Genomic DNA, 72089 nt, shown 5'->3' with positions numbered 1-72089 from the left:
TAGGCAACCGGCATGGAGAAAACGTTTTGTCTGTTTGGTATGGGGCAAGCAGATAGCCCCATTTTAAAGCTCTAAAACATGTTCACATAGGTTGGTGTAAAGTTGTTGCTATCAAAGGACCGCGGGCCTTATCTGTGAAAAGTGAGGTATCGTGAAAACAGCGATGCGCCACTTTTCATTGCGCCCTCCTTCCGACATGATGGATGCGTCATATTTACTGTATGATGCATCAGGTCGCAAGGAATGACAGATACCTCAGTTTTACTCACTTATCTGTCGGACCAAAAATGCCACATTGCTGGGGTTGTGTTGGAAAAGTGATGCACCTCCAGCAATGCAGGGGAGAGTGATATGAATTTAGCACTGCTTCACCCTCATGCCTGCCAAGAGGAAGGCGTAAGGTTTTGATGCATTAGCGTCCTAGAAGTGGCGCAGCGAAGTCTCATAGATTTCACTGCGTCACTTCTACGAGATTTGTGTGGGAATGCCCCTCAGGCATACATTATAACTGACGCAGGTACAATGTAGCCAGGGGTTTGCAAAGTGATGCCTCTGCTTAGATGCATCACTTTGTAAATAGGTAGGGTGACCAGGCGTCCCCGTTTTACCAGGACGGTCCCCGTTTTTAGCCAGCTGTCCCAGCAAATTTCAAGAAATGTAGCTCATGTCCTGGTTTTTAGAGAGGGTCGACTGAAAACGGTGGGAGGTGTTTTTTATGTTTTACAAAGCAGGGAAAGTTAGCAGTTGTTTCAAGAAAGCAATTTAATTAACAGGCAAGCTATTGGCTTTAAAAATTACATTTTAATGTATGTTCTTACTGCCTGTTCTGTAATTCGCTGCTGAGGAGCACTCTCATCGCTTGAAGTAGAATTGTAGTCCTTCTATTTTTGTGAAATGTCTCGGTTTTTGGCTCTAAAATTCTGGTCACCCTATAAATAGGGAGCAACAGGGGGCATGTTTTATGCTGCCGATGCATCACAAAAAGTGACGCAACTGTGGCGCAGAACTGTTGGAAGGCATCATAAATAAGGCCCGAGTGTCTACTATTATTACCATCTAGGGTGACCAACTCAATTAAGTCTCAGGACATCTTTCATTTAACTAATAGATTCTGGGAGCTATATTAATGATTCAGTTCAAACACACCTATTGGGCTAAGGTACCAGATTATAAATGCAGTAGAAAATTAAAGTCCAATTCTGTATACATGGCGTTTGCTGGCCTGGTGCCATATTTTCATTCCATTGCTGTGCTGATGATGGGATCAATGAGGAAGTACCCCTAAATGTCAAGTTTCGGTAATCTATTGAAACCACAAGACGAAAGGACACAATGCAACATAATAGTTATACAGGAGAAGGTTATGCCAGAGAGTATCAATAGTTTTTGTCTTTCTGTGCTAGGGAATTTGACCAACTAATGGTGTAATGGTGTGAGGTCTGGCCTGTTTGGATCTCAGCCTAACATTTGAAATTCTCATATACATGAAAATCATAAGAAGCTAAAACCTTAAGCATCCATTGCAGCAAAGTCATTGTTTTTGCCCTGATCATCTCCTATTTGCCAGTGGTACTGATCTGAAAGTGCCTGGGCTCTGCAAACCAGGCCCAGGGCTAGTGCTCAATCTTCTAAAGGCAATGCTGATTGGTATATTCTAATTGGTAAGAGGAACCTACTTTAAGTCCTTAATATATTGTAGGGCATGTAGGTTTAGAGAACCAAGTGGTGTTAAGGCACTTAAGTATGCTCGGCTGTGGTTTGGGATGTAATGTTAAAGCCAGGCCTGCCTTGAAGGCTGGCTTTAAAATGTAGTTATGTCCATATTTGAATTTGGAATTAAAAGCATCTTCCAAAGACCAGATCTAAATTTTTATTACTCGGACATCAATCAATCAAACAGTGTTTTGTTAAGCGTGACTACTCACCCGTAAAAGTATCAAGTCAGGGATAAGGGGATTTTTTTTTTTTTAACTTACTTTACCACCGTGTCTCTCCTTTGTCTTTCCTCGGAACAGTAAGCAGGCACCCAGGCTCCCCTGACCAATCACAACGCTGCAATACAGTGTTGTGATTGGTCTGAGAGCCGTGGTTTGGTGTTGAGCCAGAAACTAGGGACCTGGGCGTTTTCTTCATGCAGACTGTAAAGCAGCCTGCACGGAGAACATGCAAAGTGCGCAATGACTGTTGGGGCGGCCTGAGAGGGCTGGCCAAACAGTCATTGTGCACTTAGGAGGGTGCCACCACTCCTCCCCTGCCCTGTGAGCAGAATAGCCCCACCACGCAAAGCTGCAGCAGAGGGACAAAATAACATGATAATAACATTATGTTCTCATCATTTTAGTTTGCCTTTCTCCTCCACCTTAGCAGAAGAATCACCACTGTGTGCCAGCTTGATACAAGCTGCCTCTTGTGTAAGTCTGAAGAGCCAAAACAGCCATTTGGTGGGAAGAGATCTCCTTCCTGGAGAAGCCAGTAAGGGGAAAGGGTCTGGGTAAATAAACTATACTTCAAAGGTCGAATCTATGAAGAAAACAGAAGTCAACGGACTCAGACCAGTCCTACTTCATTGATCTCTAGCCAGATGGGAGCCCCCCCAATAAGATTAGGAGATGGATTGGTAGGGGAGTGTAGTCAGTTGTTAGCCACAACCGTTGGTTGGCTTACACAGACATACACTCTAAGGAGAGGTATTCTTCATTTTAATTTTTGGGAGAATGTTGCATTCTGGGCTAGGAGTTTTCCACGCTTCACAGGAAGTGATCGTACAAGAGGTAAGTATCTTAGTTCCTATTGATTAGGGTGCCCACCTCCATCAAGCCAAGAAAAGAAAAAGAGCTGCCCTGCTGAACCCCTGGATTGCACCCAAAGAGAGGATTGCATTCATAAAAATGACACCTGCTGCAATCACAAGGCCCCATAAAGAAAGGACTGTGTTAGACTCCAAAAGGAAAGAGGTAGACACCCTGACCATCAACAAATACAAAAGATCTGAAGAGTTCACCTGCAAACCCAAAGAGAGGATGCCTCAGCTGACCACTTGTGGCCAGATTTGTCCTCGACTGTGCAAGGGCCCTCTGAACCCTTGACCAGTGCTAGTGGACATTTTTGTCCCAAAAGGAACCAAGAAACAACTGGCAGCCTCAACAGAATTTACACAGAGTGACGCAAAGCCCAGCAAAGCCTCGCTGCCCAGCTGCCAGCTTCAACAGAACCAACATGAGTCAATGGAAAGCCTTGCAAACAAAGCCTTCCTGAATAGCTTCATTGGAACCTACACAGCACGATGCAATACAATGCTGGACCTTACATTGCAACCCTCGCAGCTCCTTGGAACTGAAGTCGGATGATGCAAAGCAACACTGCGCAGATTGCACACCAAAGACATAAGGCACAATACTCAGTGGGCCTAACATGGTCCTGTGCCCTGCCTGTACTCCATTGAGTTCAGCCTGACCTTGTGATGTTGTCTTGGTCCAGCACGTCAAGATACCCTCAGTTGGGTCTTTGCTTCTTTTGTGCTACTTTTGCCTAAATCTTGAGAAAATCCCATCTCCAGTTCTCTACATTGTATGTTTGCCATTTCTGTGTCATCTTAAAGATAAAAATATTTCTTATATTTAGAAATTAGCATTGGATTTTTTTTAGGTTGTGGCTTTTACTTATATACTGTTTTGGAGGTATTAAACGTGTTGCAAATGCCAATCTCCTAAGCTAAGCTTGACTGCTCATTTGTCAACCTACCAAGGGTTGAGCAATTAATAATGTATTCAGACTTGACAGGCCCTTTGCGGTGATTGTGGTATTATTACTACCTGAGGGTGAATATCTCCACCTACTAATAACCCACTTTCCTACTTCTATGACTTAGGCTCCATAATGTTAACTTAGATATTGAGAGCTTGTTAAACTACTGAAAAGAAAGGTTGCTAGTAAAACAGGATTGACCTGACAACCCAAGGTTGGACAGTCAGAAGTAACAAATCATTTTCTTGAGTTTTTGCCTGGATACATCCAAATGTGAAGATTTCCATGAGAACCCTTTAAAACTCTTTGAGTTCCCAAAATGTGAAAATCTAACCTATCGGGGGTAGTAAACGTGCATGGTTGTATACTTTGCAGTTTTTAATTTGGCCCATTGAGCCAATATCTCTGAACACTGAGTGCAAAACCACAAAAATGGTGCAAGAGCCACTGGAATTATGGAATGCTGCCCTATTTTCTGCTTACTTAAGGAACTGCCAGACTTTCCGCTTAATCCAACATTAGCCGCATATTTAATCGTAAAATAAATGTTATTTCTAGTTCAAACTGATAAAACTTTATTTAAAAAGTGCCTCATGGTGGTCTGTCAATGTTCTTTAAACCAAAGACAATTAGAGTGATAGAGGTTTTTAGTTTGAGCATGAGTTACTTTTCAATTTTTGTCTTATTGTCCGACAAACAGTTCAAATGGAGTGTTGCAGAGGCTAGCCTAATTTGTAGGCTGTCTAACTCCAACTGGGATCAGGAATATAATGATGTGAGATTTTAATGTCCAATTTGCTGATTTAACCAATGACACCCAAGCACAATTTAGGGAGATGGTATCTCTCTTTAACTTCAAGAAAGTAGATAGCATCCCTCTTCATAAGGCAGGCCATATGCTAGATATCATCTGGTAAGGCCGGAATCATTGTTAGACCCAACTACTTTTTCTTTTACATTTAAACTAACACTTATCATTAAAACTAACCTAAACTGAACTGACTGGTACTAACTAAATGTTACTCTAAACTATCTACCTTAACTAATACTAAACATGCAACAACATCTGAGACATCAACCCCATTCCCCCCCTTAAAGCACATCATCAGACAGGACAAATATATCTTAACTAAACATGAACTAACTATTACCCAACACAAATATATATTCCTTTGGTTTCTTTATTTTTATGCAAGAAAAATGCATCAACCCCCCACCCAAAGGAAAAGGAAACTTAACCCAGAACACTACATTAAGAGAATAAACAATCTAAAACCTTACCTAAAAATTACACTAACTATGTTTAGTCTACAACTACACTAAATAACAGTTAAAAACTTACAATAATGCACTAATGGTGGGTAGGAGAGAGGTGGGAGGCGGGGGTATGGGCAGCCATCCCTCATGGTTTATCTGATAGATGTCTATGATGCATACATCAAGGGCACAACAAGTCAATATCTTGTCCTGGAACGTTAATGGCCTGCAGAACAAGATTAAGCGCACCATGGCGCTTCAATATCTTCATAGGCATGCCCCGGATATTGTCCTACTCCAGGAAACACACCTGATTGGGAACCATTACAAGCCCCTTAACAGATTCGGCTATACCCTGTGGGCTCATGCAGGTTTTACCACTGGCTCCAGGGGCGCGGGATCCTCAAGAAAAATTCCCTGCCGCTGATAATTGGGCGGCAAAGGTTAGACCCCTTGGGGCGCTACGCAACGCTTTCTGCACATGGGGAGGGTCTGACGCTTAACCTTTGTTCGCTCTACATTCCCGCAAAGCTGCACAGCACTACTCTCCCCGATATTGGGAAACTACTCTTGGAATGCAACCTGGGGTACTACACTTAGGGGGGATATGAATGAGGTCATGGCGAGGGACATTGATAGGTCACAGGCTCTGCCTGCCCGGGGGGGGGGGGGGGGGAGATATGTCATCTCCGGGATTTTGTGCATGCTATGGGCTTGGTGGACCTATGGAGGGCACATAACCCCCACGTTCGGCAATACACTCATATATCCGCAGCGCACAGCTCAGGGTCCAGGATCGATTACATATTTACACAGGTGGGTCATATGGGCCTCTTTAAGGGTGGTTATCATAAGGCAAGAGGGATATCCGATCATTCCCCAGTGGGGGTGCAATTACGGGGTCCAGAGCGAGAGTGGGCTAATCCCCCCTGGCTTGATACCTTTCTGTTTAAAGACCAGGAGTTTCAGGAGAAGTTCCAGGAGCGCGTAGAACAATACTTTGAGAAAAATGTGGGCTCAGTTAGGTCCCATTGTATCGTGTGGGAGGCGTATAAGACCGTAGCTAGGGGTTTTGTACAGGCGGAGGTGGGAAATCGTCGCAAGGACAAATATGCACACATTGAAACACTAGAATTGGAGTTTCACACCTTAGAGGGCGCTAGGAGGGAGACGCAGGAGCAGGAACAAGATCGTCGACACAGGTTGCGGCTCCTAGAAAAAGAACTGAAGGATGTACTTTCTGACCAGGCGAGATCGCGCGCCCTAGCCACCCAGAGGCTCGTGTATGATTAAGGGGACAAGGCCAATAAGATGATAGCCTGGCTTGAGAACCTGGACAGGGAACGTAACTGGGTGCCCGGGATTCGACTGACGGATGGAACAGTGAAGGACACGAGTGTGGGTATAGCGGAGAAGTTAGCGCTCTATTATGAGGCAGTATATCGGTCACAAACTACAAGGTGAGAGCAGGAATGCGGGGACTTCCTGGCCCCCCTACAGTTGCCCACACTGGATCCGGCGGATAGGGAAATCTTGGAGTCTGACATTACAGTCAAAGAGGTAGAAGATGCCATGGGGGACCTAGAGCGGGGAAGGCGCCGGGTCCTAATGGGTTTCCGGCAGAGGCATTTGGATGTGTATCAAGTAGAATCGCGCCACATATGTTGTGCATGTTCCCAGAGGCCAAACAGATGGGGAAGCTTAGGATGGATCTAAGTTCCGCAACGATGGTAGTAATCCATAAAGCCGGCAAACCGCAAGACTTGTGCAGTTCATACAGGCCCATATCCCTTCTTAATTATGAAACGAAGGTCCTCGGAAAGATCCTGGCCACAAGACTGAGGGCGGTTGTTCAGTCTCTGATCCACTCGGCTCAGTCGGGCTTTATGCCCCACAGAAGCACGCGGCTTAATTTATGGCGCTTTTTTGGTGTATTGGAGGCAGTATCTGCCCGGCGTGCTGGTGGCCTCTTGATGCCCACATGGCTTTTGATAGCATGGAATGGCAGTATATATATGCAGTTTTGGAGAAATTGGGCTTTGGAGACAACTTTCGATCGTGGGTGAAGCTGTTGTACACTGAGCCGCTTGCGAGGGTCCGAATCAATGGCGCTCTGTCAAGGGAATTTCAACTGGGCCGGGGCGCGCGGCAGGGTTGCCCGCTCTCCCCGACCCTATTCGCCTTGGCCCTGGAACCGTTGGCGACCTGGGTACGGGCAGACTCAATGGTGTGGGGCATAGACCTGGGAGGGGGCTGGGAAGAGCGTATATCGCTGTACGCCGATGACGTTTTTTTGTATGTGCAGCGACCGGCTGCCTCCATTCAGAGGCTGATGGCAATTTTGCTCACGTTTGGTGAGTACTCTGGGTATCGTATTAATTGGGATAAGTCCCTAGGCCATGTACTGGTGGGGCCGCAGCTGCATTTAACTGAGGACTGTAGGGGCCTGGTCTGGAAGGAGGTATTCCGATATCTGGGTATTTTGGTTACTAAGTCGGAAACAGAGTTCCTACGCCTGAACGTGTCGGCACAACTGGAGCGGCTACACGGGGATGTAGTGCATTGGAAAACCCTCCTGCTCTCCTTGATGGGGCGTGCTGTTTTGTTTTATTTAAAATGATGGCCCTTCCCCGTCTGTTATATGTTCTGCAAAGTACGCCCTTTCCGGTCCCGGAACAAATTTTTAGGGTGGTTGAATTGGAACAACGCTCTCTACTATGGAGTGACGGATGCCAGAGAATAGCTCTCAGGAAGCTACAGCGGGGGGGCATATGAGGGAGGACTCGCCGTCCCGGATGTCCGTCTCTATTACTGGGAGACACAGTTGGTCAACATCAATGGGTGGGTGTTTGCCCCACTGGAGGAGCCGGCATACAGGGTGGACCGCATGGTCTTCGGCAGTGGTACTTACTTAGCAGCTCTCTATAATAGGGGCAGAGATTTTTCGCCTGATATCTCTGCGATAAATCCTTCAATATTGTTCCAAAATGGTTTTAAACAAGATCCGTGCTTCGTATCTGTCTAGTATTATACTCCGAATGTGGATGCTGACAATGCCTGATTTTGAATTCCTTTCCCATGTAGTTATGAAAGGATTTTGTCTTATTCATGGCCATGGGGCATAATTTGCAATCTCCACATTTGGGTGGGTACTGTGCAATGACAGAACTCTCGATAAATACATCACAAAAAAACCACTCATCACATACAGACGGGAGAAATATTAAGTCCTGGATAAGTCCAAGTTATCCAAAAAAAACAGCAGGAACACCAGATTGGTTGACACAGAGGTGTGTAGGCTTTTACAAACCCATGGCTTCCGGGTTGACGGTCTAGCGCAAATAGAATATCTATAGCTACGAAGGGAGCTTCCGGTATCCGCTGCACGTTTGAACTCACGGAGCTGCTGATCGACGTTGCTGACTCGGGAAGGATGCCGTACTCAGGTTAGAAACGCTTTGGTTACAGAAAGGGCGCTGATTAACTTACAGGCCTTAGTTTGGTACGGATACTAATTGGTATCCTTGTGTTTCTTCTCTCCTTTTTTTCCCCCCACATTGTCAGCATCCACATTCGGAGTATAATACTAGACAGATACGAAGCACGGATCTTGTTTAAAAAAAAATTGGAACAATATTGAAGGATTTATCGCAGAGATATCAGGCTAAAAATCTCTCCTTCTTTCGGGGTAAGCCAGCTCATAATTTAAGAGGAAAGGATACTTAGTTGTGAGCTATATTGGTAGAATTTAAATTTAGCAACGTTGCATGAACACACGAAAATGTAATTATAGATGTTGGTGTGATAGGACTATACTTAAATTACCAGATTATGCCCAGCCGGAAGACAGGTTACTGATGGACCCCATGATCGACAAAGCAATCTCCCTCACATATAAGAAGCTCATTAATAACCTGACAGAACCACTGGGACCTCTGCGGGAAAAGTGGGAATCGGATATTGGACTGCTGGAGGACGACGACTGGACGGAGGTCATGCAATGTCCCCGGGAGGTGGCGATTCATGCCCGGTTTAGACTGGTTCAGTTACACATTTTACACCGTTCATACACCCCGCGCACGGTACAGTACAGGATAGGATATGTGGATTCACTGTTTTGCGTAAGGGGGAGGAGGGCACCTTCTTTCACATTTTGTGGGATTGCGCCAGAGTCCGGGCATACTGGTCCAGGCTGGCAGGCATCATGTCGGAAGTGGTGGGCGCCTAAGTCCCACTGGAAGCCAGATGGCATATCTTGGGGGTGACGAGCGACGTCACTTGGCCGAAGTGGGACAAGATATGGCTGGCTCTGCGAGTATGGTAGCCAAGAGAACAATAGCAAGGTTATGGGGAAGTGATCTCTTGCCAACGGTGGAAGAATGGGAGCGGGACCTAAACTGGACCAACGGGCTGAGAAAGTAATCTATAAAAGCTGAGGTTCCCCCAAGAGATAGGAGAAAATATGGGCGGCATGGAGACGGTACAGGATGAGAATTAATGGATACCCAGTCTGTGTCTGCTCCTGATTATTGAGATGCATGTATTCTGGTCTTCACTTCTTGAGTGCACTGTTTATGATGAATTTATGAGTCACCCAGCCTCCTTTGAGCCAAACGGACTGCTAATGCCGATCACTATGGACACACCATGGATTTGGGGAGATAGGGTGGGAGCGAACTGTAGATGGTGATTTGAGGATGGCCTTCTTTATTTCTGTGGCATACGGGGCGCCTATGCTACTAGATAGGTGCCTATCCAGGAGCTTGATCTTTGTATGCAGGTCATATTGTTAGAAATGATTATATGATTGACTTTGTTTGTAAATGCCAATGAACTTCTGATGCCGACTGATGTGCGATTTTATGGAGCTAGTTATTACAATAAAAAGATTTGAAAAAAAAAAACTTTTACTAATATAAATAGATTTGTACAAACACTATTGGGGGACTGTAGAAAAGGGGGAAGGCTCACAACCTGGCCAGCTCAAAAGGGCAGCCTCAGGGCACCCTTGATGTCCTGGAGGTGGGTGTTCATGTCCAACACATCCCTTTCAACTTGTGCCAGTGTCACATTATTATCCATCATGTACGGACTGTCCCTGTTTGTGAACATTACAGCATGTGTCCGTGCTGCAGATGGCAGTCCCTTGTGTGCGTGGACCTGAGGGGGCACCTGTTTGTGTGCAGAATCCAGTTGCAGCAGGTTAGCTGTGTTATGTCTGAGTTTGAGTGCCAGATTGGTGTGTATGTCTGGACCCACGGTGCCTTCACATACTCAGACTGAGTCTACCAGCGAATGAATCTAAGGAGACAGGTTGATGGGACCTTTGCAGAACCATGCCATGCCATGCCAAAGAAATGCATAGGGCCATATTCACAAGGTGATTGTGGAGCGTGCCATTGGTCTCCTTGGCTTAGCACGATGCCCTGCAACTTCAAGAACGCAGGTTTGTACATACCTACAATAGTAACGTGCAGACCTGTGTCTGCCCCCGTGCTGCAGGAAAAGGTGCAAATGACTTTGCGTTGATGTGGACGTTGATAATGTGCCAGAGGGTGCCCCCCTCCTGCACATAACCACTATTTAAATGATGTCCTGTCACTTCTATGTGTGCTGCATAATGCCGCACATATTTAAGTCACTTAATGACATTTTCAACGAAGATTGGTCATGTGATGTAAGGCGCATCTTCATTTACAAGAACAATCAATGATCTTGCTGTTTCCATGGGTGCCGCACAATGCAGCACACATTGGAAATGCAGGGAGGGGAACTAATTACACCAATCTCACCACAGTGCATATTTATATACAATGTGGCCAGGGTGTAACACATCACACACTCAAACATATTGAAATTGGGCTTGAGGATAGGGTCCAGACATCAAAACTGTTGGTTGTGAATGTATATATTTCCTATCATTAGCACACAAGATATGTTTTGAAAAGGTGGTATTGAACACTATTTGGCTGTATTATCAGTAGACTCAGGTTAAGGCACTCTTGCTACCACAATGTTGTACCATGTAACGTTGATGAGTAAATGGGGTCCTTGTAATATACACCAACATGTCAAAGATACAACACATCAGAGGAAAGACAATGCCTATTGGCAGTAATCCAAGGTTGGGACATATCTATCCATCAGAGTGATGCCAACACATCCAGAGGAGGCGTGACTCTGGATCCTTCAGCACTGACTATTTTATCACATACAACAGTTTTCATATTGTGTATGTCACTGACTCTTTGTACCGGTACCCGTAACTGACACCTGGTGTACCAAAGAATGGATCTTCATTGATAGTCATTTCAGTCAATGCTGGACACACATTCCATGTCTGCTCATAGCCATCAACAACATCAATCACATGTCTCCTCTCCTGTCTCTATGATGTATAATGCCCATGCATCGGCTGGAGTGACATAACCCTTTGATATTTTTGGCCTGGGTATCACTGACTGTGAATGAGCAAAGTTAAGTCAGGAAGACAAATGATGTGCTCAATCTCAACTTCCTAAATTGTGCAGACTTCACACTTATATGATCCATCATCACACTGGAGGCAGGGTACAGGTGAATCACACCCAGACTGTATATCACTACATACAAGATTTACTACAAACATTCTTCCCATCTTGCAATGCAAATATTTCATGAAGGCACTCACCAGTGGCCTGTAGGTCCATGAAGGCATTGATGTCACCCTGAGTAATCAGAGGTCTTCCAGCTGTAATACATTAAAAGAAACGTGTGTTGTTGTCAGACGTGAATTCTCACATTTGCCCTATTCATCATCAGATTCATATACATCAAAAACAATGCCCTGTACCAGTACTGTGTCTGCTCATGTTGCATACATGATTGTACCTGCTTTGCCTGTCGTACACACAAAACATGACCAATGCATCGTTGTGCAACACAAGACAACCCTGCTAGCCAATTTGATCATTTTGCACACACTATTTGCATGACACATTCCCAAGGCCACGTTTATACCCACAACATAGTGAAGTGTCAGCGTGTGATAAGACCCTTGCACAGTGGTGGCAGATATGTTTGTACATCAGGCAGTGTGTTTTGTCATGTATCCTGCATTGGGCAGCTCACATGGCTACTTTAAGTACTTTTTGGTACACACAAATCTCTTCATACACTATCTTAATGGGATGCACTGTGCGACACACATTGAACCTTGACACAGCGCTTCATTTATTATGTGCAGGAGTATACACATTCCTGCACATGGTCATACCTCATCATAAACACTGTTTCACTTGCACAATGGTAGTGTGCATGCAAAAAATAGTTAATTGTGTTGAAGCTGCCACCTTGACTTAAGATAACTGACTGACATCCTCAAGTAGCGTTTCTTACATTGTGTTCCTGACTAGATTTTTTAATTTGGAAAGAAAAAGATAATAGAGGAACTTTGGAGTTGTACTTGCCACTTTGCCAGCCAGCGATGACTCCCAGGTGGTCTAATATGTCACCCTTAAGGCCCATTCAAACCTGCCATTGGTATTTCCATTGTCGCACAGTCCTGTCCACCTCAAAGACCCTTAACACTTGACTGCGGACATCCTCCCACCTCACCTTATGTACACACATGGCATATCCCTGCAGGATCCTTCCCCCACTCTCAACCATTAAAGACAGGTAGAATTTCACAAGGCAGAGGAGCCCCCCAATGTCCCCTCTGACATCCTGCCCTCCCTAACCACACCGACATATCCCAATACATTCCTAAACCCACTAACAAAAAAGAAAAGCTCCCAAAACTCCCACAAGGTGCAAAATACACATAAGGACAAGTACACAGGACTTTACAGAGAAACTAGGGACAGTTCACAGGGCACAACACCACTCTTTAATCCAAACAAACCTGCACACAACTCAAGCCACCTCCAACACTCTGCACAGACACTGACAGTGTGCTTAAAAGGGAAAGTGAAAGTGTACAGTACTCCTCCATTGCACAGGATGCATGCTGACATCACTTCCTGTGTATTTACGGCCTGTTTTTTGACTCTGCAATAATATTTTGCATGCTATTGGCTTTTGTGGTAATTTTTTGTGTTGTAACATGTATATTGTGATTTGTTTTCTGTGCCGGTTATGAAAAAAATATTGTTTCGTGTTTAAGCAGCAACATTTCTGACACAAAGTGCAAGTTGTTCATCAGATGTAAAATATTTCATTAAAAAAACATGACTGCTGACATCATTTGTCCATGTGATGTGATCTGTGTTGTGCATGTGAATTCAGTCAAGATTACAGATATGTATAGTTGTCTACATGCCCTCGGACCACACATTGCAGAGTATCCACATAGATTAATGTGTGATAAGACATGCGTGTCAAATTACACATTGCTGGGATCTCTGCAACTGTTTGACAGGCTTGCAACACACTTGTAAATGTACTTCCGGCATCAAGTACTTGTAAAAAATATTTCAGATGCCGCAAACAATGTGAATGTTAGATCTGGGGGTCTCTAGTTGGCAGAGATAGGTACCAATGTCCAAATAGAGACACTTGCTTCTATTCAGGTCAAGGGGGATACACTCTTTAGCTAACCCCTGCTCACCCCCTTGGTAGCTTGGCACGAGCAGACAGGCTTATCAAAGGCAATGTGTGAAGTATGACAAGACACCCACGGGTATACGCTGCGCTTTATAAATTTTTAAAATAAATAAATAAATAAGTATGTGTACCGATAAAAGAGTAGAGAGGGACTCCTTAAAGCTATCAAGGGAACTGAGGTACTTATAACCAAAACAAACAAAATTCCCTTGACCCAGTAATTCAAGAATGTTTGAGTACAGTAATTAGCAATACATTAAGATATTGAATGCTATATCCAATACGTTGTAGTGACACTTTATTATAAAGAAAATTTCATTCACATTCCATTGTACAAAAAATAAAATTGCCTAAAGCTTCACAATTATAACACAATAAAATAAATTCTTCCTTCATAAAAAAACATACAGTACATATAAATCACAGAGAAATTGAAGACCAACAAAGTACAAATATAACCAGCATAATAGGGACAAACACAGAATGTAGGACACCATCCTTGTCGAATACAGATGCACTTCAGATTAGACTCAAGAGCACTATAGTTAATACATTGATTCAATCAGTGATTAACCCTGTTTGTGTCAGTCCTTAGATTGTACTCTCAACAGCGTCAACGCGTTTCGAGGGTTTCACATATATTGTACCATCTTTATCAAGACACAATATTTCTGTCCCTGTATGAATTCAATTGCTGTATTTCTTCTCCCCTGAGTAAAACAAAATATATAATCAGTGACCAAATCTCTACATATTCAGTTCATCAACATCCTCAATATCCTTATAGGTTGGCCCTATCTTAAACTCCAAGATTCCTGTGGGCAATAGTACACATTTTTCTCAATTTGACAGAAATATTTGTGGTTTCTGTTAGGTTTTGGGGCTAGTTCTCTTTCCATGACCATGTTCTTGATGTCACATGACCTACCTGTGGAGACTTAAGCCGGGTCTGCCCCTTCCTCAGTGCTTGTTATCTATCCATGTTGGTTTCGGGTCCCGCTCCTTGGTCGGTTTTCAGAATTTGCCTTCTGCTGCTCACGGGCTCGTGAGCAGGTCTCCTGGACTTCTTTGCTGTTCCTGATTTTCCCTGTTCCTTCCGTGTGGTCCCTCCCCTTCCCTTCTCTTTGTTACTTGCGGTGTTATCCGGCGCTATTCCGTAGTGACTAGTACACAGCTTGACTAGGGCGCGGGGCTCCAGCTGCCTTTCTTATATAAGGGAACCTTGTGTGTCGGGTGACAGCGGAGTATAGAATACAGCGCGGTATCCTGGACAGAGACGCATTGGACTTCCACGTTGTTTTGGAACCTATGCGCTTTGTTGTGCCGGTTTGGACGTTTTCCGGTGCTTCCTGCTTTACACGGCACGGAGAACGCGCTGGGAGTACCTTTTGTTTGTCGTAGCCCTGTTCTTTATCTTTCCAAGTATATTGGATCCCAAATGAATTCTAAGGGGTTTTTTATGTCGTTTATTCGACTTTTTCCCCCTTATTGCGGGCTTTTGTTCCCATGAGAGGATTGCTTCAGTATTCCCCTGCTGAGAATCAGCCCCCTCCTCTGGATATCGTGTGCACCCATTGGATGATTGGATGTCTTCATAACAAGCACCCTGCATTCTAAACCGGTAAGGAGGTCATTGTGTATTTGTGGGACATGGTCATGGACAAAAGGGTATGAGGGTTGTTACAGTATAAGAGCAGACCATTAAAGTAGTGTCTTGTTTCATAGGTGCAGAGCAGTGGAGACAAAGGATTCCCTGGCCTTTACTACTCGGGTGGAAGCAATCTCTTTGTCCTTTCCCTTTGTTCTTTTTTCCCGACCCCTCCTCTTTGCTCATTTGTTTACTCATTGTCTATGATCCAGTGAGTGGCACATGGGTAGGGGTAGTGGATCGGGTCATACATCGCTCCTGCAGTGTACGGGCATTGGAGGTGGAAACTAACAGTTTCCCCTAGGATTTCCATGGGTTGAAACCTCCACCCTCCCGTCAAATGTTGCTGGGAAGTGCCCCACCATTGTTCGTTCTATTTTGCCTAACATATAATATTATTCGGTCAAACTATTGGAATACAAGTACCTTATTAATTAGGACAAGTATTTTGGTCCTTGAAGCTTCGACCCGATTGATAAAATCTTTGGCATTTACTCGTAAAATGTTTCTAATTTGTATACCGCTTTCACAGATGCAGAAAACAAAACACAAAGAGAAAACCATATTTAGACTCAATTACTACTCTTGTTCATATGTAACAAAGTGCCCATAGCAGGTCGAGGTTACAACTGCATAACAGTCCTCTCCTCTGGACCCCAGTTTTGTTTTCTCACCTTGTTTTTTAATTTAATTCAAGGCGTACCCATGGCTCTAATCAATTATTCTTGGCATCGAATCTTCAGGCCATATGCGGGTGTAGCGCACTTATTTATTCAGTGAGCTCTGTGCTTCAGAGGTCTGCGGGAGATATACCATATTATGTCGTTAGTTCTTTTGTCGAGATATTGCTTAATATTACTAACTTCCAACTCCCTTCACTCACTCATTGTGGTTTACCTTATTTTAATGCTCTGCTTGAATTGCATGCATTAAAAATTGGTGAATATTCCTTGCCCCTCAGCTGTTCAACTTAAAGTCCCTTTTATTATCTGTGAAAGACATACAATATTCTATCATTAGTTGTTTTATCCAGATAATATTTGCTATGGCTAGCTTACTACCTCATTCCCTGACTCACTCTGATTTACCTTATGGTATGCTCTGCTCGTATTCCACATGTTTATCATTCGTGAAGTTTATTGTCGCTCTGCTGCTCGACTTTAAATCCCTCTTCGTATACGTGCAGCTTTTAAAAGAACCAAAAACATTCGGGTATTAATGAAGCTGCCCCTATCTATTGCGTTAAATTCACTTATCTAACTCCAGACCCCTGCCCTTTTAGATGGCGTCTCACGCCTTACCTTAGTTTAGCGGTATCACCTCCAATGTCCGAGTGTCTGGTTCGTTAATAGCTACCTTACGATCCCTTCTATTTAGCTTATGAAACTGCTTTCTAATTGGGTCTGAATGTCACCTGGTCCCAGCCTTACTGATTTCACTGAGCGCTCATTTCTGATTTGTTAGTTCCATCACCTGGTGTCCGCTCGTGTTTTTTTTCCCCCTCTGGTTCCAACTTTATTTCTCACGTTCCCGGAAACACATGATATATTTAGTGGTATCTTTCATTCTACTTGTCATTATGGCGAACATTAGCCATACGGGCGTTAGTCTCCCTAATATGTTTATAATCGTGTCACCCCCTCCCCCATTACCGCTCCTATGTAGACTGATCACCCACATAACCGCTCTTATTGTAGACTGATGTCGGCTCTATTCTACAGGCGATCTCAATATGGGTAGTTGGCAACATCTGCACATAGCGTGTTTTTAAACAACATCATATTTATTTATTCTAAAATACTTCCGACCTGTACATATTCATATTGGGTGTTGTATTGGACTATTTCATTCTCCTCCTTCTCCGCATGCTAATATTCTAAGGCTCACTATATCTCTCTAATCCTTTCTCAGGTCTACATTTGTATAACCTTCTTCCAGTCTTCTCTGGAATTAAGACCTTCCGCCACTGTATTGACGTAACACATGAACCATTGCTCCCTTTTCTTCCTTTTCTGATCCAGATCCCTGCCTCTTCTGTTTATTACTATTTTTTAAAGAATAAACCATTTGAACTCACTGCAGTCATGGGTTATTTCCCGAAAGTGTTCTGTCAGGGGGGCATTTTCCTTGTTTGTTCTAATTGCAGATTTATGTTCTAATAGGCATGTACGGAGCTCTCTACTCATCTCCCTCCACGTATCCTAGTCCACATGGGCAGATTAAAAGATAAACCACGTTCTTACTGCGGCAATTATTTAAGGTGGTGGCAATCAAATATTTCCCGACAAAGGTCACATTTTGGCCTTCTAGGCATTGTAGACACATTAAACATGTTCCGCATCTATTATTGCCCTTTGCCACGTCCTCCCTCAATGTCCTTTGATTTTTTCCTGTAGTTTTATAGGTTTTTACAAGTGAATTTCTGATTGTTTAATTTCATCTAAATGAAAAGAGGGGTTTCTGCAATTGTATATTGGTACCATAATTCGGGATTTTTCAATTCCTGTTGACTATATTTTTAATTTGATTACTTATTTGGGAGTATTGTGTCACGAACACTATTCTTCCTGTAGCTGCATTCCTTTTATCTTTGTTGGAGCCTAAAAGACTGTCCCTATCGTAAAACCTTGTTCTTTTAAGGGCGTTTTTAATCAATTTGTTGGGATTTGCAACTTTGGCTCCTACCTTGATCTTATTGATAAAGTTGCGGGACCTATCAGATCTACTTTTCATAGCGAGTAATTTGCCACTATTCTCTCCCTTATCAAAATCGCTCATCTTGCTTGCCTCCCACTTTTGTAGCATTATTGCTTCGGTTTGGAGCCTAAATTTCATCTGTAAATCCTCTACCCCTTCTTCAAGGGATGCAGCAGGCATCTGCCCCATTTTTAGGGCTGTCTCGGCCGATGCTAGCTGTTTTTCTAGATCTTCGATCTCTTTTTTTTCGCTCTAACCCAGTCGACAGCCGCTCCTTTTAAGGTCCCCCTCAGACAGCCCTTGAAGGCATACCACATTATATGCGAAAGCGCCGAATCTAGATTGTTTTGAAGAAAGGTAGCTGTCTCTTTCTTTACTAACTCGGCGGTTGAAGGTTGCAAAAGGAATCTTCTATTGAAGGTCCACCTCTTCAAAATATACTCCGAAGGAAGAGACAGATTTGACATCATAGCACCATGTTCCGAGATATGGATCGGCTGATATCTCCTTAATCTTGCTGACTCTAACTCGGAGATGTCAATCAACCTATAATCAATTCTTGAATAGGGATGGTTCTTTTTACTATAAAACGAGTATTCTCTCGTCTGTCCAATTTTTTTCCTCCAAATGTCACAAAGGTTAAAGTTTTTTAACATCGTCACTAAATACACTTTTACGCGGGGTACCGAAATTTGTGTTCTGGGGTAGGATCTATCTAAGTTATTATTAAGCAAAACATTAAAATCGCCTCCTAAAATTAAGGGGGCTTCAAAATCCACCGGGGCTGAGCACAGGTTATTCAAAGGGTCACTGTCATCCTCATTAGGGCCATAATAATTAGCTAAAGTATACGTAACTAACAAACGTAACGGATTGGCCTACCATCTCAGATGGCACCGCCAGGCAGTATACGTAACTAACAAACGTAACGGATTGGCCTACCAACTCAGATGGCACCGCCAGGCAAAACAAAACATCCACAGTGCCATCCCTTCGCCTTCCTTCTCCAGGCTCCAAACAACAGTCCTTGCTGAGGGCTCCACTCTTAAACCCAGCAAGGCGGAAGACAAAAGCAAAACCGAAACAGCAGGAGAGAAAATGAAAGCTCCGGGCAGCCAGCATGTGAATCAGCGGAGACCAGGGAACCGTTGGGCAGCCGACCAGCTCACAACTAGAAAATCACATCCGCAGCCATAGTCATCCACGGAGGAAACCACTGCTGCAGCCGAGCAAAGCCGAGCTGCCGCTCAGAGCGGCTCAGCGGGGCTCAGAAAGGCCATCACTTTTCTTTTGGGGGGGGAAAGAAATATCCCTGAAAAAACGGACAAACTCCAACAACTACCGCCAACCAGCAGCGTCATGGCACCTGGAGCACTGCATTGAATAGAGGTTAGTGAGAGCCTCGACCCACGTCCGTCTCCTAGCAGGCCGCCATGTTCCCCCGAGTAATTTGCTTTCTTTAGTTGTCATCCAGGAGACAACCATGTGTGTCTGTTTTTCACCATCACATGTTATTTATTCTCTTGTGTTTATGGTGGATTGCCCTTTGTTCGGTCCGTAGATAGGTTTTGTGGTAGCATTCATATGACTGGAGTTGAGCTACAGGTTGCCCACACAGGGCTGCAACACATTCCAGATATGTTTTCCAGCCATCTTGCACAACATTGTGTTCTACAGAGTATGTTGTCCTTGAGAGATACAACGAAATGTGACATTGCCACATTTTTTAAGTTGCATGTTTGTCTACGTGTTCAACTGTGATGGCAGGTGTGTGTATGTATATTTGTGTAGTCATGATAATTTACTAAATTACACATATCATGAAATTGACATTAGTAAAGTTTTAGTGACCCCGCAGACATATTTGACAATGTCACAGTGCTGCTATTTCTTGTCATGTCCATCTCACCCATTACATTGTCCATTCATGATGTCATTGTTAGTATGTTGCTGGGAAAGCTTGACTGTATTCATTGGTTTTCCTGTAGCACTTTACTCATGTGTTTGTCTGTTCTCTGTTCACTGATGGACAATACATATTACTTTGGTCATATGCCCAATCCGTTTATCCCTTCCCAAACTTCATTTGATGGAAGTTCTATACACTGCTATATGTGAGAGCTGTGTGGATCAGTTTTTTTTATTTAACTTTCACTTAACAGATATATGAACTTCTGAAAATATAAACCAAGCATACAGGACTTCTGTGTAGTGATATTTTATTTCACAAAGTAACATTAGGTGTTTTTCCCCAGATAAAACCATGTGATGGCATCTTTGTTTAGTGTGATTATGTAAAAAAAATTGGGATGTTTTGATGCCTCCTTGCTGTTACAGCACCAGAAGCTGTGGTGTGTCTAGCATCTGCCTCTTCATCATGGCCGTCCTCTGGATTGTCTCGCTCCTCCTGGCCTTCATCCAATGGCGTGTTTGTAAATATTGTGCAGAAAGCAACTTGCCATTATGATCTTGCATACAATTTGAGGACTCCAAATGTCCATTCAACAATGGCCCTTTTGCGCCTCTGTGTAATGTTGTAGTCTCTCTGTGCCCGTGTGTGTATCCCTTTGATGGGCGTCATCAGCCATGGCGAGAGTGCATATCCTTGATCACCTGGAACAGAAAATGGAGAGATGCGTTCATTAGTATTTGTGTCTGCTGTGTTTGCAGAGTGTGTTTTTTGGGGGGTGCACATTGTGCAACTTTGAACTTTCTGGTTTGTCATGTGGAGCTTCAGACAATTAACCAGCATCACTGAAATTAACTTGCCTTTACTTGACAGCTTACACATCACCATGTTGTCAATGTCTGCGTACAATAAAAACCTGGTGATTACATTCATGTTGTGACTGTCAGGATGTATGTTTCACTAGACAAGAGATTAGAGTTTCTTGACAGGCCTGTGGCACAAACTGAACTTCTCCTGTGCACATATTTTAAAGGGTGCACCATTGGCACATGTGCCTGCCGACACATCCCCTTTAACTTTTTGATGAGTACTATGTTGGAACATCATCAAGATACCTCATTGGGAGTGATTGTGCTGAGGGTAGCTGAAAGTGAAAGTCCTTGTCTGCTAAATGTTGAACTCATTGTGGGTTTTTTACATCCAGCTTGCCCCCAAGGCAGGTAAGTGTTGAAGTGACAGTGGCACTGCTGCCTGGTGCAATTAACTTACTGGGACATGTGATGACAACGTACATATGCATTCATGTCCTTATGCATGAGATGACTTTAACTCTGTGTGTATGCATGTTTAAGTAATACCCATTGTTAGATTTGGGGGTCTCTAGTTGGCAGAGTTAGGTGCCTTTGACTAAATAGGGACCCTTGAGTCTAGTCAGGTTAAGGGGTGCACTCCTAAAATAACCCCTGTAAACCCCCTTGGTAGCTTGGCATGAGCAGACTGGCTTATCTCAGAGGCAGTGTCTAAAGCATTTGTGAACACATACAGTAACCCAGTAACAACACTACAGATGGACACCACAGAAGTTGTAGTATAAAAATAAGTATTTTATATAGACTTAACACAAACAACAAAAATCCACAATACTATACTTATAAATGGTGGAAATAGCTTAGTTCACTTTAGATGTAAAATGTGACACTTTGAGTTCAATGTACCTTTGGATGCCTAACGCTATATAACAAAAGTGTTGCAGGGAAGGTGCTGTGTCGGTTCCTTATACGCAAGAACGGTGATGCGTTGGTTCCCTACTGCTGCGTAGGGTATGCGTCGGTTCTTCTTGGTGTGGGGAGGTGATGCATCGGTTTCTGACTGCGCTTCCGTGGCGATGCAATTAAGATCCGGTGCAATGAAACAAAATTGTGTCCTCTTCTTGATGCAACAACGATGCGTGCACGCCTGACGGCCGTGCCGGTACTCAATGATTCTTCTGAGCCGCGACAGGCCCTGCAACACGCTTCCCTGGTGATGTGACAACGTCTGCTGCGACGGCTACACTCTTCTCCGGTGGTGCGTGGTGCTTTGGGTGATGCGACGGTGACAGCGGCAGCGGTGGCACGCTTCTCCAGTGATGCGATGGCGTCTGCTGCGACAGCAACACTCTTCTCCAGTGATGCGACAACAACGACTGCGGCAGCGACATGCTTCTTCATCTTGAGTCGTGCTTCCAGCTCCCAGTGACACGCAGTCTCTCAGAAGGCCCGGCTCAACAGCAGGCACTTCAATTCCCAGCAAGGGAAGGCAGGGGAGCTGGTGGTGAAGTCTGTTGTCCCTGAGACTTCAGCAGGAGGCAAGCTCTATCTCTACCCCTTGGAGATCCTTTACAAGTTGATTTGAAAGTAGCACAAAATCCTTTCTCCGTTCCTTGGCAGTCAAGCAAACCACTGCAGGCCAACCCCACCAAACAGCACTCAGCTAAAGGATAGTCTCCTCCTCAGTGTGTCTGGTTCCTCTCCTCAGCAAAGGTTCTTCTTGTTAACCAAAAGTGTTCTAAAGTTCTTGGGTCTGGGTCCCAATATTTATACTAGCAAATCCTTTATCCTCTGAAGGCAGAGGGTCCTGTACCCAGTTCAAACCAGTTCTATGAAGTCCTGGAGCACTTTGTTGACAAGACTCCTTCTTTCCTTTGACAGTGTGGGCCAGGGACATCAGACGCACCACAGGAGGTGGAGCCAGCATTGTGGATGGCAGGCACAGTCCTATTCAGGTCCAATATGCACTCCTCTCACCGATCTACATGCAGATAGCTCAATTCAGCCCTTTGCTGACTCACCCTGTCTCCTGGAATCCCCCAGCCCCTGTCACTCAAACTCCAGGCAAGGAATACTCAACCTAGCAGAAGCAGGCTTGGACAGTTAGACAAGAAAATACCTACTTTCTAAAAGTGGTATTTTCAAACACAGAATGTTAAAACCACCTTCACTAAAAGGTGTATTTTATCATTCTGAGTGCAGGCATACTAAACTCAAATTTCTACCTGGTTCCATGAGTTAGTTAGGATTATAAGATGTTATAATCAAACTGCCCGGTCTGGCCTATGGGGAACAGACAGCCTTGCAAAAGTGAAAAACGAAAATGGCTGTATTTCACTATTTGGCCATGCCACACACAACAGAGCATGTCGTACCTTTTAGCTACAATGAACCCTGCCCTTGGGCCTACCATAGGGGTGACTAATATGCAGAAAAGGGAAGGTTTAGGGACTGACAAGTGGGTGCACTTGCCCAGTCAACATGGCAGTACCAGACTGCACAGGCTCTGCAATGGCAGGCCTGAGACACACTTTACAGACTGCTTCTGTGGGTGGCACAACCAGTGCTGCAAGCCCACCATCGGCATTTGACTTACAAGCCCTGGGCACAAGCAGTGCACTGTACTAGGGTCTGACAGTAAATCAAATGAACCAATCAAGGAGTCACTAATTCAATTCAATATTTTACAGTAGGGAGAGCAATTGCACTTTAGCACTGATCAGCAGTGGTAAAGGGCTCAGAGTCATAAAAAAAGCCAACAACTGGTCAGAAAAAAACAGGAGGAAGGCAAAAAGTTCATGGATGACCTGCAAAAAGGGCCAAGTTCAACACCCATCAATATTGCCATGGGTGTTTCAGTGCACAATCAACCCACATTGTAATTTCTGACAACACAGCATTTCTGCAGAACATGTAGTGAGATTGTGATTTGGATTGTTTGTATGCTTTTCCAATGCATGCTTCATTCTGTAAATGACACAGAGTGATATTTAATAAACTTTGGTGAATATTTGTGTGCAGTTGGTACTCCCCTCATGCAACACTACTTGCAAACACATGAAGCATGGACACCTACTGTATGATGCATGGCTGACGATGTTTATGCATTTCAGCTAATTGTACACCTCACATGTGAGAGCAGGGTATCAAATGAGCTTCCGGGAACTGGGATCTCCCTTTTCGTGAAGATCGCTGCTGCCCCCCTACACATACCCAGGAGATTGAGCACTCACCAGGAACCTAAGATTACAAGTGTACCCAATGCACTCAAAGATAAAACAATGTTCAATGACATCCAAACAAATAAATGATGCACAAAGCGACAGAAGGATGTGGAATCTCCAATGGGTGAGTAGTCCGGTGGAGTCCTTTATTGAGTAAAACAGCTAGCCGACACGTGTTTCATCGCTATTGCGAATCCTCAGGGCTATATGTGGCTGTATTGTATCAGTAGGTCGCTCTGCTGGTGATACTTCCGACCCAGCCGGGCCCTAGACCGTTGATAAGAGGTATCAGTGAAGCTGCTGTCGACCCCTGTATCTGTCAATATCCCTTAGTCTCGTTATAGTAGATATTTAATCCAATCGATATTCTGTTTAAAGTATACTCGGGCGTGAAAGATATCAATGTCTCCCGGGGAATGGCGCTAGTATTGCGCGCTCCGGGTCGGGTACGACCCAATTCTGTATATCACACCCGAATCCGGTGTGTATATTCTGTGCCGCCGCGTATTCCTCAGGGTGGTGATCACGGTGTGCACGTGACCCCGGTATACTTTAAACAGAATATCGATTGGATTAAATATCTTCTATAACGAGACTAAGGAATATTGACAGATACAGGGGTCGACAGCAGCTTCACTGATACCTCTTATCAACGGTCTAGGGCCCGGCTGGGTCGGAAGTATCACCAGCAGAGCGACCTACTGATACAATACAGCCACATATAGCCCTGAGGATTCGCAATAGCGATGAAACACGTGTCGGCTGGCTGTTTTACTCAATAAAGGACTCCACCGGACTACTCACCCATTGGCGATTCCACATCCTTCTGTCGCTTTGTGCATCATTTATTTGTTTGGATGTCATTGAACATTGTTTTATCTTTGAGTGCATTGGGTACACTTGTAATCTTATGTTACGTGGTAGATTTCTACCACCATTTGAGTGGTTCTAGGGCTCCCCACTCACCCAGTTGCACCTCCCTATTGGCTTAGTTACTATTAGTGTGTTTACTTTAGGTTGTGCACCCAGTGTCCTTTACTGACTAAAAGCCTTCCATTTTTTATCCACTCACCAGGAACCTATCCCAAAGAGGGCAAGCCTGAATTGCGCTTCCTCCAACACCAGGAACGCGGTAATGACGATCCTAATCCCGACACCTCTAGGACTGAAACTGATGCGTTGGAGGTGATCGGCTCTGTGGATTTCACGCGATGCATCGACACCCATCATTTGGACCCGCGAGAGTCCCTATAACCCAGGACCGAAATAACAAAGAGCATGACCGCAGCTCAAGCTAGGTGAGGAACTGCCATTTAGCTATGGTGAACTCCGCTACCCGCCAGTACCTGATGGCCGCCCCTGGCTCTGGACTTTCTCATGCTAATGATCTACACCAGTGACCTGCGAGAGTTCCCACTGTCCGGTATTCAGGATTGTGACCAAAACAACAAGAAGTAGGTCTGCAACAAGAGTGTGGTGAAGGATTTTAGGCATAAAGCTACAGCGAGCTCCTTTACTCACCAGTGCCTGACCTAGTGACGACCGCCACCCCGGCACCAAACTACCCTCAATTGAAGTTCTAGCTGCTCCAGTCTCTTGTTATTACCTTTGGAAACTTAAGCTTGCCACCGCCTCATCTACGCCCAGACCCACTGGTCACTGAGGATCCCATCATCACCATGACCGCCGCCTCCCCACGCATCGTGCCCTTTGCGGCCCAGTGCAAACTCCTGGAAAATACCCTGGGGAATTACTGAACAAATCTGAAGAAATTGTCTGGCCACCCACCAACTGGCCTTGGCCCGTCGGTGCCAGATCAACCAGATCTAATCTTGCATGATCCCAATTACAGTGCAACTTACTCCTGCTCCTCTCTACCTGCTTACTGACTGACCCCATGATGGGCACCCGAGGCTAAAACCCTGATTTTTTTTCCACTGGCGTTTTCCGATCTACCCACTAATAAGAGACCCGGTAATCTCAGCTCCCCAAACTCTGCTCTGGTAAATTCTGTTTATCTGTCATTGTTCAACTTAAAAAGCAGAGAATGAAACCTTTCCATTTCGCTGGTGCTTGTGTTGCTATTGTAGTAACAGTGGAAGAAGATAATCTTGCAGAAATCCGTCTTGGAAGGAAGAAGAAAATGTAGCATTAAATCCCATAGCTTAGGTATGCTTTTGAAAAAGGTCACTGTTTTCACATTTTTGTCGCAAAGCAGGAGGCGAATAGGAGGATTCCTTTTCACGTCATCCCCACTGCTCTGCCTCTAACAGAGAATAATGGAGATCAACTGAAGTAAAACTTCAAGGACTCATCCCCTTGCCTGACCTCACGATGGCCGCCTCAGTGGGACCCTCCTCGATGCAATATCTCTCCTGGTCTAAAATCATTGGTCATTGTGCTGATCTTGACCAGCCCTCACTGACCCTATTCCTGCTCACCCACCAGGACATTTACTCTGAGAACTTTCCCTAGACTGTTGAGACCTAGCCATTTGGACTGATGCCCGGTGGAGCTACCTTGCGAGCTTAAGGGGAGATGGACTATGGATTGCCTCCATGGACATCACCTACCCAGCTGGTCATTGAGCAAACTCTCCTGCGTCTCTTTTGACCTTATCTCCCTCCTCCCCTTCACCTTACTCTTACCCCATTCCGCTCTACTCTTCTCCTCTTTCCAGCTATTGACCTTTGCCCTCACCTGTCCTTGCTCATAGTTCCCACCTTGTTTTTCCACCGGACTCTCTTCTGTGAACTTTCCCTCATCAGTTGAGACCTGGCGATTTGACTGATGCCCGATGCTGCTACATTGTTTAGCTAAAGGGGAGACGAGGTGTGGATTCCCTCCTCGGACATCACCTACCCAGTCGGTCTTTGGGCATACTTCTTTTCGTCTCTCCTGATGTCCTTTCCCTCATCCTCCACTTCACACTTCCCCATTCCCCTTTCCTCTCTATTTGTCTCACCTTTCTTTCCTCTCTCAGTGTGTTTCTTATTTTGATGTAATGCTTAATTGTTATCATTTTCTGTAACAGTGTGTAACATAATGTAAAGCGCTCTTATACCTACGGGTCTAGCCAGCGCTATATAAAACTCATTAAATAAATAAATCTTGTTGTACATATGGCAGATGTGTTTATTTCAAGAGGTATGTAGCCGAGCAGAAGCATATGTTCTGTGTCATGTGCTACATTGATTGGTTTAAATGCTTGTCTGATGAGTTCAGCAAAATCTATATTTGAAGGGTGCCTTAGTGGTTTGTGCAAGATTTTCTAAACTACTCCCTTGTTGGTCTATATAACATCTGTCTTTTATATTTTGCATTGGGTGCTTGTCTATATTGTTTGGACCTGTTCCAAGGTATGTCGTATTACATTGGCTACATATGCATTCTCACATATTTAATCTTTATCCTTGTGTACGTGAGGTGTGCGATGTGTTATTTTTGTACTTACCATAAAGCAGTCCATTTCCATATGTGCCATTCTCAAAGTGCTGGTTGAAGATCATTTGGCGAAAATGTATGAGTCATGCACACTCACAGGAAACTTAGTGACAACATTAATAAACAGGCCCAGGTGGTCCAAAATAGCCTGTACATTTATTGAGTGTGTCAATCAATCAATCAATCAATCAATCAACACATTTGTAAAGCGCACTACTCACCCATGAGGGTCTCAAGGCGCTAGGGGGGAGGGGAGCTGCTACTGTTTGAATAGCCAGGTCTTGAGGAGCCTCCTGAATGTTAGTAAGTCCTGGGTTTGCTGTACGAGGATGGGGAGGGTGTTCCAGGTCTTGGCAGCGAGGTGGGAGAACGATCTGCCACCGGTGGTTGCTCTTCGGATGCGGGGAACGGTGACAAGGGCAAGGTCGGCAGAGCGGAGCTGTCGATTCGGGGTGTAGAAGGTGAGTCGTCTGTTGAGGTATGCCGGTCGGGTGTTGTGAAACGCCTTGCGTGTGTGGGTGAGGAGCTTGAAGGTGATCCTCTTTTTGACTGTGCCATGTAGATGTTGAACAATGTTGGGCTGAGGGATGATCCTTGGGTTATGCCGCAGATGACCTCGGAGGCTTCGTAGCTGAAAGTGGGAGGTGGACGCTCTGGGTTTTGCCGGAGAGGAAGGAGGTGGTCCATTCCAGAGCCTTGTTTCAGATCCCTGCATTGTGGAGGCGTGTGCATAGGGTGCGGTGGCAGACAGTGTCAAAGGTGGCTGATAGGTCCAGGAGGATGAGGGTCGCGGTTTCACCTTTGTCCTGCAGGGCCCTGATGTCATCGGTGGTGGCGATGAGGGCAGTTTCGGTACTGTGGTTGCTGCGGAACCCGGACAGGGACGGGTCCAGGATGTTGTTCTCTTTGAGGTAGCTGGTCAGCTGTCTGTTGACAGTCTTCTCGATGACCTTCGGCGGGAACAGGAGCAGGGAGATGGGCAAGAATTTCTTGAGGTCCCTCCGATCCGCCTTGTTTTTTTTTCAGTAAGGCGTTGATCTCGGCATGCTTCCAGCTCTCCGGGAAGGTCGCAGTCTCAAAGGAGATGTTGAGGGTGTTGTGGAGATGGGGTGCGATGGTGGCGCTTGCTTTGTTAAAGATATGGTGTGGACATGGGTTTGACGGAGAGCCAGAGTGGATAGTGTTCATGATTTTGATGGTGTCATCGTCGTTTATGTTGGTCCAGGTGAGCAGGGGGTTGATGTGGGTGGTGCCTGCGGGGTCTGAGATGTCGGTCGTTGTCGTGGCAGTCAGGTTGGTAAAGCTGTCGTGGATGTCTGCGATCTTACAATGGAAGAAGGTGACAGGGGAGTATGTGTGCTTCCTGTTCCTGTATATATGTGCAGTTTCCGCAGGAGGCACAAGTAGAACATGGCTGCAGTGAATTGCCCCCAACACATGCGGAAACCCAGCATTGTCATAGAAGCCTTCCTTGTTGTCAAGTTGTTCTTGCGCAGTGTTGGGGAAGCTTAGGAGCTGTGGCGTCCAGCTGATGATGGCATCCAAGACATTTGGGAGGAACCTTGAGAAGACTGACTATGAGACTCCACCCACTCTGGCAGTGGTTGGTTGGAAGGTACCAGAGGCCAACATGTGCAGCACTGCAAGTAGCTTTGTCTGCGTAGGGATGTTTGTGCAGCGCTGTGATGGTGCCTGCAGCCATGGCACTATCTGGGTGAGTATGCATATGATGGAGGTCCTTTTCAGCCAGAAGTGGGATATCACATCCAATGGTCGGAGGTGTATCAGGGTGAAGTGCCTGTGGTAGACCTGCTCTCTTCTTTGGCGCTGCCTCTGAGGTCGTGCTGGTGGCATTGATGGTGTTGGTGGTTGTGGTCTCATTGGAGGTCCAAGCTGCTAGAGTAGTACCTCCATGGCGTCAATAGGTAAGCAAATGAGTGTCTGGGTTAGTCTCCCTTATGTACAGATGTGTTTGCACCATTTGTTAGACCAGATTTTTTCTGGTGTTAAAAACCAGCTGCAACTGGCCTGAGCAGCAGTTTTTTTAATTATCGCCGGGCCGTATATGCATTGTAAATATGGCGAACTGAGGTTAGCTGCAATTTTTCACGGGAACGCCCACCGTGCATCTTATTTTCGTTAAGTCCTGCTAACAGAACTGGCGATCCCAAAAATTCACGTTTAAGATTGAAAACTATTGCTAACCGCTGTTAGGGGCAACATGTACATAAGGCGATAAAAAAAGCAGACGCAAAGTCAAAAAATGTACGCTATGGCGGCGTTGAGTTCTTGTAAATACCCATATAACTCATATCCCAGAATTCCCATTTTTCTGAAGTAAGAAGAAGTTGTCAAGGCAGTAAGAATAACACATGTGCTGGCTAGTGATGGCATTCCAACCATGTTATAGATCCCATTCCATTCAATTTTTCAGTTTTGTCAAATGTATTGGAATTAGCACTGCAGTTTCTCTGCTCTACATTAATGTAGCACAATTGTCAGCAAGAGATCTCTGAAGAATGCTGTGTTGTGCTTTTAGCACTCTGTCTCTTCGGATGGGTTGTCCCACACTGCCAACGCACTGAATATGAATGGAACATGGCCTGGTGCAGAATCACATCATATGCCCCATCAGCACAGTACCCCTGTAAGCAGTCAAGTGCTGGGAAGTACAAGTCTGGAGTGAGAAGGTAATCATTGGAGGTGATGATTGATAGATTATTTTCAAAACCATTTATATATATTGTTTATCAAAGTTACAGTTCCCTTACTTGTTTTTTGTATCAATTTTAGGCGAAGGAGATAAATGTTGGTGAAATGTAATATCTCTTTTCTCCAGCTAGAATATCACAGTGGAACCTAACTGGGTCAGTCTAAATAAGAGCTACAAAGAATTCCATGCCCCTAATGTATTCTTCAAACAATTTGCTCTTTCTGCACTCTAAAACTCTAAAACGTTGGTAGTACTGATGTTTGAGGTCTAAATGCCTCTCAAGGTTCTTGTGCGCTCCTATAGCTTAATGCTGTCCTCATGTGTACATCACACTTGTACAAAGAGTACAATCTAACACACTCAGCAACTATTGATGTGTGCAAAAGGACTTTTCCTCTATTAAAATAATACCTACCCAATGTAACTAGTGTGTGACAGTCTGCACGGCTGCGATTTGCTTAAGAGAAAAGCTTCCTCGGCCCAGATTCCATGTTTTCTTCTTTTGAGTTGGCTTTTAGCAATCTAAGCTATACGCGCTGTGCTTCAGGCTAATCTGTCAATATATGAGCTTCCATAATTAAAACCTAAATTTAAAATGTACATGTGAAAAGTGCATTATAGAGGTAACTTATCCTGAAACTATCACATTATATATATATATATTTAACAAATACATTTTTCTAAATGTTTATTTTGTAAGAAATTATACAATGCTTACTTGAGGTGAGGCAGTCACCAGTCAATATGCAAACGGCTGTCGGATAATTAGTAATTACTGTGTGTCATAAGCCTCACTTATGACATATGATATAATTTGATATAAATTTAACAAGGCAATTTTTCTACATGCTTAATTTGTAAGAAATTATGCAATGTTCATTTAGGGTGAGGTAGTCGCCAGTCAATATGCAAATGGCTGTTGAATAATTAGTAGCAATCATATGTCATAAGCCTCACTTGGAAAGTCCACTGTACACCGCATCTTTTGAGACTGCTTTGAAAACATTCCTAATATTAATTAAGAAAGCAATGAAATGGTACACTTAATTGGGAACAGACCATCTGTGATTTGTCTCACTACACAGAAGACTGGAAACAAAGGAACAATTCTGCACCATATTTGAATTACAGGAAACCACTCATCTCACTTCAAAAGACCTCAATGCTATTCTTACCTGAATTTTGAGGACCATTTCCAGTAAAAGTTGTTTGAGATTACTGCAGGAGCAGAATGTCGCAGACTTAGAAAGTAATCTGATGGTGTTCCATATATTTCCAAAATATGCCCTTTCTGAGGCTGAAAGACCTGGATCAAAATACCTTTCCTTAATCCTGATGTAAGAGGAGGATACTAGGTCTTTCATACCAGAGTTTATTCTCAACACTCACATAGCTCTCCTCCATTGCTTCATGCTAGCTTTAGCAAGGCGGTGAAAGCCTGCTTGACTGCAACATGAAGCCTTTGGTCACCTGAGAAATAAGATTTGTAAAGGTTACAGTGATGTTACAGGACAAGAGAAAACATCTAGAGCATGTAAGGTTCCTGATCCTGTAAAGGTAATGAAGTAAAACCTTCTACTACCTTTTGCTTTTCACCTCAGGCCTTCTACTTCACCACATGAACCCAGTGTATTCAGCATTACATAGTCTTCAAATAATGAAGTTGTGGAACCAATTCAGCTGGTGAAGTGTTTCCTGAAGCAAACAGTTTCAATATTGCTTTATTCACCGGATGTTTGTTGCTAAATAAGCCCAATCATGTTTACTCACATGCTGTATTGTTCTGTACTAAGGTCTTGCATAGAAGTTCCATAGAGACATGAAAATAGTTCTTGAGGACCCCCACCTTATTACTTGCTCCCATTGAGTTTCTGAGAGACAGATAAACCTATTTTTCTTAATTATCCTTTTTTATTTTTGCCATTTGTAGTTATATATTAGTTCCCCCTTTCCATCTTACACACTACCCCAGTCTTCGGCACCCCCTAGAAAGGCCAGTTTCAAGTGATTTCAAAACGTAAAGCACCACAGGTAAGCATTTTTTCAACTTGCCCCAGCAAATGCCATAACTCACCCAGTAGGTGACATTGACATAGTCTTGGATATAACAGGACACCATTGATCTTCATTAATGCTGATTGCAAAAATAGCACATTGGTTCATGCCTGCATTTGTAGGATGTGGTAGTGGTTAGAGTCCTTAAAACACAAGCATCTACCCAACATAAGAGGCACCATTGTTCCAGACACTACTCTGGCAGATGGGTGTACTGTGCTGAGGCACATCTTTCTTTTTGGCTGCGTTATCTTGCTGTTTTTGCATACATTGTGGAGGACATTTTGGAGACTATTACAGCACAAGCACAAAAGTGTGGTATAATAAAATTATTATCTATTCACTGTCCATTAAGGCAAATTGAAATTAAGCACTATGAACAAAGCAGGCCACTGCCTGCCAGGTCAGCACCATGGATCATCACACCCCCTTACAATAAGAAATCCATAAGAGGCACTGCCGCAAAGCTCTGTAGCTTATTACCAGGGAAGATTTGAACTGGGCCGGCCTGGGAACGCAAGCCAACCTTAGCTATTAAGTCGGAACGGCAGCAGGTGGGGGGCCACGTGGGTGTCTGTGGGGTGGCTGGTGGTAAACACTGCTGCTGCTTTTGGTACAGGGACCAATATTGCAGCACTGCTGCAAAACTGCCCCCTGTACCAAACACGGCACCCACCAGAACAAAGCGGGCCACTGCCACCCAGGTCCGCACCATGGATCATCTCAACCCCTTACAATAAAAAATCCATAGGATGAACTGCTTTCTCAGTACATGCCCCAAAGCTCTGTAGCTTACTACCAGGAAAGATTTGAACTGGGCCGGACTTGGAACGCAAACCAACCCTGGCTATTAAGTCAGACCGGCAGGGGGTGGGGGGACATGTGAGGGCTGTGGGGAGTGGGGTCTGGTGGGAAACACTGCTGCTGCTTTTGGTACAGGGCCCAATATGGCAGCCCTGCCGCAAATCTGCCCCCCCCCAGACCAAAGCCACCCCCTACCCCCTTCCAGCCTACCGGGAAAATGCCTGGTGTCCACTACGGCCAGTCTGGCCATGGATTTGAATCATTGAGGAGAATATACACTTCGGAAGAGAGTTAAAAACAGCTATTTAAAAGATAATTACATCATCCCACAACTCGGACAGAGAACCTAGAATGATAATCACACCTTCAAATTTAATCTACTGTTTATAGCCCAAACATATGGACCACCTTATGCTGCACAATGGGCCAGATGTAGGTGGCCAAATCCCGATCGCTAACGCTGAAATTCGCTGAATTTCAGTGTTTGCGAACAGTATTTGGCTGAGAGCAATGTAGGTGAGTTTAAACCTACTAGCAAAATAAGGAATCGCAAAATAGCGATTCCTTATTTTGCTCTTGCATTTAAGGAATCGGAAATTGCGATTCCTTAAATGCAATGTAAGTGGCACAAAGAAAAGTGCACTTCAGCCTTAAGGAATCGCTAATTACCACCAACTTCAAGTTGGTGGTAATTAGCAATTTCCTTTAAAAAAGCACTTTTTTAAAAGTGCCATGTGGCACACATTCATGCCCTTAGGGCATGCATGTGCACCACATGTTCACACATACACATTTCAGGGGTGCAACAGGGTGTGCTTTTGACACCCTGGCACCCTTGAAATAGCTCCCGCTATTTGCGATTCTTTAATACCGAATCACAAATAGTGACTATCTTCCCATTCATTCCTATGGGCCTCCAAGCCCATAGGAATGAATTTGCGATTCGTTATTAAGGATTATTAAGGAATCGCTAATATTTTAGCAATTCCTACCTACATTAAATTTTGCAAGTCCTTAATAGCGAATTGGTAAAATTCACTATTAAGGACTCGCAAATTTGATTTTTCCTACATCTGGCCCAATACTTTCTATATAATTATACATCATGAAAAGCTGCTGTATTGCTAGCCTGAGCATTATATAGTATTCGGCATTTGATATACAACCCATCTGGTCCACACTAACACCATAACATTTAGTGGTTGGTATTCGATTGTAGCTCATACAGGCTGCACAATAGCTAACTTATACTTCCTAATCTTTTTACACCCACATAATACACAGGTCTTATCCATCATCCTAGGAACTATCGTAACTGGAAACAGGTTGATGACAATATGCTTAACTCTCAACTTTCTAGTGCCCAAAACAAACTCAGAGAAGATGTGCAAATAGCCTCATTCCAATTCAATAACTAGCTCTCATTTGTTGTCGATAAGGTGGCCCCTTAGAAAAAAAACTCAAGTATGAGAAAATCATCAACTGCTCCATGGTTTTCTGAGAGCTAAGAAACAAGAGTGTAGACGACATGAGAGACGCTGGAGAGTGAACTATAACATCAGCGGACTCTCCAACTACAAATCCCTACTGGCTGAATACAAAAACCTGATATTGACGGAAAATCGCTTTTACTCTGCTAAGCAAATTGAGGAGGCAAAAAACTCCACAGGGAAATTTTTCAACTAATCTCCAAACTGTCTGTACCTACAGAAAAAAACACGATTGAGCATTCACAAGCTTTTTTCAATTGTTTAGTGCAACATTTTTTGAAGAAAGTGGAACAAATATATGTCACTTTTGACAATAAGACACACTCAGATGGGTGCGACTCAGGCAACGCTGACTCTTCTAAGGTTTCGACTTTCTATGAATGTAAACCAATTACTAGTGATAAGGTCATAACTCTTATTCAGCAGGGCGAATCAGGTTCTCCCTAAGACCCTCTACCCCCATTATGTTTAAACAAGCCCCATAGATTTTGGGACCTAATCTTACCACCATTTTTAACTTCATGTTCATACAAGTGTGTTTTCCTCCATTTGGAAAAGGGCATCCATTTTGCCACAGCTGAAAAAACCTAGACTTGCTCCCACTGAACCAAATAATTAAAGACCCATTTTACACGTCTTCCTCTCCCAGCTAAACTGGTCGAAAAAGTTATGAATGAACAGATAACTCTCTATTTGTACAATAACAACTGTCTTGACAAAACCCAGTTTAGTTTTAGGGCAGAACACAGTACCGAATCTGCCCTAATTAAACCCACAGACGAAATTATAGAAGTTTTGGATGCAGGTGGCACTGCTGCTCTGATTCTGCTCAACCTGTCGGCGGCCTTTGACACGGTCGATCACAATCTGCAACTTAATCTCCTGAATTCTTTTGCCATTTCCGACAAAGTTCTCACATTAGTTCCTTCCTTTCTGTCTGGAAGAATACAATCAGTAGCCTTGGGTAGCTATGATTCTCCTTCCTTTGTCCTTCCATATGTGGGGTCCCACAGGGATTTTCCTTGAGTCCCACTCTTTTTAATATTTATGTATCTGAATTAGCGATACTTATCAGATCTTTCGGATTGGCATTAACATCATATGCTGACGATACACAAATTGTCTTGTCTGTTTTTAAAAGTAACCTGCCACTGATGCAAAGATTTAGGGAGTGTATGTTGGCAGTCAGCTCCTGGATGAGCTCACATTGTCTTAGATTGAATTCAGATAAAACTGAAAGCTAAGCTGGTCACAGAGCTGGTAGCCAGATGAACTGGGGACAATACCCATCCCAGCCGCCAAGGGAAAGAACCTTGGTGTGATTATTGATAATAAACTACATTTTGAGGCAAAAGTTAATGCTGTCTCTTCATCTAGCTTTTTTCTACTTAAGGTAATCAAAAAAAATCGTACCTTTTATTGCTGCAGAAAGCAAGAAAACAGCAGTTACTTCACTGATCTTTGCCAAACTAGACTACTGCAACGGGCTCTATCTTGGTATGACTGAGAAGCAACTATATAAGTTGCAAATGATTCAAAATGCGGCTCTTGTTGGGAATTCCCAACTTTCAATCAGTCGGAAAACAGTTGCAAAAGTTGCACTGGCTCCCAGTTAAGAGCCGTATGATCTTTAAAGCCCTTGCGTTACCTATAGGGCACTTCATGGCACTGGTCCTCAGTACCTGCTACATTGGTATGCCCCCAAATGCCATCTTCACTAAGAAGGAGCTACATTTATAGCAACTCCCAGATTTAGCAAAACTAGCTGGGGTGGCAGAAGCTTTAGGGTGGCAGCCACTAAACTCTGGAAGGATTTTCCCTTTCCCATTTGAACACTTCCGACCTTGTCTGCTTTTAAAATGGCCCTGAAAACCTGGTTATTCAATAAATAGAGGCCCTTGCTTACTCCAGACAACCAGCTCGAAGACACCTTTGGGTATTCGTGCGCTTAATAAATGTAATAACATAACATAACATCCAGTCCTGTAAAAGCTCATAAACCAGCCATCGCCAACTAAACTAGCATGGAGTAACTGAAGAACTCTGTCACGTTCAGCCAGCCAATTGGAGGACCATAATCTGGTACACCACTGCAGGTCCCAACTAGCTACATATTATGCCAGCTTCTTTACAACTCACAATGAGCAATCAGGTTTGAGAAACAAAGTCTATCCTAGGAGATCTCCAAATATGCCTGCTCAGAACCACGGATATTTAAACAAAATATCTCATATTGGACAACCTGGTGCTGGAATGCCTAAGTGGAGTATGACCATAAGTAATACCACAAAGAGACCTGCAGAGCTGCTCAAAGCTGCCAGCTTACAGAAAACAATCATCAGTGCTCCCACACTTCATTATCCACATTCTCCACACTGCTTAGCTGTGTGTCCTATAACACAATGACTTCATCTTGGTGGTCATCACGCATGATATGAAAACACTTTCAACATAAATTCAGAACAAAGATAACACCTTCTTAACCACACACTACATGGCGTAGCTTGCTACTCATGTTGTTAAGTGCTAAAGTGCTCCCAGAACTATATTAATTTGTAGGAAAATACCAAATAAAAAAATAGTATCAGAGGTAGCTTGGTCACGCATTCCACCTGTGAAACAGTGCTTCATTTTTCAGTGACTATCTTCTGGAGACTGGCCATTTGACCACAACCACTGTCGGGCTACAGCTGTTAGGGTGGGCATAGAATGAAATTATCTGTGTCTCTTCAGGTCTGAGCCTGTCTGTTCTGCTTTCTGAAACAGCCTCTCAGCTCACCCTTGGATCCCTTGGTGCTCCACCTAATTAGTGCTGTGCTGAAATATGTGATGAATGTACGTGCTGACATTTTGTTTCAGTCTCTATGCTCATATCCATTTTAATATCAGAGTCTTTTTACTATGCATATGGGTCATACTGTACAAAGCCATTTATTTGTGCTTAGCGCATTGTGACATATTTCAGCTGAAGCATTATGTTCACCCACATTGCACTGAAAATCCCACCAGGCAGTCTCTTCAGGAAGGCAGGAAGTAGTAATTGACATTTATGGATGCTTATAAGGTTTTAAAATTCCATAAGGTCCTGTATAGACCAAGCTTTTGAAGATTTGATACCTGACAGTGAAAAAGGATACAACTCAAAATTAAGTTAACTGTAAGGTCTGTGACACTGGCTGTTCCATTTATTCTTAAACCTGAATAAGATTTCTTTTTATGGATTACTTTGCCTGGATTTGCATTGTTACGTTATTCTTCATTCATACCTATGTAACCTTCGGATACTGTCACATGTCTTTAATACTCATATATTTGTCTAAACCAAGAATGTTGGGATTCTGGTAGTTGAAAGTCTTGAGAACTATTCTGCCAGTAATGATTTCTGTGTGCCATTTTGTAAAATAATTGTATTTTGTGCAAGCAATGGATGAGTAGGAGATTACATATTTGTTGGAAGGTGGTTTATTAGTAGGTGTAGGTAAGTACCTACTCTAGTAATAAGGCCACAATCACAATACAAGGTCCAGTTAAGGTCTCTATAAATGATTCCCTTTCTCAACCCTTGGTAACTGGCTGTGAGCAGGCAAGCTTAACTTAGGAGACAGGTGTGTAAAGCATTTAAAAACACCAATACATTAAATAAAGTTAGACACAATACACTAAAATAATAAATAGGTTATATTTTTATGAACAAATATATACTAAAACCACAAAAATCAAATGTAGGGTACCAGAGATTTGAATGTTTTAAGATCAAAAGTAAAACTAACTCTTAGAAGCAAATAACACTCAAAGGGTTAAAAAAGGTTGTGCTGGACTGAAACAAAGTCAGGTGTTTTTTACACTTACTTCCAGAATGCTCTGGTTTGCTTCTTGGGGTCTACAACTCTCACAATGCACCTGGTGAACTTGTGGGGCTTTTTACAAACATGGCTCCAACCTTCTTCGAACTTCTTGAACGTCTTCCTGAAGTTCCTCTTGTGGGTTCAAGGTTTCCAAAACATGAATCCAGGGGTCTAAAAGCTCAGGGATAGTCCCTAGGATGTTGGGACAACAATTCGCACAACGCACCTGGCCAAATCCTTAAAAGTCCACTGGACATAATCCAGGATGATGACTTCTTGGTGGAGATAATGCAGGTGGGCTCTGTTAACCTGTAGCTTTGAGAGTCCACTCCTTAATCCTTGTGAAGTCAGGCAAAGTCCTTAGGGTGTACCATATTGTGCAGCAGGTGCAGTCTTTCAGGGTGCAATCCTTTGGGTGCAGATGAGGGTTACCGCAGGGCAGTCCTTCTTCTCCAAGTTGTTTCAGGCAGTAGAGCTCAGATTCTAAGCAACTCTTCCCTTTTTATCCATTGTTCCTGGGTGTCAAGCAGGGGGAACCCCTGACCAATGGGGTACAGGGTGCCACCCTCAGATATGACCACTTCCTCCAAAAAGTGGCATATTCTGGTCTGAGAAAGCATTATTCTCCCAAAATCCAAAATGAAGAAAGGCTCTCCTGAATAGTTAGATGTGGCTAAGCCAACCCACTGGTGTAGCTAAGATTCTCAAACACTCACCTTTCAGCCCGTTGCTAACCTAATTACAGGTAGTCTTGTGTGGCTGGGGGTGAAGGATGTAGGGATGAGGCTGTGCCCTGTCCAATTGTGTGGGTGTGGCTGTGCCCTATCCAAACAGTCATTCCCTCTTTAACGGCCAGTTTGGCCCCTCCAACCACTTCCTGCCATTTGCATTGGCAGCTTGCAGTTCTCCTTCCACAGGAAATCCTTTGTCTTAAGGCAGGCCCCTTCACACTTCATTAAGACAGCAAGGCCAGACTGGCAGAAGCTGGCCAACCAGAGAAAGGCTACTGGAAGGCTGGATTTTGGCTCACAGAAAAGAACGTTCTATAACTTATTGTCTATAATAGTTATTCTACTTCTAACAGTGGAACGTTGTTGGATTTATAATTTGAGTCCTTGAATTATACCTTTAGTTCCTTTCTATTATTAAGTATTCCTTATTAACATATTCCCATGTTAGTGTATTGAGCCAGTGCATTACAACGAGGAAAAACTAAATTTGCTGATTTCCCGTCACCAGGGACATATTTTATAATGTGCCTCCTTATAGTTAAAAGGCATCCTACCTGATGAAAAGCAGCAAGACTCCCAATACTTTTGATGCCGCTTGGTGCAAACCACCTCTAATTCACCTTAAGATTTAGCGATCAAATAACGAGGCAGGCGCTGGTAATTGGAAGGCGAAGAACAGGTTTATTTCTCTAGAGGAGAACACATAGCTTCAGACACCGGGGCTATCGTCAGGAGGTGCTCTAACAACTTCTCCGCTGCTCAGTCTTTTATACACATTTCAGTTAGTTTATTGGTGGTCAAACATCCTTGGAATTCCTGCCTCCAGCAGGTTCCCACACAGACCCAGCAGCTGTCGTCCTCCCCCTCCCAAATCTAACAGATGATAGCTATCTTGCAGCTGGACATTCCGACAGGATCTAAAAGTGTGTGGGATCGGTCAGATCTGAGGGTTCGTGCTATTGATTAAATCAGACTTCTTTGTTAGTGCTACAAGTCCTGCTGTGTGGGGGCAATAAACTATGTCTGCAGGGGTCGGTTAGTGCCTGAGACCGGATTGAGCAGCCAGGTGCGGTCAGTTAGGTTATCAGGAGCCCTTGCTCATGTGTAGAGGATGAAAGGGCAAATGGGTTTAGGGCGGGAAGTGGCTCCGGGGCTTTGTCACGAGGACAAGGTTTTATAACCCCAGTTTGTTTGGTCATGCTTAGTCAGGGTGCTGGGGATGATTGCGAGGTCAGGGTGAATCATAGGTGACTAGCAGTGAATGAAATGGCTGCGATAATTAAAATGGTTGCTGCTTACGCGCTCGCAGAGGCCTTCGCTAAGCAAGATGGTGCCGGCAATGTTCGTATTTGTCATTTTATATTTTACAGTTGCCCCTTTGAACATATCCTAGCCCGCTTGTCAGTTCACGTCAATGTCCATAATGGCCTGTACCTCTCTGTCATACATTGCTTTCATGTTTTCGAATCAAGTGTCCAAAGTCTTAGGGCGCAAAGAGTTCAAACAAAGAGAGCACAATGGTGGTATACAGTGTATCCCCAAACAGCAGCCACATATTACTAAGATCGGAACCAAGAGGACCATCAATAACTTCCAACCCCATTCCTTTAATGTGCCCCAAAACCAGGTTCCCAGTGTCCGAATCTCTGGTTCTTGGTGGATCTCGGATGCCAGCCTGTGGAGATGTTCAATTGCTTTGTAGACTGAAGGCGAGCTGTCAGGGACGAAAGTGCAGCAGCTGGCACCGATAATGATGCATGCTCCTCCATGGTCTGCCAGTACCACGTCTAGAACAATACGGTTCTGTAAAGCTACCAAGCGGACCGCCTGAAGCTCAGCTGTGTTGTTGGTGAGGATGCCAGCTGTGACGCTCAAGGCTGTTTCTACTGCTAGTGATAGGTGTCGGATGGCTCGGCTGTTTGCCATCGGGCCCCAGAGCGGGACGAGTCCTTTTGCTGAATCAAGGAACTGTGATGCGGCGGAGTCTGCTTGTTCTGTGTCTTTGGACCACCTTTCTCTGTGATGGATTGCAGATGCTGTGTAGGTTGGCGGCAGAACAAAGGCAATGTAGCAAGTGCCCCCCAGCCTTTTGGGAGCCAGGTGTAGGCTTTGGTATCACAGATAAAGTACATGTTGGGAGATGCAACAAATGAAGGGGGACGGCAGTGTTCAGAGTCTTCATTATCTGGCAAGAGCTGTGACCTACGATCTTAGTCCCGTGGCCTTCGATGCAGACGAGGCCTGAGACGTTCACCACAGATAGGGCCACTGTCAGTGTTGCGGAAGTTCGTTTCTTCAGATAGGAAACGGTAGGTCTGGCTGGGTTGTGGTACACCTGCATTTCAATTCTTTCTTTGGCGGGAATGTTCATAGGAAAGGTTGCATTCGAAGTCAGAGGGCAGAAGGGAGCAGAGGTTCTCCCCGTTTTATTCAACCAGAACTCATTTTAAAACTGTTTGATGGTCCCATTGGACGTGGCATTGTCTTTGTAGCTCTCTTGCAGGAGCATTAACCAGGCAAGGCAGGATCCATGAACAGAGAAGGGTGAAGGGATGAAAGGAATGGAATGTTCAGTGGCATGAGGTAGCAACCCGCAGATCCAACAGTTCGTGGCATTTGCGGCAAGATTGTGCTGGTGCAATAATTGGATAAAGGAATTGTTCCAGAATTCTTTATGCCGTTCTCGGAGGCGCGGCGACAGTGACACCAGGTAGTGTTCTTTCTTGGTGGTAGGTTGCATGGTGGGTGACATTGTCCTGTAAGCGGGAGCATTTTCTTCAAGGTACCAGATGGCGACAATCAGCAAGAGACAGGTGAGAGGTGCTGCCACAAGAGTTATTGTCTTTGCACTGTGCAGTTTGGCAAGTTTGGAGTCGTCGCGGTGGTTCTTCGGTCGTCCGGGATCTTCCATCACCTTCAAGAGACTCGACGACTGGCAGGACCACATACTTTTGTCTAGCGTATCTCCCGGTAGTCTTGTAGTGTTAGCTACCGATCTGAGACTTTTTGACTCAGTTTGTGGTCTGCTTGTCGGAGCACTCTCCTTTCGTCGACCTCAAATTGTACCCCTCCTTGGATGGTACCGTGGGGTCGGGAGACTCTGCCAATTCAAGTGTCTCTGTTTGTGGATAGCAACTCAGGACTGGTCGGTCTTTGGTCAGGACCTCTTCTTGGCTGTTCACTTCTCCGGGGGCCGTCAGTGTTGGAGGTATCTTCTTGCAGTGGTGCACATTCACCCAGTTCTTCTTTCCTTCCACTCGAAGGGCAGTTCCGGTGGTAATTAAGACTTGCCAGGGGCCCGTCCACCTGGGTTCTAGACTCTTCAACCTCTGGAAGTTTCGAATCAGCACGAAGTCCCCAGGCTGGATATCATGTCCTGGGCCCCTGGATATGTCTGGAATGGCATGCAGCACCTGTTGGTGGATATGAGTAAGTTCGCTCGTTAACTTGTACAGGTAATCAGACATTAGTATGTCCGGGACATCGTGGATAGAAGTTGGCTTTGGTGCTGCCCAAATGTTCATGGGTCTGCCAAAGACCACTTCATAGGGGGTCATTCGGTGTTTTGTTGGGATGGAGCGCATTGATATCAATGCCAGTGGGAGAGCGTCTGGCCATTTCAACCCAGTTGTGGCGACTATTTTTGCTAGCTTCAGTTTTAGTGTAGCGTTGTGTCTCTCTACCAGGCCCTCTGATTGGGGGTGGAAAACGGCGTGGAACTTTTGCTTCACCCCAACCCCTTCAATATGTTTTGTATAACTTCTGCTACGAAGTGGGGGGCCATTGTTGCTCCATAAAATTCTACAAAGGCCATATCGAGGGAAGAATTCTTTTAGTAACACCTTCGCTGTGGCTAAGGCGGTGTTGTCGCTGGTGGGGTAAGCCTCCACCCATTTACTAAAAGCGCACATGATCACTAGTACGTATTTAAGACCGCGGCACCTTTCTAGCTGGATGTAGTCCATTTGGAGGGCTTCAAAGGGATGGTCGGGGACTCCAAACCCTCCCCGTGGCACTACGGTCCCTTTCCCTGGGTTGTGTTGCAGGCATACTATGCATTGCTGTACTAGTCGTTTTGCTGATTCTGCTATCTTACTGTTATGCCATACTCTGTTGATCAGTTCGGTCATGGGAGCAGATCCTATGTGTGTGGGTAAATGTGCCATGGTCAATATAGGGATCAGATAGACATTTGGTAGCAGCCCTTTGTCCCCGTCTTTTGTCCTCCAGGAGCCTTCCTCGTCTTTTAGTCCCACCGAGCCCATTCAGTCAGTTCGTCCTGTGTGCCTGTCGTTTGTATAACCCTTACAGTCGTTCTAGCATCAGTCTATTGTTCTGCTTGTGACCTGGTCACGTACATCCGTGTCGTGGTTCTGTCCTGGGCTGTGGTTCGGGCAGTAATGTCAGCTAGTGTGTTTCCCTGGCCAATGAGATCGGTCACTTTCTTGTGAGCCTGGCACTTGATTACTGCCAACTGCTTGGGGAGGAGGACTGCTTCTGTTAATGCTGAGACTAGATCTCCATGTAGGATGGGTGGGCCGTGTGAGGTCAGGAACCCTCTTTCCCTCCAAAGGAGCCCAAAATGATGAACCACCCCAAAGGCATACTGGCTATCAGTGTATATGTTGACTGTCGTGCCAGCCGCTAAAATACACGCTCGTGTAAGGGCACTGAGCTCTGCTGCGTGTGCGGATCGTTGAGCAATGCGGGCTGTCTCTAGGATGGTTCGGGCTGTGGTTACGGCATATGCTGCTGAAGTGGTGCCATAGGGAAGTTTTAGGCTTGAGCCGTCTACCCATAGTTCCCCATCTGGCTCTGGAAAGGCAGTGTCTCGAAAGATCTACTCTACTCTTTGTTTGTTCATCAGTGAGGGTCACGCAATCATGCAGTGGAGTCACACCAGGGTCATTTTCGGGTAGAGGTAACAATGCGGCTGGATTGAGAGTGGTACATCGCTTCAGGGTGATGTGTGGTGCTAGCACGGTCAACTCGTGACCTGTCAGTCGTGCGCTAATCAGATGTTGGGTCTTGGTCTGGTTCAGTAGTGTGTCGACTGCATGGGGTACTAACACGGTGATTGGGTTGGAGAGCACTATTCCTTCGCTCTGGCGTATGGATACTGCTGCAGCTGCCACAGCGCGCAAGCATGCTGGCAACGCTCTAGCTACTGGGTCGAGGGTGGCAGAGAGGTATGCACAAGGGCGATGTTTGTGACCAATTGATTGCGGTAAGACAGACAATGCACATCCCTCTCTTTCATGTGTGTAGAGGAAGAATGGTTTTGAGTAGTCCGGGGTTCCTAGAACAGGTGCTGAACAAAGGGCATCTCGCAATTCTTTGAATGCTGACTGGCATTCGGGTGTCCAGGGGAAAGGTGAGGGGGTGTCTTTGGCTAGAAGGGAGAGAAGGGGTTTGACAATGATGCTAAAGTTCGGTAACCACTGTCGGCAGGAGGAGGTGAGGCCTATCAGAGAGCGGACTTGCTTCTGATTCTTGGGAACGGGAGTGTCTAGAATTGCCTGGATCCTGTCAGATGTGAGCTTCCTCCTTTCTTTCGATAAGAGGTGACCTAAATATGTTACCTGTGGTTTGCAGAACTGCAATTTTTTTCGAGAAACTTTGTGGACATTCTCTGCAAGGAAGCTTAGGTGTTGGATGGTGGCTGTGACGGCTAGTGGAGTGGTGTCTGCTGCTAGGAGGATATCGTCTACATACTGTATCAACGCCACTCCGTCTGGTAATTTAACGGCATCTAACTGTCTCTTGAGCGCCTGGCTATAGATGCTCGGGCTCTCTGTGTACCCCTGGGGTGCTCGACAAAATCTATATGAGCGGGATCTTAGAGTGAATCTGAAAAGATAGCGACGGTCTAGGTGAATGGGTATGGAGAAGAAGGCATTTTTGAGATCAATAACGGTGAAAGTGGTAGCAGTTGACGGAATTAGGGTCAGGATGGTGGTGATGTCAGAAACTACTGGGTACTGTGGTACAACTATTTTGTTAATCTCCCGCAGGCCTCTACTACTGACTGTATGATTTCGGTCAAGGCTTTCTTGCCCTCTGGCGATATCTTATACTGGGGTATTTTCGGTAAGGTTGCAGCTGGTCGTATTGTCACATGTACTGAGTCAATCATCATTCGTCCTACCTCAGAATCAGCCCTAGCCCACAGATGCGAGGGCAAAGTGTCTAGTAGGGATATGTCTGTCTCAGAAATGGGATAAATGTGTTGGGATGGATTATCTCTCGGGTGTTGGTGATTGTCATATAAGATGACTCGTACTCTGTCTGGCGAACATCTGATAGTCGCTCGGAAATGCTCAGTAGATCGAGACCCATAATGGCGTCTGGAGTGTTGGAGGAGAGAAGGAACGTCGTGTCGATAACATCGTTCTCAAGTTTGAAGGGGATCGGTCTGGACAAAGGGTTGGTGGAGGGCATACCATCAAATCCTATTGAGGTGATGTGTGAGCCAGACAAGAGTGCCCTTGGAATCAGTCTTTTGGATAGAGCACTACGTGTTGCTCCTGTGTCTACCACAAATGGCGACCCTGTGCCCCGGACCTTTGCGGTGACATAAGGGCCTTGTTGGTCAACATGGAGCTCGACTGGATCCCTCCCTTCCTCCTGGCTATCCTATGCAAAGGTAATCAAAAAAGGTCCACCTCAGAAAAGGTCAGTGTATACCTTGCTGTTGTTGGAATACTCACAATCACGGAAGCCACGGACGGAGGAGGAAAAACCACGAGGCTGGGGGTTGATTGGACCCTCAAATACCCTTCTGTCCAGAGTTGGCTCATGGGGCATTGTACCCTACCTTCCTAAGCATACTACATCAGTATTTCAGCATTAGCAAGGGATTTGTATAGATATAAAATATATATCCATACACATTGATAAATAATAGTACCATCACACCACTTTGTACATACACTTTTTATTGTGGAAAGACATTAGTGAGTGACAGGGGGATCTGACCCCGGTCCTGACGAAGGGGCATGAAGCCCCGAAACATGTTGACCCGCACAGGAAAGTAAGCCCATTAACCCGCTTACCCTTTCCGAAACCACATTTTTTAACAATACCAGCCAGTGTTTATTAAATAGTTTTTTCTATCACTAGGCCAGGTATTTTTTAACATCACTTTTCTATATCACCCCTGACCCTACTGACACTCACTCCAATTCACTCACATCGCACCCACATTTAAAAGGTGCTCCAGCGTAGTCGCTTGTCGCAGCACTGCCCCGTCCGGCAGCCGGGCGGGAAGACCCCGATGATGAAGCATGACACCAAGGGCCCTTTTGGTGTGTGAGGGGTATTTTAACACATTGTGTGTATTCCAACAACAACAAGGGATACACTGACCTTTTTTGAGGTGGACCTTTTTTGATTACCAGTACCTTTGCAAGAGGAGGACGTGCCCACCTCGGTGCCACCCAGCACCACCTCTTCCTTCCCTCTTTTTGATTTCCCTATCCTATGGAAAGTCATACATATTGTCGTAATCTGTCTGTTGGCCCTGGTTCTGTCTAGGGCGGTCAAACGTGTTTACTCTTCCTGGCCTTCCTTCGCTAGCTTTGTTCGCATACCCTCTTCCATGTCCTCTTCCTCCCTGTTCATGTGGTATTTCTCTCATCCCTCTGCCTCTACTAGCCCTAATAAGGCTGGGCACTGAGATTTCCAGTGTCCGCATTCCTTGCAGAATGCCCATTGGTCTTGTCCTAAGTCCTGGCATCATACATATGGTGTCACTGAGTCATTTCTAGGTGGTTGTACTCTAGGGACATTCTGTTGGTATCCTCCTTTGTATGGTTCTCGTCCTGTATTCACCCCTTGGAGTTGGGCTATCATTACTCTTTCCTTTAAGTCTTCCTTTTTCTTTTCTGTGGCTCTGTCATTCTCGTTCTTCTGATGCTCATAATACGGGGCCATTTGGAGAATAGCCGCTGGCTTAGAGGCTGCCCAACTACTTTCGCTAGTCTGTAATTTCTGGGATACCTCCGGTAGTAATCCTTTAACGTAATTCTGCATGAATAAGTGGTGTCCGGTTGCAGTGGACATGTCCTGTCCACTGTAGTCGGAGAACACTTTCTTGAATCTTGAGAAATACTCTGAAACATCCTCTTGTGGTTTCTGGCGGCACGCTGTCACTATGGACCAGTCTATCTTTTTCTCTGCTATCAATGTTTTTACTTTCTGCACTATTTTATCGGGGAGGTCCAATATAGCTTTAACTGGTTTTTGGCCAGGATTCTGCTGCTTGTCTAATGTGTCGAGTTGTTCCCAGGTATGACCGAACAATTCTGTGTGATTTATCTTCCTGATCTGCTTCCACACATCGGCCGGCAAACATAACCCGCAGAACAAGTCAATGTCGGCATGTGTCATTATCATGTACCCCAAAGCGGTACTTAGTTCAGTGTAAAAGGCAGTGGGATTCTTCCGTAAATCTGGAAGAGATTTACGGAATGTCAGGATGTCCTGCCTGTCCCATGGCTGATACACCGAATTGTACACCACCCTCCCTTTAGCGTCCTGGTGATTTATGTCGTCATGAGTCCCTTGTCCTCTAGGGGGGACCCAATACGGGGCAGCCTCCTTTATCGGCATCATGTTATCTGGCTTCTCTATTGGGGGAGTTACTGGCTTCGATGCTCTGTCTGCATCTATCCGCTCTTGTTCTATGAGGTGGCGGAATACTTCTAACGTGGACAAGAAGAGTTCTTCTACCTCGCTGTCGTTCTCGTCTCCTATGTCCACTTTTCTATAAAGAGCAATTAGCCTCCCTGGTCCTACATCCTGGTATTTCTCTTAATAGGCAGTAAGTGCGTAGTAGCAGAAGCGCACAATGAAGAATCGCTTGTGGCTTGTGTCATAGGTATTGCATATGTCTGTCACATACTCTTCTGGTTCTCTCCTATTTACAAGGGTTTCGACTATCTTGTCAATGTTTGCCCGCTCGTGCATACTTAGTCGCGGAACCCTGGGGAACCCTTTTTCAATTGGTCCTATTACCACTAATGTGTTCGTTGATGAGGCACTTGGTGCAAGTGACTCGATTGGAGCGGAAACGATCGTGGCGTCTCCGCTGGTACCTTGTTGTTCTTGTTGCTGTACTACGGAACGATTAGGGGCATAAGGAGGTGGCATGTAAATAATCGGGGGACCCAATAAGAGGTCATGGTTTATTCTTTGCTTAGCCGGTAACTCTGGGTACAGAGTTGAAGGCGTTCTAACAGGGCACTGGCCTGATATTTTCGCTTCTTGTTCTCTTTTATCGTTCTCTGTTTCTTTTATATCATCTTCTAACCTTTTACAGTTCTGGTAAGCAGACTTTTGTGTTTCCTTATCCTGTCTGGCTTCATCTCTTTTCTTTCTTTGTATTGCTTCTTTTTACCAGAGGCCGAAGTTGTCGAGCATGGCTGGCGTAGTTTTCTTTTTAAAGAGCGCAATTTCTAAGATTTCTATTTTAGCGAGATTGAAAGATCCCGTCAGTGGCCACTGATTTACCCGGTTCTTTCTAGTATATTTGTGCCATAGTTTGCTGTAAGAAATGATGGCTACTCCATATTTGACATACATGTCCTTGTTAGGGGTGCCTTCCGGCGGTGCTGGATGACTGACATGTAACAAATGGTCCTGTCCAAAACAATCAAACAATTTTGAGAAGACAGGCATGACGTACAACCGGTTAAAATAAATATCTCAAAAGGTCGTGGACAAAGGTCCGCGCTACCTGTCCTTCGCTGCCTGCAAAGAGGGAATATTTGTATTCTACGCTTGTTTGCAAGCAGGGAATACCTCAATTACTACCAATAACTTCAAAGAACGGAATACTAGTATTCGAGCAAACAATTTCAATACAATCAGACAATCACTTTTGTCGTATATCACGACCTTACCCGGACCGTTATGGACAGTTTCTTTGTCGTCCCCTTCCAGCGCCCGTTTGTTCTCTCACTCCAAAAAATGCGGCGTTCCTGTAAGGTCCCAGTCAGGACCGTAGGTCACTCGAGAGAGGTCCGTTCGGAACCGGTGAAGTTCAGTTGATCGCAGCCAGACGAGGGTCTCTTTTAGGCAGGTGCACTCCAATCTTTTAGATGTTCACTCCGTCGTTAGGACCTCTCTCACCGGACCCACGTGTCGCTGATGGGCCCGACGTTGGTGCGCCAATTGATGAAAAGCAGCGAGACTCCCAAGACTTTCGATGCCGCTTGGTGCAAACCACCTCTAATTCACCTTAAGATTTAGCGATCAAATAACGAGGCAGGCGCTGGGAATTGGAAGGCGAAGAACAGGTTTATTTCTCTAGAGGAGAACACATCGCTTCGGACACCGGGGCTATCGTCAGGAGGAGCTCTAACAACTTCTCTGCTGCTCAGTCTTTTATACACATTTCAGTTAGTTTATTGGTGGTCAAACATCCTTGGAAATCCTGCCTCCAGCAGGTTCCCACACAGACCCAACAGCTGTCTTCGTCCTCCTCCCAAATCTAACAGATGATTGCTATCTTGCAGCTGGACATTCCGACAGGATCTAAAAGTGTGTGGGATCGGTCTGATCTGAGGGATTGTGCTATTGATTAAATCAGACTTCTTTGTTAGTGCTACAAGTGCTGCCGTGTGGGGGCAATAAACTATGTCTGCAGGGGTCGGTTAGTGCCTGAGACCGGATTGAGCAGGCAAGTGTGGTCAGGGAGGTTATCAGGAGGCCTTGCTCATGTGCAGAGGATGAAAGGACAAATGGGATTAGGGCGGGAAGTGGCTCCGGGGCTTTGTCACGAGGACAAGCTTTTATAACCCCAGTATGTTTGGTCATGCTTAGTCAGGGTGCTGGAGATGATTGCGAGGTCAGTGTGAATCATAGGTGACTAGCAGTGAATGAAATGGCTGCGATATCTAAAAAGGTTGCTGCTTACGCGCTCGCAGAGGCCTTCGCTAAGCAAGATGGCGCCGGCAATGTTCATATTTGTCGTTTTATATTTTACACTACCCCTATGGCATCTAAGGGAGACCATAGGGGTGACTTGTATATACAAATAAGGTAAGTTACTACTTTAGAGGTACCTTTAATTCCAAAGTCAAATTTGCTTATAATTCTACTTTAAAGGCAGCCTGAAAGGCAGGGCTGGCTTTTAAAATGATGCTCCACAGTAGTGCACACTTACATGCAAAAAGTTTACTGGGCCTCTAAACCTACATTACAGCTAGGCTGTCAGTACCAATTGTAATTATGCATAATTACCATACACATTATAGTCAGAGCACTGGCCCTGGATCTGGTAAGCAGAGCCCAGCACACAGTCAGAGTCAGATACCACGAGTCTCAACGAAAAAATTAGGCTGATCAGGGCAAAAATGGTGACTTTCTAACAATATTCAGGACACATTTGTCCACCAATTTCTGCCACAGAAATGAATGGAGTGACTGAAGTCACACTAGGTAGTAAAAGTTGCTGAAACCAAGTGAAAGTTCACAAATTAGATAAAAACTGGCACACAGACACAACGAGTTTGTGACATTTCTCAATCATGGCTAATTCATTTGGCGGTGCTTGGCAATCTCTCAGGACTTGAAGAAGCTTGGTGGGTCTGAAAGAAAAACACAAATAAATTAACCAGGAGAGCCTAGCTAAAAGATCGGCTCTGGCTCCAAGAACCCATACAAGAGCCGATCCATGAAGGTATATGGCCTGCAAATTGAGCAACAAACATATTTGAGTATGAAAAGGTGGCTTCACAATTCAAAAAAGGTATTTCTTTGCATTTCATCTTAGTACATCTGATTACAGATCTTCATTATAGACGGATGTATTAAACGTGAGAGCTTTTACACATGAATTGAGAAACATTTCTGCCACTGTCCTGATGTCAATGCCATTAATGATCTAAGAGGTAAGTCAGTTGTCATGTGCACCCTATATGTGACCTATAAAATGGTAGGGCTCTGGGAATATATGTCTATCATACAGTTCAGTGGAACTCACTACTCTCCAGTCTCAGAACCACCAGCTAACAGCAAAAAAATCCTGGTGGTAAAAGGGCCACAGAATGCTAGAGTGCCGCACTTTCTTAGTACTTCAACTGCTACATGGGGATTAGCTTGAACTATTTCCTGTCCGAGTAATCATATGTAATGTTTTCATTGGTCTTACTCAAGACCTGTAGATCCCTAAAAATGTCATCTGTAATGATCTATTCTGATCATTATTTCAACTTGCTTCTAGTTGAGTTCTGAAGGGTTACTAAAATATAATTGGTTGGTCCAGAAAAACCCTTGTTGTAAGGAGATTAACATACATTAATCTGAGACAGCCTCCTAAGACTTTACTACATGTTGCTTACATTTCATGAATTGGTCTGAGAGCTGGGCCAATTGCTGGGATGGACAAGCTGTGATTGCGTCCCTGCATGATCTTATATGGAGCTGGAAAAAATACACATGCGCAACTAGCAATGTCGGTGAACCAATAGAGTATTGCAAATACAATTAATGTAACTTCAATGCAGCCCCACAAAGCCTAAAAGCCTGATTCATTGTTCCGGTCATACGGCCAAAATGGTACTCTTAAAGAGGAATTATGCCACTCTATAACTGTAGTAAATACTTTTTCAGATAGTGTTTTAGCGGATAGTCCAAGAACTTTATGATACTACCCGGTTTGTATTGAAATGGAGCAGCACTTATAAAAGCTAGATTGTTAATGGCTTCAATGTCCAGTTCTTTAGAAATTAATCTTGCCTGTTTGTTCAAACTTCTACCTATCATTTTGGGTGGAAGGGAGTTTCCCGTAGATCCTTTGCCTTCAAGATTTCAATCGAGGCTCTCAAATATTTATGCCAAATTACTTTTTCGTCGGAAATGATTTGCCAAATTGCATTTTTTAATGAGCCACTCCCTGCATTCACTTTCAAGACGTATGTCAAGAAGCATGCTTTTAATATCAAGCTTTGCTTTGGTAAATTGAATTCCAATCAAATACAAGATGCCGGCTTGGTGTTTAGTAGATCAAATACTGTATAGAAGAATTTATTTTGTACCTGATACAGCCAAAACTCAAGGTGGTCTCTAAATGCGAATGCTCCATGCATCAGAGTTGGCATTGGTTTGCCAATAATTTACAAGCTGCCAACAGACTAGGGCCATTCATTTTTTGTGGCAACTTGCCGAACGTAGATATCAATGCAGAATGTGCATGTTTCTGGGTGCTAGAATGATCAGAATAGCTGCCTTGTACAGTGAAGCAAATGCCCGGATATTTTATTGATCTTACTCTATCAAGATTAATTTTTGACAAGTAACAAACCCCTTCATTGTGGGGTTTTCTTCTTATAATTAAGAATTTTCATGTGGTGCTATTGATTTTGATGTTATTCGCCATCCTGTAGACCTCCAGTGTGGCCAAGGACTTTGTGAACCAATCTGTGTATCGTTGAAGATGGTGGCGTCATCAGCGTAATGAAGAAGTTGGATTTTCATGCCTGCCAGTCTCAGTGGAAACACTCTTGCTCTCACTAGATGGTTGTTAATGTCAGCGAGGTATAGGTTACAGAGTAGAGGGGCCAAGATACAGCCTTGCTTAACCCCTCTGTACTTGATGTTTCAATGTTTTCCGTTACAACCCAGTTAAACGTTATCCATATCCACACTCACGTTTATGAACAGAGACAGATGATGGAATTTAGCAAAGTAGCCGACAATTCCCAGTTTTGTAGCTTGGCCCGTAATATATCTCTGTTCATGCAATCAAAAGCGGCGGAAAAGTCTATGAATGCTATGAAGAAGAGAAAAGCGGCTTTCTTCATTGCTGATTCAGAGAGGGAAGCCACAGTTATCAGGTTATTCTCTGTTCCGCATCCTCTATAGAAACCCTTCTGGGTGCAGGGAATTAGGTATTTTGTCATCACCCATTGCTCCAGCTCCTTAAAAAGTACTTTTTTTTAATGCTTTACCATTACCATCCAATAAGGCAATGCGTCTATGATTTTTGGCAGGTTTCTATGACCCTTCTTCTGAATGGTTATCAAGATGGAGCTTCTCCAACTGTCTCGAATGGTATTAAATAACAGGCAGTTGTTGAAAACTGGAAACATCAAGTCTGCCCAGTCTTGACTAGCCACCTTAAATATATTAGCTGGCATACCATTCTGCCCCGGCTCACTGGAGGCATGCAATAACTTGATTCTGTTTAACACTGAGTCCTAGGTTAAACTTAGAACTTCAGGCTCAATAACTTGACTGTAATCCGTACCTTGGCATGCGTGCTCCACAGGCACTGCTGAGTTGTCAGTCCCATATAAGGTAGCTATATATCTGGAACACGTTGCTACTGTAATATTGTAATACACTGGAGTATTATTTGATCTCAATAATCGATGAGCAAGGAGCCAAAATACAATGGGCCTCATTTATTAAAAGTGACGCATCGCTGCGTGAAAACAGCGATGCGTCACTTTTCATTGCGCCCTCCTTGCGACACCAATGATGCGTCATATTTACAGTATGACGCATCCTGTCGCAAGGAGTTACAGATACGTCAGCATTTCTGACGTATCTGTAGGCGCAAAAGTGACCCATTGCTGGAGTGTGTCACAAAAGAGATGCAACTCCAGCAATGTGTCCTTTCACATGGGGCAACCCCAATGTGAAAGGGCTTGTATCAGTATTACGCCTGCTGTGAGGCAGGCGTAAGATTTTGACGCATTTGAGTCCTAGAAGTGGCACAGTGAATTCTCATAGATTTCACTGCGTCACTTCCATGACCCTTTCTTGCGTCAATACGCCCCCCTTGCATACATTATACCTGGCACAGGTATAATGTGGCGCAGGGGTTTACAAAGTGAAGCATCTACCTAGATGCATCACTCTGTAAATATGGCGCAACAAGGTGCATTTTTTACGCCACTGGTGCGTCATAAAAAGTGACGCACAAAAAGTGACGCACCGGCAGCGTAAAAGTGACGCACAGCCTCATAAATGAGGCCCATGGGGTTTGAATATTTTGAGGCCTCAAGCAAATTTAACCAATGTTTCTCCTGCCATTTATGTGTGAGGTCCCAGAGCTTTCTCCTGTACTGTTTCCTCATTTGAGACAGGGTGATTCTAACTTGTGTCTTTGCGCCATCATGTGCCAGCTGTCTTGCAAGATTAACTTTCTTTTCAGCAGTCTGTTTTCTTTTCCTTCTTGAGCGCCATTGATGGAAGAGTTTTTTGTGTCTGTGCAGGCTCTGGATATTGCACATTATCCTGGACTTTCCCGATAGCTGCATGGCAGCTGTTAGCCATGCCACTGAACTCTTTAACATCCTCCGAAGGCAGCATGTGAGTTTCTCACTCTCTTTCTCATAGAGCTGTGGTCTCCATCTAATAGTATAGACTGGCGTTAATTCCTCCTGGGTTCCTAATTGTCTTAGTCGCTCTTTACGGCAATCTCCATATTCAAGCTGGCACTTTAAAATCGCGTGATCACTGATCACTGATCCTAGTATTCAACACTGTAAAGGTTTGATTCTAGAAATATGTTGCCCTGAGACCCAGATATAATCCAACATCGACATCTGGTTTTGGGAAATTCGACTTTATGAGGCTGGTTGGTCAAACGGGCTTCTTCAGTAATACTGCAAAGGCCTAGGTCATTCAGGTGAGTTAGTACATCAGACTTATCAGATTTGTCAGTATTCCTATTTATTGGTGAAATTCCCCATTCTGTGTCATCTATTACCTGCCAAATTGTACACTCAGCCAGTCCAGTAAGTTTGAGGTGAAACCGCCTGTTAATACTGGACCCACATAGCTTCTGGATGACATCAACTGACCTCTCACTATGGAAACTATTCTTTTTAGCTGCGATTTCTTCTTCCTCATAGTGGGTTGAAACATTCATTACTGATGAAAATCGTTGAATCGGGATTTATTACAGGAGATTCTAAGCCCAGTTTAGTTCAAACAAAATCATCAGCACCTGTGTAAAGTGGAGTTATATGGGCCCCCAGACTTTTACTTATGTGTGTTGCCACTCCACCAGAGGGGTGTCCCCCTTTATTGATGGTTGAGCAAAAATCTAGCCAGCAGCTGCCCATTGTCTGCCAGGTCTCCTGTGGTCAATCTATATCATTTTGTTGCAAGTCCTTTGTTACTTCTGGTCTTGTGAGCATGGTATTAAGCCCTCTTTCCACCGACCGAGAGGCGCAGCCGACCCTAGTGGGATGCCGGCTAATCCCCCGTCGGCTACAGACAAAGGGCACAGCAACAGCAGGGCGTGAGAGTGCACGAAGGAAAAGGTCAGCGAGTGACCAAGGGCGTTTGGATTTAAAGGGTCCAATCGAGGAGAGGGGCGTGGTCACAAGCGCAGCTTAAAAGGTGACCAGGACTAACAGTCCCCAGCTGTGTCGCCAGAAGGAATTGATCCCACCCACCCACACCAGAAAATGTGGGCGTCACAGCCACAGTGTGACGAGGGGGAGGGTTTCATGAGTTTTAACAATAAGTATCTTCACATAAGGAAGTAAAAGGCCAATTGCCCGAACAAGGTCCTTGGGATGCCTTACGGCTAGGACTCTTTAGGGCAGACAAACAGGTAATAGTCAGCGCTGGGCGGACACAGCACTTGCAGCCCAGGCACGGCCACAGAGCCACGAGCACCAGGTCAGCACTGGGCGGACACAGCACTTGCAGCCCAGGCATGGCCACAGAGCCACAAGCACCACGTCAGCACTGGGCGGACACAGCACTTGCAGCCCAGGCATGGCCACAGAGTCACGAGCACCACACAGTCGGTAGCAAGTTGAAGCTTCAAAGCCGCAACCTGCTGTACCAAATAAGTGGCAGAAGTAGAGCTGTCGCTGCATTTGAAAGTGATTCATGGCAACCTTGAAGAGACATCATGACAGGGAGGATGATGCATTGCAGGATTAGGCAGGCTGCGGTTATTAATATACAATAAGTATAGGATGTACACTGGTTAACCTGTAATGAAAATGTCTTTGTTGTAGAATGAGCATGTTGATGACCAATGCCTACATGACAAGTGTGTACTAATTTACGATGTGAATAAACTGCAGCAGTTCTATCACCACAGAAGGTCTTGGGGGCAGATTTACAAGCCCCTTGCGCCTCTTTTACACCACTGTTGTGTCACTTTTGTGATGCAGCGGCGGCGCAAAAAAGGCTTCATGGTGTGGGGTATTTACAACGTGATGCATCTGGGAGATGCGTCACGTTGTAAAGCCCTGCGCCAGAAGTAGGCGTTTTGGCACAGGGGGCGGCGTTCCGGTGCAGGAACGCCTCCTAAAAGTGGCTGAGTGAAAACTACAAGATTTCACTCAGTCACTTTTAATCCCATGCTGCGTCAAAACCCTGCGCCTGCTTGAAGCAGGCGTAAGGATTGACGCAGCATTATACATATAGGGCACCCCGGAGCCTTGCTGGAGCTGCGTCACGCTTGCGACGCAACTCCAGCAATGCGCCGCCTGTACAGCACAGATGCTTCACGCATCTGTCCATTTTTGCCCCATGGGGCGCCGCATTGTAAATGCGGCGCATCCATGGTGGCGGAGCCCTGACGCACAATAACTGGCGCATCCCTGCTGATATGCAGGGATGCGCCAGTTATTGTAAATCTGCCCCTCAGTGTAAATAATTGATGTGAAAGAAGGAACGTCAGGCGGGCCCGTGAGTTGCTCGCCCAGCTGGATATTCCAGGAGCACACTGTGAACCCTGCGTCTAATTGCATTTTCGGCACACGGTGCAGCCTAAGTGGCTTTGTCTTGTGGATATTGATGGTTGTCCATTTGGGAGTTCCCAGGTGTTTATTCCTGCTTCTGGGCGGCTTTGCAGGATTTAGATTAGCGAAGCTTCTAGATATTGAAATCCCCTGAAAGTGTGCCTACAAGCTCAGCTCCTTTAGTATATATAAGGACAGATCTTCAGTTGCCGGGTATTTATTTATTTATTTATTTGCAGAGTTTTATATAGCGCGATCTAGACCCGAACCGAATCAGGTATCAGAGCGCTTTACATATTTTCCAGTTACTTTACATTTTACGTTTCCAGTTACTTTCATTTTAGGCACGGGGAGATTAAGTGATTTGCCTAGAATCACAGGAGGTTTTGGCGTCGTTAACGAGACTCGAACCGAGATCCCCATGTCCGAGGTAGAGCACCCTAGCCGTTAGGCCAACTCCCCTCCCTATTTTGCTGGTTTTCTTTGGCCCAATTGGAAAAACACTTCTGGATATCTAATGGTTGGGTGGTCGGATATTTGGATGCCCCAAGTCTCTAGGGTTGATCTGTGTAACAGTATTTTTATTTTCGTTTCTCTGTCCTAAAGACTGTCCTCGTCCGTCCCTTCACTTCTTGATTTGGACTTGGGCTAAACTCCACTGACTATATCAGCTGTGGAAATATTCTGCAGGCCTGGTAGCGCTGATAGAATTACAGGTGTCCGCTGTTTAAGATGTCAACACAACCTCTTGAGATGCATTCTGGATACAGAATATTAGGTGGCAGCTCTTCCTCATCATGCAGAGAGTTTATCTGGGGCTGAGTGTGCACCGTGTCTGCTGTAATACATTTGCGTACGGATAACATGAATCTGCAGCTGGAACTACTCTGCTTGAACCACCGATTGCACATGGTCAGCGACTAGCTGCCGCCTCCCCCCCAAACCGGCACCCAACACCCAGAAACGTGGACACGAGACGTCTTTACTTTTTGGAAGGCGGGCGCTAGTCGCCCGGCCGTATTTATTAAAGTATGAAATTAAAAAAGGTTTTTAATTGCATGATCAACAATTTATACAAAAATCAGCAGGACATTCGATACAAAATTATTGTCAACAAGTTTGAGAGCCTGACCTTAACAAAACTCTAATACATGTTGTTTCCTAACCGAGTCTAAACATCCTCATCTTGATTTTTGTACATTTCTGGCCATATGGCAGGGTCACTACCGGTGTCAGGTCCTACAAGCTGCGCCTCCCCATGAGACGTGCGCAGTGTTACCCCGGGAATTGCCCGGTCTACGCCCTGAACTCCATTTACCCACTGAAGGAGGGCCCTTACTCTGCGCCAGCCGGTGACGTCATGAGTATACGCGCGCGGGGTGGCTACCAGCCTAAGGAAAGCGTGAACTACTCCTACCCGCGCTCCTTTGCTTTGCAGCATCCATTACCTTGCCCCTGGAGTTCTAGGAGTGGCCCGCAGGCCCCTCCCCCTGGGCGGGAACCTCCATAGGATGATGCCCGCCCCCTCAGACCTCAAATATGTGCTCACCGATAATGACCTTACCGCATGCCCCATACCTAATAAATACGACGACCTATGGGGAAAAACTCTAAAGGACAGCTACACTGGCTAATAAATAACGGTATCAACGTATAGCTACAAAGGGAAAGAAGGCCTAAAGACACTTGGCATCAAAGAAAATTCACTTCACACACAGTTTGCTAAAAAGGGGAAAAAATTCCTAAACAAAAGCAACAAAATATACCAACAGTTCCATTTCTACTACCATGTGAGACATGTGGACAGTACCTTCAAAACTTACCATTAAACCAGACATAATGAATGCCACAAGACTTTTGTTCCAAGGGATGGTGGGTGGGAAAACAAAGAAGCCCCGAGCGCGGGGCACACCGTTCTGTGAGGGAGCGTCCAGGGACAAGGGGGTCTCCTGGGCGCTCCCCACCTCTTTATTCCCGAGGGGCCAGGCGGGGGGGTCACGCCCCCCCCCGGCCCGCCCCTCCTGTAGCCCGCCCCCCCTGACCCGGACCTTCTACCTTGTATCCGGGTCAGGGAGGCCGCCGGCCAATCGGTGGTGGGTCGCGCCCCCCAGGGCCCGCCCCCACCACCGAGAGACAACAGTGGGGAAAGGGGGGGCGACGGTCGCCGCGCCGCCATGCGTGCGGGGGGGCCGAGGGCCCCCCCTTTTCACATGGTCAGCGACTAGCTGCCGCCTCCCCCCCAAACCGGCACCCAACACCCAGAAACGTGGACACGAGACGTCTTTACTTTTTGGAAGGCGGGCGCTAGTCGCCCGGCCGTATTTATTAAAGTATGAAATTAAAAAAGGTTTTTAATTGCATGATCAACAATTTATACAAAAATCAGCAGGACATTCGATACAAAATTATTGTCAACAAGTTTGAGAGCCTGACCTTAACAAAACTCTAATACATGTTGTTTCCTAACCGAGTCTAAACATCCTCATCTTGATTTTTGTACATTTCTGGCCATATGGCAGGGTCACTACCGGTGTCAGGTCCTACAAGCTGCGCCTCCCCATGAGACGTGCGCATGCGCAGTGTTACCCCGGGAATTGCCCGGTCTACGCCCTGAACTCCATTTACCCACTGAAGGAGGGCCCTTACTCTGCGCCAGCCGGTGACGTCATGAGTATACGCGCGCGGGGTGGCTACCAGCCTAAGGAAAGCGTGAACTACTCCTACCCGCGCTCCTTTGCTTTGCAGCATCCATTACCTTGCCCCTGGAGTTCTAGGAGTGGCCCGCAGGCCCCTCCCCCTGGGCGGGAACCTCCATAGGATGATGCCCGCCCCCTCAGACCTCAAATATGTGCTCACCGATAATGACCTTACCGCCACAGGCCAGCATTGTTAACCGACGATCTGGCCTCCCCCTGCCTTGACCTACCCTAGAAAGTTCTCACTTTAGCAAAACCTTACAACCAGGCCCTGACATTATCAGACCACAGGACCCCTCCTTCCTCCGTCAAATGGACTCCCCTCACCAGGTAGAATTATGCGCCCCAAATACACCCATGTTGGATTATCTGTAACCGAGGGGGGGGCTTGAAATAATTTGTCCCACTGTGTGTTGATCCTCTTTATTGAGTGATTCAACGCCCTGACCGAGTCCGCCCCTCGCACCTGCCACCGCGGGATAAGTTGAGACCCTACTACTGTGCCACCCGGGCAAGTCCTGTAGACCCACCCGCAGTGGAGATGAGCTCACCAATGAGTATTCGCCTCCCAAGTTTGGCCAAGTCATTCCCCCCTAGGTGAAGTATCACCACTGACGGGGGGGTCGGGCTGCTGAGCGAAGAGTCCCTGAAAGAAGTTCCTGAACTGACCCAGGCACAGACCCCCAAACCAAATCTTCCCTGTCCCGCGTCCAGCCTGTTGCTTGTGCTGGCACGTTGTAGCTCCTCCACTTCTGGTGATGAGCTCCTCCCCTGCGTCACAGGTTTGAGAAACTGCAAGAACCAGGAAAAGACCAAGAAAAACCTGGGTGACAATTCCCACTTCCACCTTAGGGAATGGGTAGCACTTACACCTGCCAGCAATACTTGGGCCTTTGGTGTCCTCTTTCTCGACGTATGCTTCCCTTTTGACGTCCACCCGCTGCTGATGTTGCGGTCTGGAGCACCCCCCAGATATCCGCCATGGACCCAGCCGTGACTGACGTAAGCATCCCTTGGGCTGTCCACCTGTTGCAGCTGTTGTGATGTGGAGCACTCCAGGTATCCACCATGGACCCGGTCATACATAAAATGAGAAAGATAAACACACACCATTAGTGTTTCTGGCGATAACTGCTGTACACGTGCTAGTCTTACATTACCATCAGTTGCTGAGTTTTAGATAAGATTAGCGCCATATGACTACTCATTAACACGTCGACAGTACATGTTAAGCATAGCCTCAGTTTGTGTCCCATGTATTGTGATTGAATTAGTGTCACAGAGAGTGCCCTGTAGAATGACCTCTATTAGGAATAATATCCGGTGTGCAGTACAGTGACCCAGTGGCAGTGCCACAATATCCGGTGTGCAGTACAGTGACCCAGTGGCAGTGCCACGGCACATTTATGGCTACTAAAATTCTGCTGTAGACCGGGACATCACCTCCTATTCCTGGTTTTCCACCCAGGTCTTTAGGCCATCGGGTCTAAGTTTGAAAAGGCCAGTCGGTTTGCTAGTGCAGCATCTAGGTCGTTAAGCATAGGCTCAGCACCGCCCTAACCATGCTAGGCTGTAAAATTGGCTTCCTATTTTTACATTCATTGTTACCTCAAGAAGGTTGTGCTGCAGGCGAGGACATCGCCTCTTAATCCTGGTTTTCCCCCCACGTCTTTATGCATAAGATCTATGTGTGAAAACAAGACAGTCTACTTATCAGTGCAGCATCACAGTCTTTAGCTAAAAGACTTAGCACAGCCCTAACTCCGTCAGGCCATAAGCTGGCCCAAGGGCCTTTTTCGCTCGCCACTTTGGCTTCTGGGAAATATCATCCCAGCCAACCGGACATGATCACATGCATCCCCAGAACTATGTGATGCCGCAACTAGGTTCTTGGGCACCTTTTAGGTGTGACATCAGGGTGTGTATGATTATCAGGACCCCCAAGTAGTCTCTCTACAGGCTCCAGGCCCTGTTTCCATGCCATTCGTGGTTCCCCTACCACATTAATATATGGCTTTGGTACACCCCTAGAGCTCAACGTATATGGTGCTAAATCACTGTGTGCTATATAAGTTTACACACTGTAATTATTCGCCTCTAATCTCATCATAGGCTCAACGTATATTGTGCCAATTTACTTGCGTCTTAAATAAGTTTACTGACTGTAATTTCTTGCCTTTAGCCTCGGAAAGGAACTAAAGGGATGTGTTTTAGAACAAATACATATATTTGTTATACACCTGTTCTTTTTCCATTTACTCATTCATGAGATTATAGACTGGTAAAACAAGCTGCTCTACATTCCCTCAAGACTTAGCCTGAAGGCAGCACGCCATACAGCTACCACTAAGATAGCTTACTAATAATGTTGACTTTACCTGTCATCAACGAATAGTCGATTGGACTGGTGCAATGTCCCCCCCTAGAATAGTGAACAGCACCTCGGATGTTCATTACCTTTACAATGAAATAAGTCCCTTGTATGACTTACTGCTTTGGCTTGCAACGGAATGTGGGACCTGGGAAACTGGCTTTCTCAGTCTCGTCAAGCCCTACCCTTAGATGTGCATTAATCCCCAGGAGGACCCCAAGAGAAGGGGGAATACCCTATTCGTGAATCGTTCCACTATTGTTCTAACTATCCCCTCAGCAGACACCAATGATAGTAATTCTAGAGTGTCAAAATTTGACTTATGTCAATGGCTGTTCCTCGCGTAAGATAAATAAGCAGCAACCATGGCTTGGATAAAATATTGCAAGTGCCTGGAGGACATCAATGAAGAAGCCCAGGAATGAACACCAAATTACTACTCTTTGTGCTCTGCAGCTCAGAAACCAGTTGGTGTGCCCAACATGGACGCAGAGTGTTTGCGTTCTGCTTCTGATACGTGCCCTGTACCATTACAATACAGTGGATTCCCTTGGAAACGCTAAAAAAAAAAAAAAAAAAAAAAAAGTGGGGCCTTGGTGGGATGCCTACCAAACATTGTTTGTATAGTCGGCCCTCAATACTGCTGTTAATACTAGGAACAATTGTATAGTGAAAGCAGCCGTATAACCCTTTTTCCGCTATCCAGACTGTCATCATTGTGTGGTGCATTCCCTAAAGTATCTTGGCTGGGAGCCATCTGGAGTCTCACACCTAGATGTAAATACAATGGAGGCGAAACAAAGGCACACAGCTGAATATTGCTTTCCAAGTACCTAAGAGAGGCATTGTTTCGCCTTTTTTCAGTGCCGATATATGGGAATATGCATGCACTGTCAAAATGTCAGATGTGTTTTACTGTCCCAGTATTTACTCATATTCCAATTTAAAACCCACAATTTTTTCTTTTTATAGTGCTACTCATCTCAATGCAGGGTGTCAGAGCACTTTACATTACACATACGCCTTATACATTGAAAATAAATTGTGTGTGTAAACCACTGAACAGTGCGTGTAACTTAAGACCAGGGCCACTGAAATTACGCGGCAATGAAGGATTAAATTAAGTAGCAGGGCTTGCTAAATTATGCAGCATAATGCGGCACATCTTTGGGTTAGTACCAGTTCTTTATTCTGTCATATGCTCACATCTTAACACTATCTGGATAAAAGGTCTTATCTTATAAGTATTAATTGAACACCCCAATACACAACATGCACTTGAAAGGTGAACAGTCAGCTTTTGCAAAGTGCATTCCGCTTCATAGGAACATGCATTTCTAGTAACTTTTGTTCAGTTTGAGCTAATAACAACTTGTAAATTATGCAGCAGAAGATGTAATATGTGGCAAATGTAGCCAATCCAGTACCATGTGAAACAATTGCAGTGGCAGCAGAATCACATAATGCCAGTGGGCCTGCATGAGATAGTGAGGGATACATGATGCAGGAGACACACGTCCTTCCTAGCTCACTGTGCAATGTTAGAAGGTTTGTGATTTATGAACTGCAAATAACAAAAGGATCTCTGTGCTAAAAGCAGTCACCCACTTACCTACTTACATAGATGACAAAATCTGTCATCTGCATATTACATGATGAACTTTGTAGGAGAAACATTAACCCTCCACGCTACTTTAATCTAAAACTGGGATTGGAGAAAACGTATATTCCTCCAGGAGATGTGGTAACCCCCAGAGTTATTCTACCATTACTCTCATTGACGTTTACTGGACTCACAAAGTTCTCAGCAGCAGATGCTCTAACCTTACCACATATTTTAAAATGCCGACTTTGCGACCAATTTAAGCGTAAAAATGCCGATAATTGCGCCCACTCCCAAACACAAGGAAGAATTTTCCACCATTGTATATACCAACTGCTCCAGTTCCCCCGTGCGTCTGCCACTTGCACACAGTCACAAGAGCCAGGCCTCTAATGAGGTGAGCAGCAAGAGCCACTTGCTGCCCAATTAATAAATTATATCGAAAATAGCCTCCTGTTGAGTACTAAACACATACACTGTACTTGACACCGTTTATCCTGTGATTAGTGCACACCCGTCTATCCCTATAACAACGTTGATATTGTGTGCTAACCAAATGGCGAACTTAAAATGACGGAATGAGCTAAATTGAGTCATATGATTTTCTATTTCGTGGTCCACTTTCGTCAACCCTTCCACATTTATGATTCCAGCAACCCTAGCTAAAAAAAACAACACGGACTTTGAATGCATGGAATAAAACGTTTGCCTTCATTTGCTTCCGCTGATCTGGTTCTCGACTGCATCATAAAATTGTTTAAGTTTATATAACAGAAAGGACATCGTCATTGAGGCAACGGCACTCAGCGGTGGCCTCATTACAGCAACGGCCACAACTTAGGCCGTAAAACAATTAACTTAGTTGTACCTCGCTTCAGAAAGGGGATTAACTTTTTATTTGAATCTGTAAGGAGACCTGCCTTTTCTAGCAATGGCGGAGTGCAGCCTCGAACCCGTTTGCTTGAATATTTTGAGAGCTTCTGCGCTCACTCCAATAGGCAGTGCCAGCGGAGGTTCACTCTAGCGATAGATTGACGCTGCATATGTAATGTCTATGACTTTCTAGGGAGCGCCCGTTCCACATCTCAGCGTCTAGCGCCACAAGAAATCATGATAATTACAGTGGACTAAAAAACAAGGCAACGGCGGGCATCGGCCCTGTTCGACCCACTTATGATTCGCCCTGGGATGATGCTCAGTGAGCTGATCGCTTGCTGCTAATAAAGGCGGTTGTTTGCCAAGCCAGCCTCTGACCTTTGATCTTAGTACGATAAACCGCTTAGATGAACCATCTACTATTTACTACAGAAGTGTTGCGCTTTGTAATACAAGTTATTTTGTTTATATTCCGACCTCAAAAGATCGTAGTTAAAAAAAAAAACATGCAATAAATCTGTTGCTAAAGCGCCCATGTCGATGTAGGGTCCAACCAGCATGATCTACTTCACAACTCCCCTCTCATGAATCATGGGGTAAAATGACAAACTACGATAACAAACTACGATCCCCCTGGACAGCAAAGACACAGCTTGTTGCAGTATGCCGATCCTTCCCACAGCCGCAACCCTGCAAAGCCTCTGTGCCCCCAAAATAACAGTCATTCAAAATGAGCTGTTTAAAAAACACACTCAAACAGCTGCTCCAGATGAGGCCCGAACCCGCAACCTCGGCAAGACTCAGTACGAGTGGTACTGAGTACGCCCTGTACGCTTAAGCCGATTGCACCACTAGAGCTTACTACTCACACCAAGTCCCCACAGGTGTTCTGCTCCCCACTTAACTTTCGCGCTTGAAACGCCGTCCTCCTGCTGATGATGCCTACACCATCAGCGCTGTTTTCAGGCGCGCTCAAAACGCTGCCCTGCCCATGGAAAGACCGTCTTGATGTCGCGCTGTTCTCCGGAGCACTCAAAACAAAGAAGCCCCGAGCGCGGGGCACACCGTTCTGTGAGGGAGCGTCCAGGGACAAGGGGGTCTCCTGGGCTATCCCCAACTCTTTATTCCTGAGGGGCCAGGTGGGGGGGGGGCACGCCCCCCCCCGGCCCGCCCCTCCTGTAGCCCGCCCCCCCTGACCCGGACCTTCTACCTTGTATCCGGGTCAGGGAGGCCGCCGGCCAATCGGTGGTGTGTCGCGCCCCCCAGGGCCCGCCCCCACCACCGAGAGACAACAGTGGGGAAAGGGGGGGCGACGGTCGCCGCGCCGCCATGCGTGCGGGGGGGCCGAGGGCCCCCCCTTTTCATTCGGTGCAGTTTTGCGTTTGCGTTCCATTCAATCTGGGGATTGGCACACCAGGGGCGGGGCGTGCTTGCTCTGGCTGTTGCTGGAGGTACCTTTGGCTCCATCCATAGTAGCAGGGTCATTATTCTCCCGTGAAATGATAAGGCTCAGTCTATAAAGAGTGCGCACGTTCTGGAAATCCCCCTTTTCGTCGCTTGAGCTATTAAAGTGCACTACTAATGTGTCTGTTTGAGTAGATTCTGAGACAAGTGACAGCTCTCCAGCCCTTGCCCCCTGGCTTTGATGTCCTCGCACTGCAAGCGGGTGGAACTTGAGGTAACTGTGATGATGGCAGTCACAGCATTTTCTGGCGCCTTTTTTTAAATTATTGATTTTGTGCATTTGTGACATTCATGTTTTTCTGATGTCCCGAGGGACCGCTGGGGGTCCTTATTAATTTGGGCAGTTTTAAAAAAAAAAAACATTATATTTGAAAGACTTGAACAGTATTCATACATTATTTCGTTCATGACACCAGTACAGACCATAATTGCAGGTTTATACAAACACACTCCCTCAAGCACCAGGTCTTTCCACCAGCCAGTTGTGTCCATCTCTCCATCTCTCCCCCATACAGTGGGCCAGATCTCGGGCATAAGAAACAGTTAGGTGCCATCATCAGAATCAGAGTCCGAGGGTGGCGGCTCACAGATTCTGCCTCTATATACATTCCTACTTCCCCATACTTTTTCCCACTTTTTGGGACATTCTCTGTATATAAAAACAGATGTTTCTGCTACCATTGCAAGGCCCATGTCTGCGCACCACTGGGCTAAGGTCGGACTAATTCCAGAACCCCATCGCTGCGCTATGTTTCGTTTTGCCATTGTAACTCCCAGTTTTACCTAACCCTGCATTGCCACACTCAAATCCGTAGGTTCCCAAATGTTCAATAGGCAATATTTTGGCTCTGGCAATATCGTGATTCCTGTAGCTTGGGAAAGTGTTCTCATCACTGCCATCCAATATCTACCAATTGCGGGGCAGGTCCATATTGTATGAAAAAAGGTCGCCGTTTCCCCACACCCCCTCAGGCACAGTGCTGTGTCCGCACTCCCTATTCTATGTAGCAGCACCTTCGCATAATATGTGCGGCGCAGTATTTTGAGTTGTACCAGACACAACCTGGATGGAATTGCATGTTCTCTTGGGGAGGCGAGCGCATCCCGCCAGTCTGCCTCGTCAATGTCATCCACGTCTGCCTCCCATGTCGCCTTCACTGTCCCGGTGGGGTCAGATCTATTGTTAATGATTTTTCTGTACGTCAAGTAGATCGCGTTCTTGTGAAGGTGGTCGGTCAGTAGCCAATCCTCCAAAGGTGAGGATTCCTCTGGGGTGCACCTGGCGGCAGAACTGATTGTAGTGCGTGTCTGATCTGCATATAGCGGAAACGTTCTGTCTCCGCTAGGCCATAGGTAGTCTGTAGTTGCATGAACGGTATGACTTGTCCCTTCTGCCACAAATCTCCCACTGACGAGATCCCAATGTTATCCCAGTTCTGGAAACCCCTGGAATTGCCAAGTCTGCCATGCTTTGGGGAGACCTACAGTGGTGTTGCTAACGTAATCACTCCTTCCCACCCTAATGCACGCTGCGCCATATACCAGATACTAATCATAAGGTGCGTCGGTCCGGAAGCCGTCTGTTTCCATTTCCTATTGCACAGGGCACTCATGATACCTTTCTCCTCCAAAATATGCCTGTCCATCCTGAATGCCGGCTCGCTTTGAGGGACATGTAACCACTGATTGATCGGGACGAGGTGCGATGCCCAGTAATATGCCCTAACGTCAGGCAGAGCTATCCCCCCATCGTACCAGCTTCTGGTCAATTTCTTCATAGCAATGCGGGGTGTCTTCCCTTCCCAGAGGAGTGTGATGATTTCTGCCTCACCTGCCCTAATATACGGAGCTAGGACCAGATAATGGGTATTTTGTAGCACATATAGGAATTTCGGCAGTGCCACCATCTTAAAGAGAGCTGGATGCCCTAGGAGTGTAAGGGTCAGTGTTCGCCAATGCTGGACATCCCGCTTAAGCCGCTGTAGCGGCTGCATTACATTTCTGTCCATAAATTGCGCCGGTATGAAGATTCCTAGATATTTAAAGCCATCCGTGACTGTCTGCAATTCGCACCCCCTTGGTAATCGCGGTGGCAAGCCTTTGAGGACATACAACAAAGACTTATCCCAATTTATCATGTATCCAGACGCCCGTCCGTACTCCGCACAGATGTCGAGTAGACGATTGATAGCCTGTGTTGGGGAAGTGAGATATAGCAGGATGTCGTCTGCATACAACAATATTCTGTCTTCCCAGCCCTACGCCCATTTGATGCCCTGTATTGTGGGGTCCTGCCTAACCCATGTCCCTAACGGCTCCAAGAATATAGCAAAGAGCAGGGGTGACAGTGGGCACCCCTGCCACGTCCCTCTACCTAGTGGGAATTCCCTGGAAAGACAGCCATTCACTACCACTCTAGCAACTGGTTGTTTATATAGTAAGCCTATCCATTTACAAAATTTGGGGCCGAAGCCCAGGTGCTGGAGGAACGCAAAAAAGAAAGGCCATTCCACCAGATCGAATGCCATACGGGCATCTATTGAGAGTATGGCCGCGTCTTCACCTATTGTCTCCCTACGCTCCAGCACACCGAACAGCCGCCGCAGGTTGAGTGCCGTTTTGCGGTGAGGCATGAAGCCCGACTGGTCCGGGTGGATGATGTCGGCTAGATAGGGCTGGAGTCTCGTAGCCAGGGCTTTGGCCAAGATCTTAGCCTCTGCATTGAGCAGCGAGATTGGCCTATACGATCCACACTCCTGCGCAGGTTTACCTGGCTTGTGTATGGCCACTATCGTAGCCAGTCTCTGGTCACTAGGGAGAGCCCCATTGTCCAAGCTTTCTTTATACATGTCAAGGAGGCGTGACGCAATCTGTGCAGTCCCCAGTTTGTAAAATTCAATTGGAATTCCATTTGGCCCCAAGGCATTCCCCGTGTGTAGTGCCCTAACTGCCTGTGTGATCTATTCCTGCATCAAATCCTCTTCCAGTGCTGAGACAGCGTCTTCCCCCAAGGTGGGTGTCTGTATGTCATGCAAAAAGGCCAGGTTGTCTTCAACTGTTGCCTCAGCCACTGGTGTGTGTACTAGTTCGTAGTGACATGCCAACTCATCCGCTATCTGTTGTGGGGCCTGCACTAGCGCGCCCTCTCGCGTGCGTATATGTGTTATCCAATTGCTCGCCCTTTCTTTCTTCCCTAACCACACCAGTAACTTCCCTGCCTTGTCCCCCTGGCCGTAAACAGTATGCTGGGTTTTCTTAAGTCTATCCTTTACCTCATCTCGCTTATAGGCCCTATATTCCTGTTGTGCCAGATTCAGTGTATGTATCGTGTCCTCCGTGATGTCTAGTGTGTGCTCTCTTTCAGCCCTAGCCACCGCCTCCTCTAGGTCTGCTATGTGCTTCTGCTGATCCCTCTTTTTTCCCGTTATCGTCGATATAGCCCGGCCTCTCAAAACTGGGTTGTACGCCTCCCAGAGTGTCGATGGCGAGGAAAACGAATGTTCATTGTCTTCGAAATAGTGTTTAGTGGCCTGAAGCAGTGTTTTTTTCAAATCTTCTTATCCTGTAAGTACCCAGGTCTAATGGGGGATAGCCGTCTATTCTGTAGGTTGGGGGATGCGTAAGTGACACTAACCGGGGAGTGATCTGAAATGCCTCTTGGGAGATGTTGGATATCTATCATTCCTAGTACTCCGGTGGCTAGGGTAAAAATATAGTCCAGTCTGGAGAGACTGTTGTGGGCCCCGGAGTGGAACGTAAATTGCCTGTCCGTTGGATACCTGATCCTCCACACATCTAAGAGTCCCAGCGCCTCCACAAAGTCCTGTAAGTGTCGAGTCTCCCCCCCCTGTGCCCCTTACAGGTTGTCTATCAAGATCAGGGTCCATGACTGCAATAAAGTCCCCTCCTATAATCAATTCCCCCTCAGGGAGGGCTAATAGGAACTTCCCCAGATCTGTAAATGCTGTCTTGTGCAGCGTTGGTGGAACATAAACTGAAACAATATTGTCCGCCTTGCCATCCCATTGCCCGGACAGGGCCGCGAATCGACCCTGCTCATCATGGAAAGTTCTCGACACCACCATAGGGAAGCAGCGTTTTTCACAAGGACACCTACACCTCTGGACCTGGAAGAAAATTCCGCATGTACGGCCATTTGGAACCCCCATCTATTCAGTGCCTTAACTGTTGTGCCCTGCAGGTGTGTCTCCTGAATCAATGCGACAGCTGGGTTCTTTCTTCTTATATATTGCAGCACCAATCCTCGCTTAATTTTGTCCCCCAGCCCATTAACGTTCCATGAGAGCACCGTGAACTGTGGCGCTCGCTGCTGCGTCTCCTGTGCCCCTACGGCTAAGTCGCTAGTGCCCTGGTGTGTATCTGCCATGTGTTCTGGTGATTTGTCTCTGCGTGCGGAGTGTCGTGATCCGTACTGAAATGTCATGCGACAAACTTTTTGCCAAACTTCCCCTAAACATTGGGAGCGATCCCCCAGTAACTTTCCCCCCCCCTCGCTAGTTCCCCCCCCTGAACATCCCCCCACCCTGCCTCCCTGCCTAGCGGATTCCAAACTACCCGCCTCCCCAACATAGCAAAGTGCTTCCATCCCAAACCATTGTACATTTGTAACCTGGGGAGTGAGAAAGCTCACACAACCCGCCCGCCTTACCCCGACCCATACTCATCTGAAGTCTGCCACAGAGTCTCAACATAGTCCGTAGCTGTTCTCACATCATGTCAGCGGCCTCTCTCTGTAGCACCAATTTGGCTTTACCCACAATGCAGTCTGGTATGCACCAGGCACCCCGGTTAGGTGCCTTCACTTCTCTGTTTCCTTTCCAGTGAAGGTATCTAGCGGCAGTCTATTTTACCCCCCTTTGTTACATTGATAGGTCCATGGCCCCTTCTCAGGCCGCAGGTCATTCATTCTTCCGTGCCCCCTACTCTCTGTTCCCCGTTCGTCTCCTGTGTCATTTCCTCGTGTTCTTCACCCTCGTCATTTTAGGAGGGCCGCCGTCTCCGCCCCCTCTGTCCATGATTACTGTTTGCCGGCCTCCATCCCTCAAGCGAGTCAGTTGCCTCACCAGGTGACTCAAAAAAACAGGTTTTCCCCTCCGCATCCACACGCAAATTCGCTAGGAACAGCATCGCGTACTTTGATTCTCGGTTGCGGAGTTCCTTCTTGACTTCTGTGAAGCTGTGTCTTTGGGCCGTAACTGCCGCCGTATAGTCAGTATAGAGTGTCACTGTACTATTTTCAACTTTGAGAGGGGGGCCCACTCTGGCCGCTTGCAGGATCACGTTCCTATCTTGGAAATTGAAAAGTCTTGCGAGGATTGGCCTCGGTGGGGGCACCCGGCTTGGGTCTCCCACCCGGGACCCTGTGCGCCCTTTCCACCGAAATTTGTTTTGAGAGACCTCGGGGGTACAGCTGTGTCTGTATCAGTTCCTCTACAAAAAGGTCTAATGCCGGTCCCCTAATACTCTCCGGTACGCCGACCAGGCGCACGTTGTTGCGCCGAGAGCGCCCCTCCTGATCATCCAGTTTTGCTGCCAGTTGCAAGTTCATGTGTTCCAGGTGGGCCACCTGCTTCTTAAGTGTCGTTGTGTCTGATACGAGGGTTTCCGTCGTGGCCTCTACCTCTGTTACTCTGGAGCTCATGTTGGAGAGGTCCGCCCTCAGTAGCGACACCTCTGTGGAAATGGAGCCGATAGACGTTTGCATCTGAAGCAGTGTCGCCATAAGGTCTTGTAATGTTACTTCTTTCTGGGACCCAGCCATTTTTTTGCTCGTGTCCGGGGTTCCCATCTGTTGTCCTGCTTGCTGGTTCTTCGTGAGCGTGTATTTGTCAATGCGGTTGTTCTGCACCTGCGCTTGTCTCACCCCCCCTGGTGCCCATCCTTCCCCTCTCCAGGCACTTGGCGCCACTGGCACCCGGGGGGCCTCCCGCTCTTCAGTGCAGTATGTGCCAATGCCTTTTCGCCGGTTGCCTGGCTGAGTTCTATCTCAGTCGCCGGGGTCCCCCTTCTTCAATGCCCCCCGACTACTTTCAGGGTCTCACCGCCGCTGCGCCTGCCGCGCCGGCTCAGTCATCCGCCCTCTCCTCCGCAGCCACCTACTCGGCGGGCCCAGGCCCTCAGTGGCCCCGTCGCTCCTCACTCTGCGTCGCACTCAGCGACCGGGCTCTGCAGCACCTTTTTGATCTCCTCAATGGAGAGGGCTGGGAAAGGGGGGGCGGGTCCGCGTCCAGTATTATGTCCCTTCAGAATATGGGGGGGCACCCCCTCCGGCTCTCAGCTCTCACTGCCAGATCACGGGAACCAGCGACCGGTGTATGCCTCACTGTTGGGCCGCACAGCGTGCCCCTACGTGCGGCCACACTCTCCACTGTGGGTC

This window comes from Lissotriton helveticus, chromosome 5_1, assembly GCF_964261635.1.
Source record: "Lissotriton helveticus chromosome 5_1, aLisHel1.1, whole genome shotgun sequence".
Lineage (NCBI taxonomy): Eukaryota > Metazoa > Chordata > Amphibia > Caudata > Salamandridae > Lissotriton > Lissotriton helveticus.
The sequence above is the reverse complement of the archived record's forward strand: the minus strand, read 5'-3'. Positions refer to the sequence as shown.